The sequence below is a fragment of the Canis lupus genome, chromosome 6, assembly GCF_048164855.1.
Source record: "Canis lupus baileyi chromosome 6, mCanLup2.hap1, whole genome shotgun sequence".
In the NCBI taxonomy this organism is placed as follows: Eukaryota; Metazoa; Chordata; class Mammalia; order Carnivora; family Canidae; genus Canis; species Canis lupus.
Window position 1 is genome coordinate 69,286,320 of NC_132843.1, and position 72,089 is coordinate 69,358,408.

Genomic DNA, 72,089 nt, shown 5'->3' on the forward strand with positions numbered 1-72,089 from the left:
CTGAAGGCTTTGCTAAACCGCTGAGCCACCCAGGCTGCTTGAGATTTATTTTTTCTTAATGTAGGTATTTATCACTATAAACTTTACTCTTTAGAACTGTTTTTTGCTGCATCCAATAAGTTTTGGTACGTTGTGTTTTGTATTTTTCTCAAAACATTTTTTAATTTCCCTTTTGATTTCTTCTTTGACCCATTGGTTGTTTAGTAGCAGTAGTAGTAGTTGTTTAATCTTCATAGATTTGTGAATTTTCTAGTTTTCCTCTTCTTATTAATTTCTGGTTTCATATCATTGTGGTTGGAAAAGATGCTTTATATCATTCCAATCTTAAATTGTTAAGACTTGTTTTGTTGCCTAATAAATGATCTATCCTGGAGAATCTTTTACTTGCACTTGAGAAAAATGTGTATTCTGATGTTGGATAGAATGGTCTGTATTTGTATATTAGAGCCACCTGGTCTAACGTGTAATTTAAATTTAATGATTACTTACTGATTTTCTTTAGGATGATCTACCCATTGTTGAAAGTGGAGTATTGACTTTCCATATTATTATTATATTGCTGTCTATTTCTCCCTTCAAATCTGTTAATATTTAGTTAAAATTTAGGTGCATAAATATTTACAATTGTTGGGTGCATAAATATTTATAATTATTATAACTTCTTGATGAATTGACCTTACATAATGATTTTTATCATTAAATAATGACCTTTTTTTGGTAACTTGTTAATTTTCGGCTTAAATTTTGTTTTGTCTGATATAAGTAGAGCTACATCTGCTCTCATTTGATTCCTATTTGCATGAAATATTTTTTCCTAGCCCTTCACTTCCAATCTATTTGAGCCCTTAAAGCTGAAGTAAATTTCTTGTGGGCAACATATAGTTGAGTCTTGTTTTTTTATTCATTCAGCCATTCTGTATATTTTGACTAGAGAATTCTGATCCATTTACACTTGTAGTAATTGTTGATAGCTATGGACTTACTATTACTATTCAGCTCATTGTTTCCTCACTAATTTATAATTCCTTTGTTCCTTTTTTCTTCTCTTGCTCTCTTCCTTTGCGGTTGGATAATTTTCCTCAGTGCTATGCTTTAAGTCCTTTATCCTTTACATATCTACTATAGGCTTTTATTTTATAGTTACCATGAAGTTTACTTTAATCATTCTTATAACACTATGTTTTAAGCTAATAACAGCTTAACTTTGAATGCATACAAAATCTCTACATTTTTACACCCCCCAACATTTTATATTTTTGATGTCACAATTTACATCCTTTTATATTGTATATTCATTAACAAATTATTGTGAGTTTTTTTCTTGATACTTTTGTTTTTACCCTTTCTAGTAGAGTTATAAGTGATTTACACACTACCATTACAATTACAATATTATAGCATTCTGAATTTAACTATATATTTACCTTCACCAGTAAGTTTTATATTTTCATATGTTGTTATGTTATTAACATTTTTAAAAAGATTTTTAAAATTTATTTATTTTAGAGAGAGAGAGGGAGAGAGAGAGAGAGAGAAGGAGCAGGGGGAGGGGCAGAGGGAGAGAGAAAGAGGCAGACTCCCTGCTGAGCAGAAAGCCAAACATGGGGCTCAGTCTCAGGATCCTAAGATTATGACCTGAGCTGAAGGCAGATGCTTAACAGACTGAGCCACCCAAGCACCCCTGATTAGCATCTTTTCATTTCAGCTTGAAAAACTCTGTTTAACATCTCCTGTAAGGCCAGTTTACTAGTGTTGAACTCCTTCCACTTTTGATTGTCTAGAAGAACTCTTAACTGTTGACTAATTATAATGTGTCTCAGTTGCATCTCTTTGGATTCATCTTATTTGAAAATCTCTGATCTTTTAGATCTGGATGTCTGTTTCTTTTCCCAGGTTTGGGAATTTTTTAGCCATTATTTTTTTCAATACACTTTCTGCCCGTTTCTCTCTCTCTCTTCTGGGACACCTATAATGTGTATATAGAACCAGTCGATGGTGTTCTATCTGTACATTAAGGTATTCTCATTTTTGGAAACTGTTTTTCTTTTTGTTCCTCTGAGTGATTTCCATTGCTCTTTGTATTAGCTAATTTTTTCTTTCCCTTGATTTAGTCTGCTGTTGGACCCCTCTATTGAAATTTTTAGTTCAGTTGTTATATTTTTCAGTTTTATGATTTGTTTTGTTTTTTTTGTAGTTTTTTATATTTCCTATCTCTATGTTGAAATTTTCACCCTGTGCATGCATTGTTCTCCTAACCTTGGTGAGCATCTTTATGACTGCTATATTCAATTCTGTTGAGTAAATAATTTATTTTGGTTTCATTAAGGTTAGTTTTTGGGAACTTATTTTGCTCTTTTGTTTGGAACAAACTCCTCTTTTTTTTTCTTCTTAAAAAAATTCTTTGTGTTTCTTTCTGCCAATTAGATAAAACAGTTTCCTTCTGTCAGTCTTGACAGACTGGCCTCAGGTAAGAGATGAACCTCATCAATCAGCCTCACCTGACCCCCTGGTGGACTCTCAAACCTTTGTGATTACCCAGCCCACCACCTGTGTTCTCAGTGGCTTAGTGGCTCCCAGTAGATTAGAGTATGACAAGACCCATCAGTGTTCCAAAGATGTGGCAATAGCCATACAACAGTTCAGGTTCCCAGAGGACTATTAACTGTCTGCTCCTTGAGCTCCCTGATGCAGGCCAATTGGAAATCAGACCTTCAGGCAGCAGCTGGGGAAGTTAGGGCAGTAGATACATAGTTTGACCTCTAGCAGGGAGAAACCAGGATGTAGGTGTTTTTCCTACTTACTCTGTGTTGAGCCAGAGAGAATATTCACTGGGAGCTCTTGTGCATCCAAATAGAACTGCCTCTTTGTTTTGTATGGTCTGGGGGATTCATGAATATTGAACCCCATCAGCTCTCAGAGCTAGGTGATTTGGGAGCCAGTCCCTTGGGTGACAGCCGTAACAGTTGGGTGGCAGATGTGTGGACAAGCTTCTTTCAGGGAGAAGTTAGAGAGTTGGTTTTTACTATAGGAGTGAGCCGGGGGGAAGGGGGGTGGCAGACAATGTTCCTGCCAGCTCTTTCAGTTTCCCAGGAGGATCTCAGTCAGCTCTCAGATGCAGGCTGATTAGAAGCCAGACCCTCTGGTAGCAGCTGGGAAGATATTTAATCAAATCCCTTTCAGGGAGAAATTGAGAGATGGGACTTTTTGCCTATATCCTCACTGTACTGAGCCTGAGTGGGGGTGGGGGAGTAGCTGTAGGAAGTGCTTGTGCACCCATTTAACAACTGCTTCTTTGTTTAATATAGTCCTATGGGACTCATGAATTTCCAGCCCCATTAGCTATCAGAGCTAGGTGATTGAAGGCCTATCCCTACAGTGGCAGCCACAAAAGTTGGAGCGCTCAATGTGTGGACAATCTCCTTCCAGGGAGACGCTGGTGCCATGGTTTTATTGTTGAAGCAAGCCAGAGGGCGAAGATAGGGGAAGTACCCAACAGCTCTTTCAGGCTCCAGGATTAGAAGCTGGATCCTCAGGCAGTAACTGGGGAAGGACGTAGTCAAACTCCTTCCAGGGAGAAACTGGAAGATGAGTATATTTGTCTGCTTCCTTTGCACTGAGCCTGGGGCAACAGACATGGGAAATCCTCACCCACTGTTTTAAAACTGCTTCTTTGCTACTACAATCCTGTGAAACTCATAAATACAATTTCCAGTGGCTCTCAGAGATGGGTAATTTGGAGGCTTTGGGTATCAGCCTTAAGAGTTGGGGCTCTAGGGGCACCTGGGTGGTGCTGTCATTTAAGCATCTGCCTTTGGCTCAGGTCATGATTCCGCGGTTCTGGGATCAAGCCCCACATCAGGCTCCCTGCTCTGTAGGGAGTCTGCTTTTCCTTCTCCCTCTGTCCCCCACTTATGCTCACTCTCTCTTTAAAAAAATTATATATAAAAAAAGAAAGTTTGGGGAGAAGATGGGAGTTGGGAGTTCCCTCCTGGTTGTAAGGCACTGTGCCAGATGCTATGGGGTTTATGGCTATGGCAAGAGTGTTTCTTAGCTTTTCTTATCCATTTTGAGGTGGGCATGTTTTCAGTGACCTGATGCAAAAAAAGTCACTCAACTAATTTCTGGATTTCTCTCAGAGAGGACTGATCCATGCCCATGTATCTGTTCAGTGCATCTGAGAGGAAAGGAGTCTCCTACCTGGCTGTATTGGTAAAATCAATCAACTTAATTCCTTTTAAAAATTTCTGTCCATTCGTCCTGGCAATGTTATCAAATAGTGTATCTTTTAAGCACTGAATGTCATGGCTAACTTCATTGGAAATTACCTTCCACTATGTTTTTGTGTCTGTTTCTAGTGCTGTATTTTCCTCTAATTATGCGTCTTCTAAGTATGTGCCATTACTCAGTGTTTTTGTTGCTCTTTTATATTTGGCAGCGTTAGTCACTTTCAATTATTCTTTCTTTGCAGGATTTTCTTGGATATTTATGTATGTTTACTTTTGTTTGTTTGAAAATGTCTTTATTTTACTCTTATTAGTTTAGCTGAATATACAATTATAGCTTCACAGTTATTTTTCTTCAGCAGCGTGGAAGATAATGTTCCACTGAGTTTTGGTTTCTATTGTTGCCTTTTTTTTTTGAGAGGGAAGGGGGAGGGGCAGAAGGAGAGGGAGAGAGAGAATCTTAAGCAGGCTCCACACCCAGTGCAGATCTGGACATGGGCTCTATCTCACAACCTTGAGATCATCATGACCTGAGCAAAAATCAAGAGTCAGAGGCTCAACTAACTGAGCCACCCAGACGCCCCTTTATTATTGCTTTTAAGAGGTATGTTGTCAGTGTAATTTTCATCCCCTTATGAATGATTCATCTTTTTTTGGTTGTTTCTTTTAAGAATTTTTTTTGTCTTTGATGTTTCATCATGATGTCTCTAGTTGAGGATTTTTTTTTTTATTTGCTGGGGATTTGTTGTGATCCCCAAATCAGAGGACCCATGTCTATCATCAGTTCTGGAAATTAAGCAGTCATTTTTTTTCCCCTTTCACATGGTCTCTATTTCTTCTGGGAAGTCAGACTGACTCTATTAAGACATTTTATCTTTGATGTCTCCTAATTTCATTCTATTTCTTTCCTGCCCTACTTCTAAATATGATAGGGATACAGGATTCGATCATTGTATCTCTTCTTCTAAGGCAAATTCATCTATTCTCTGGATTTAATTCTGTTTCCATGCTGATACCTTCTAAATTTTCTTTTCTCCTCCTCTCCCTCCTCCCCCTCCTCCCCCCTCCCCCTCCTCCCCCCTTCCTCCTCCTCCTATTCCTCCTTCTTTTTCTTTTAAAGATTTTATTTATTAATTTGAGAGAGAGAGAGAGAGAGAGAGGAGAGGGACAAGCAGACTTCGGGCTGAATGCAGACTCCAACACAGGGCTGGGTCCTAGGACCCTGAGATCATGACCTGAGCCAAAATCAAGAGTTGGAGGCTTAACTAACTGAGCCACGTAGGCACCCCCTAAATTTAATTTTCTGCTTTTAATTTGGTGCCTTTTGGCATATGAATTTATATACATATGTACATAAATACATATGTATTTATTTATTTGGATATCTCAGAATTAAGCTACTGATTTTCTAAACTTTGACCATTTCAGAAAGTAGCTCCTTTTGATTCTATTTGCTAATATTTTGTTAAAAATTTTTGTGTTTCTGTTGACGAGGGATATTGGTCTATAGATTTTTGTCTTGTTATGTCTTTGTTGTATCAAGATTTCACAAAATGAGCTGGAAAAAGTTCCTTCCTCCTTCATTTTCTGTAAACATTTGCATAGAATTTATGTGATATGTTTCTTAAATGTTTGATAGGATTCACCAGAAAAACATACTAGGCCTGGAATTTTCTTTGTGTGAAGGTTTTAATTATTAATTCAATTAATTTGATTGATATAGAGTTATTTAGAATTCTCTTTCTTCTAGTGCCAGTTTTGGTAGTTCTTAACTTGCTAGGGGTTTGTGCATTTCATTAAGTTAGATAAATTATTGGCACAAAATTATTTATAATATTCTCTTATTGTCTATTTAACATATGCATTATTTGTATGTTGTATGTTCTTTTTCTTGTCAATGAATCTAGTTAGAGTTTCCTTTTTTTTTTTTTTTTTAGTATTCAATGTCTACATTCAATATTAGCCAGTTTTTGTTATCTTGGTAATACTTTTCAGCAGTGAGATAGTTTCTCTACACAACTTCTAATGTATAGAAAGAAAAAAAATATTGCTGGAACATGAAAGATTTTTTAAAGTTCCTGTTGAAACTCCTTAAGGGTAGGAAAAGGAGAGCTATTACTTGTCCACCTTCTTTGTTCCTGTCCTTGACTTTTGAGATCAAAGAGCACCAAGGTTCCTGTTAAGCTGCTCAAAGGTTCTCCCTGCCTCTCCACCCACACAATCCTAGGGAATTTCTCAGCCCTCTACTTTCCAAATTTGTAATCAGATCTCTGGGCGTGTCTATATAGCTCATTAATTCAGTTTCAGAATCCACAGCATTTTTTAAACAAAATGAGATAGTTGCATTCTTTAAATGCCAGCCATGAAATCATCACTTGAAAGAAAAGAATGAGTCAGACTATACACACACACACACACACACACATACATTAAGTCAAATACAATCCAAGTTAGAGTTTCATAAATTTTATTGGGTTTATTGATTTCCTCTATTGTTTGTCTGTTCTATTTGAGAATTCATTTTAGACTGCTTTTCATTTCCAATATATGCATGTGTTACTATATGTTTTTCTTTATGCATTGCTTTAGTCACATCCTTCAAATTTGGAAATGTTACATTACTATTTTCATTTGTTTCAAAATGTTTTCTAATTTTCCTTGTGATTTTTTTGACCCATAGACATGTGGAGGTATGCTATTTAATTTTCAAATATTTGAACATTTTCCAGATACCTCTTTGTTATTGATTTCTAATTGATTCTACTGGGGCAAGAGAACATATTATGCGATATCAGTCCTTCTAAAATTATTGAGATGTGTTTTATGACCCAGCACATGGTCTGGCTGAGTCCATGTTCAACATACACTTCAAAAGAATTTGTATTCTGTTGTTATTGGCAAGCATTCTATAAATGTCAATTAAGTCTATTTAGTTGATTTTTTTGTTTAAGTTATCTGTATGTTTATTGATTTTCTGTCACTTATTCTGTCAATCCCTGGGAGAAGAATGTTAAAATCTCTACCTTATAGATGTGGATTTGTCTCTGTCCTTTTAGTTCTGTTAGCTTTTGTTTTATGTAAGTTGAAGATCTGTTGGGTGCACATATATTTAATATATTTATGCATTCCTAGTGAATGCATAAGAATGCATAAGATTGTTATCATTATAAAATGACACTCTTTATCTCAGAAATATTTTTAATATTTTGTATATATTAATATAGCTATTTTACCTTTATTCTCATTATGCTAGGTATAGATTTTCTATCTTTTTAATTTTTACCTATTTGTATCTTTATTTCTAAGATGTATTTCTTATAAACAACATACTTGGGTCCTGATTTTTCTCTTTCTTTTACTTTTCTTTTCCTTTTTCTTTTCTTTTCTTTCTTTTTTTTTTTAAAGCAGACTGCTGCATGCAGCACCTCATGTGGATGTGTTTGGAGTCTTGGAAGCTTGACTGCCCTTCTCCTACAATTGGACCTTAAGGGCTTGTTTGAAGGTTCTAGCAGGGGAGTATAGCTACTCATATACCCTTGATGAAGAATGGTCTTCCTCTATCAGGGAAGGTCATCCTCTTTGACCAAGCTTGCAGCTTTAGGAAGGATGCCCATGGAGTGGTGAGAGAAGATGGGGACACCTGCCTAGCCAGCTGGACCAGCTGCATTCATCTTGCAATCAATGGGGTGACAGATGTCACAGCCAGCTTGCCCTCATATCTGTGATTTTTAAATTCAGACTGATGATCTCTACATTTTATCTGGAATATGCAGATCATTTGCAATTAATGTAGTCATTGATATAGTTGTGTTTTAATATATCAGCTTATCATTTGTCAATTTAACTATACTTCTTTTTTCTCTTTTCTTGCTTTTTTTTTTCAAGAAACTGTTTCTGAGTAAGTATTCAATTTTTATTTCCAGTACTTGCTCATTAGCTACAGCTCTTCATTTTATTTGTTTTTAGAGATTTAGGAGTTGCCTAATGTATTTTAACTTGTCACAGTCTACTTTCAAATAATATCTCCCCAATAATATTTTCCTATGTCATACATAATGTAAAAACCTCACGACAATATACTTTCACTTCATCCTTTCAAAATTTGCACTATTTTTGACATATGTTTTATTTCTACAGAAATAAACATCTACAGATGTTATAAATCCCACAATACATTTTTATTTTTGTTATAAGCTGCCAACTATGTTCTAAAGAAATTAAAATATGAAAAAATATATTTTATGTGAATCCACATACTTATTATTTTCAGGGATCTTTCTTCTTTTGTCCTGAAATGCTTCATGTTGAAAAGTCTGTATTTCACTTAAATTTCTGTTGGTCATTTTCACTGGATATAGAATTCTAGGTTGACAGGTTTTTTTCTTTATGCACTTTAAAGATGTCATTGCATTGTCATCTATCTTTCATTGTTTTTGTAATAGAGTATGCAGCCATTTTTATCTTTAGTCCTTCATTTATGATGTGTCTTTTTATACTGAATCTTTTTAAAGATCTTTTTCTTTTCCACTAGTTTTTAATCTATTTGATTATGTTATGCCTTAATATAATTTTCTATTTTGTTTACCTTGCTTGAGGTTGTTTGTTGAGACTCTCAGATCACTGGATTTATTACTTTCACCAAATTTGAAAATTTCTGATCATAATTTCTTCAAATATTTTTCTGCCCTTCCTTGGCACCGCAATTGCACATATGTTAACCACTTGGTATAGTGTCCCAGCAACTGAAAATCTGTTTATCCTTTTTTGTGATTCTTTTCCTGTTTCATTTTTGTATCATTTATATTGCTCTATCCTCAAATTCAGTGACTTTATGTCTTATAATCTGAATAGAGTGAATGTGCAAATTATCAAGGGCTCTCTGGCTGAAGCAAATGAAAAAAATTGATCTAATAGGCAAGCACCAAGAAAAAAGATACATATGGGAAAGAGTGGAAACATACATAATAGGCAGAGTTACCAGAGTACCTTTCAATGCTGCAACTTCAGAGCATCATACCTCAATTAACAGGCAACACCTATATATTAAGGTGACATGTTGACAAAAATAATGCGGTGACTATTTTCTTGGTAAAACAAAACATATGCATTCTGAACTGCTTCTTCCCAAAGAGCTTAGGACAACGATGCCTTTTTTGAAGGTCACTGACAGTACACAAATTGCTTTAGGACCAATTGCTGTTATTTCTCTTTAGTTCTTTTTGTTGTCTGCTTTAGACTGGGTCACTAGAAGAGTAATAACTGGGAGAAATCAAGCATCCATAATTGGAAAATTCTGACAATAGCAAAAATGTGTTCAAGTTTCCTTTTCTATTTGTGAAGGATTCATTGAGCAGGTAGAGAGGTACCCATTCTCTCAGCTAATCTCAAATGATGTTTATCTATTCATTAAAAGCCTTACTTAAATGACTTCTGCTTGAGGACTTCCCTTAGAGCAAACAACCAGGATATAACTTGTTAAAAATATTCTTACATGAAAACTTTTCACTGGGTCATATTGGCCTCCCTTCCTTGTTAGACTGAATACTGGTGCTTTGCTGTGCTTAAGGTCTAGCAGAAGTGATTTGAATCTGAATCATAACACAGTTTGTCTCTGAATGCTATTACCTCCCTGACAAAACTCCATTCTTCTGAAGAGGAGAGCTGGATTCTGAAAGCTTTCCAAGGACTTTCAGAGTTTTGTTTTATTTGCTGTTTCTAGAAATTTCAGACAAGTAGGAGTCTCAGGGTCTCCTATCTCAACAGAGGCTATTCTCTGTTCCCCATTTCTCCCTTGCCACAATCATCTTACTGAATGTCATGACCATCCAGCAGGACTCACCTGCTGTGTTGCTAATGGGCAAGTTTTTCAGAACTTTGCTGCTGCGAATTTCAAAGAGCTCTGGGAAAGAGAGATTTATCTAACTTTTCAAACTACTTAACAACTAAGATACCAAGTTTGCCAATAGATACTTGAAGATCCAAAGGTGTTCTAGTTACCAGAAACATCTGGTCAAGATATTGGAAAAGAAAAAAAAGAGTAGAAAGAGAAATCAATGAAAATATTAGCACATTGGTCTTTCTTTTAAAATCCTAAGAAATCACTGAGGATCACTTTCTAAATGTAGCTGCTTGTGTTCAAGGTCACATGACTTATATGTCTGGCAACTGTACCTGTGTTCTCAGATCACTTGAGTTTTAGTTCTGTAAGAGCTGTCAAATTGTGCTAAAATTGAATGTAGAGCTCTCTATGGGCTAATACTATTTTAAACAGTATTGCTTGTAGATGGTGAAGTATATTACCTATAAGGAGGGTGACCAGTTATCTACTACTACATAACAAAACATTCCAAAAGGTAATGTATTAAGATATATATTTATTATTTCTAATGATTCTCCAGGTTAACAGGGTGATTCTGCTCTACAAGGTGTTGTCTGGGAATCACTCAGGTGCTCACATCTTTTAGGGCCTGGATTTCCTTACGGCGTGGGTACTGACTTTCAAGGGGGCAAAAACAGCAGCTGCCAAGCTTAAGCTAGGCCTGTCAGTGACATTACTTCCACTGGATTCTACTGGTTAAATTAAGCAAAAGGCCCAGGATCTGAGGGGAGGGGAAATAGGTTCACCTCTCAATAGAAGCAGCATATGAATAGACTATAGAGGGGATACTTGGAGACTATCCATTATACATACATCTCAGGAACTATGCTGGTTTGGTTGGGATCATCCTGGTTTATGTTCATTGTTCTGCAGTAACTAATAGCCATCCTCTATTTACTCTCAAAGTCATCTTGGTTTGGATGATAGATTGTATGGTCACACTATGCACAAGATAACTTTTAGAACTAAAATGCTATAATATGAATTCCCAGTAGTAAGTCTGTTCAACTGTGGAGTGAATTTTTTTGTTTTAAAGATTTTATTTATTTATTCATGAGAGAGAGAGAGAGAGAGAGAGGCAGAGACACAGGCAGAGGGAGAAGCAGGCACCATGCAGGGAGCCTGATGTGGGACTCAATCCTGGGACTTGAGGATCAGGCCCTGGGCTGAAGGTGGCGCTAAACCGCTGAGCCACCCTGGCTGCCCTGTAGAATGAATTGTGAGGGCTAGGTTTCACTTCTGGCTTCATATCTAGCAAGGGTTTTTCTTCAGTAAGGACAATGATGGTTTAGCAAGTCCGCCTTTGTCTTTCTGGGCCAACTGGTTAATAGGATGTGTGAAGAGGATTTTGAATCTGTGAGGGCCAGAGAATATAATGGTCATGATTTCTCTATCTCTCTGAGGTATTTTAGGTTATTTATATTGAAACTCTCCTCATAGTGGAGGTGGAAACAGCAGAACTTGGAGATAATGTAGTTTGTGATTGCCTGTGTTTTAGCTATGCCTTGCTCTAATCACCTGCAACACAACTAAAGGTTAAAGCTTTTAAGGATATTCCCTGGACAGGGCACATGCAAAACTATGAGGTAGATCAAGCATGTTTTAACATTCTAGATTTCCACATTCGCTTGTGGTGTCTTCTGGGCCTTTTGTCTATCTTTATGTTCACAGTGCTCTCCTGTCAGCCTGCACAAATCATGGCCTTCAGTACAGAGAACACCCAGGCAGGGCCCTCTTCCTAAGCCTTTAATCTTGCCACATCCTCCCCCCAATAAATGGCAACATTTGCTCATCATGTCTATTGTCCTAATTTCAGAATTGCTGAACAACTCAATACTAAGATGGATATGACTGGAATTTTATTCTATCTCCTTGGAAAATTATCCACATGTTGACAATAGGCTTCTGCTGATTAGGCCTAATATTCTTTATTTTACTTTAATTCAATGCAAAATTTCTCAGTGTTGATCAACACCTTCTTAAAATTTTTTCCTCTCTAGAATTTCATAAGTACTCATGTCCTCCTTTTATCTGTGAGTGTTCTCTGTGTCTCTCTAACCTTTCTCCTGTGTTTCTCTCTGGCACATCCACCCACTTATCTGTATGTCTGTTTACCTCTCATTCATTGTAGCACCCCTGTAAATTCCAGTCTTGCCTGAAAACCTTTAGGGGGAGGATATATCCCACCTGTAGGAAGGGCTTATAATTTATCTTGTTATGCTATTTCATATAGCTGCTATTAAGCCATATATTTAATATCCCCTCAGGTTTATATTGTACAGAAGTGCAGCTTGTAGAGAAGTGCCATTCTGTAAGATGTTAGTAACTGGTGCATGAAGAGAGATATAGAAACTGGCACAAGAAATATGCCTGTGACTGGCGCTTCTTCAGGTTCTGGAGTTTGTCCTCTATCATCATCAGGATCTCTCCTACCTGTCATTACAAGTAAGGAACTTAATGACGGTTATGTATATGTACATAAAAAAACAATCAAACTAACAATCATGATCTGGAATGAAGAATTCGAAGTGTGATCATTAATTTAATGGGTGTGATAGATTATATTATTTGTTCCTAATTATTTAGGTTATCTTATAGGCAGGACATATTCTCTACCCCACTGACTTTGAGTTTAGCCAAATGATTCACTTTGGCTTATGGATATCATCGACATTGGGTACATGCTAATCTTCAAACATGCTTGTATGGTTTGGTTCTCACTTCGTTTGATCTGCCTTCCATTGTGAGGACAAATAGCTGTAGACCCATCCGGGCTCCCAGAGACAGAAGACATTTAGACCCAGTCAGATCCCAATGGCAGAACTCAGCAGGATGGTATCTAACTCATAGCCCTCAAGCAACAGGAGCAAGAAATTAATGTGTGTGTTATAAGCAATTTGTGCGCTTGTTGCAACAACAAAAGCTGATGGATACAGAAATTGGTACCAAGACTGGGTTCTGCCCTAACAACCTTCAAATGCATAGCATTGCTTCAGTAATTAAGGAAGATATAATAAGAAGCTAGAAAAATTGGTAACCTATGCTATACATTGGTGTCATAACACTGTGATAGATAGAAAATGTATCTACTAATTTGTGTGAAGGGGCCTTGAAACAAAATGTTGGTAGCATGGGTTGGTTGTTATTGGTTGCATTTGATAGGAGACTATAAGAAAGGAACTAAGAAACAAACTGGTCTGTTTGCAGTGAGAAATGAAAGGAAAAAATGAGGATTCATAAATTTTGGGATTTGCTGTATGCTACTCTTTTTCACTTCCTTCCAAGAGGAAGTCCTCATTTTAACCTGAGGACAAGGGCTAAATGGGGAGTGATATCATTGACACACAGCCTGGGAACAAGACCACATTTAGAACATGGCCTACACGCCTTTTGTTCAAGTGTCAGTTTAGATTAATAATCTATTCCCAAGTAGTTTATTTCAGTTTGACAAAATAAATGAGAACGAAAAGAACAGCATGGTTGCACCTAACGAAGCCTGATGAGCTTTAGGAGCTTTAGGTACTTGTCATGAAGAGAGAAAGATATGTAGACAGAGATACATAGGTTGAAAGGAACTGTGGGTGTGGTTATTGGCATTGGAAGTTGACTGCAACCAAATAGATGAAAAGCACACAAAACCCTTCAACATTTAAAATAACCCTCTTACCAAAAGTGCTTTAACATGGGTTAATAAAGACTGTGACTGAGATTGAAAAAATAATCTACTTTATAGGGATAGTAAGTAGGCTTAGGAAACTGCTTGACCACTGGGAGAGCATGTTTTTTTATGCCCTACCCAAATATGGTCAAGGGTGATAATAGATGAGGGCAGAACTTCTAGAAAGTTGAGGCAAGAGATGTGGAGACTAAAAAGCCAGCAGAGTACTCGTAGGGAGTGAGAATGGGGCATGATCAATGATTAATTCTGACCCTTACATTGGGGGAACTCACAATATTTGCTCAGTGGGATTTTAGAATTGTGTGGATTGGAACCTCCCATTCCTTCCCTTTCTAAACAGAAGTATTTATTGGAGTTATCCTGTTCCTGTTTGATCATAGTATGTTGAACATTGGTGAGGAGAACAATATTTTTTTAAGTCTGTATGTCTCTGGATCAACAAGAACTGTAACTGGACTGATGGATATGATGAGATCCCCCTCTTTAAGCCTGAAGACTTGGTTGAATACTTTGGGTCTAAGGAAGAAAGTAAATATTTGTGATCAAGAAGTTGGTCTTGGTAGACAGTACTATTTGTCCACAGTTATTCTTTCAGTCTCTGCCTTTGCCCTGCTTTCCTCTGGTTGAAATGTACTCTTCCATCCTATTAACTTCTGGCTTGGCACGTAATTTGCCTTAGCAGAAGATTGGGAGTAATACACGCACATGATATATGCCACATCTGAGCAGAAGCTTTAAATGTCCTTGAATGGATTGGCTCTGTCTGTACCAACTCTTGATGTTCTAGTCTCCCCTATGAATACCTCATGCTCTGCAAAGTGGATGCTATTTGTCCTGCTATTGGAATGGGAAGGCATGTAGAGCCAAACTGAGTCCAGAGGAAGTCAGAAAACCTTACAGATGCCTGGCATGGTCACAGCCCCACCACAGGCCTCTGTGAGCAAGAAAGTAGGTGTTTATTCTTGGAAAGCACTGAAGTTTGGGGGTTGTTTGTTGCTATGGCAAAAGCTGACCACTACAAAGAATTATAAAAAGACAGAAGAAATCATACATGAAGCAGAAAAAGAAAATATTATGCAAGAAACCAAAATCTTGTTGAAATCTAACACATCACATATAATTGTTGAACTAAAAAAGGAAGAAAACAAGGAAATCAAAATAAATGAGAATTTCTTTATTTTATATCTGGAACACAGATTTAATTGAAGAACTGGAGAAAACATCTTTGAATGTTAGGCACTGATTTAAAAGACTGTCAAAGGGAAGCCTATTATAATGGAACTAACATGATTGGTTAGAAAAAGACATACAAGTCAATATTTCTGAAAATCCAGATGCATTCTTTGTGTCATGTTGCATGCATAGTTTGAATTTGTTACTAGGAAACATGACATCAATTGATAACAATGACATTCTTGGGGATGCTTCAAAAATCATGTATTATATTTTCTAAATCTGTCTAAAGATGAACCATCTTAATAGAAAAAAAATATAATTTGACCTTAGATTTACTGTCAAACTCACAAAGGGAATGTTAACTAAATAGGTTAAACTAATTAGATTTAATTTAGACCAGACATGAGATTCACTAGAAGAGTTAAGCAAAACAATATAAAGTCCTCAAATAAAAAACAAATTGTAGACTTTAGTGCAAAATAAAATAAAATTTGTATTTGTGACATGCATAGTTTATTTGGTATAAATTGTAAATTGCTAATGTCAGAAAAGATTACAAAACAGTCAAATAGATCTAACTTTGGATATTTCATTTTTCAAATACCTAAAACTATCTTTTTTAATTATAGAGGAAATATCTTTTCCTTATTGAAAGAAGCTACATGTGATAGCTACAACAAAACTAACATTCTAATAAAAAAGAAAAAATTTGAAACAAAAAAGGAAAAACTTGCATGACTATGGGAAAGAAGGAAAGGAAAAAGATATAGTTGCAATTCAAAAAATATTTTAATAAATTGAGCAATATATTACAATATTTTTGTTTTTTCTTTTAGGTATCCAAACACTGAAACATTTGAAAGGACTTAAAAAATACTTGAATGCTCTGGATACTGCCATAAGAAATGATGAAAACTGCAATGTGAGTGATAACAATATATATGATGAGTTTAAAACATTTCATGTCTTTTCTGCAATAGAGATAATTTTCATATATGATATCATCATAATCTTTATACATGATACATAAAATTCATGGGACATTTCTGAATCTAAGTATTATTTTAAGCATTTTTTTTTTTTTTACCGGCAAGTCCATTTACTACCACAAAGTTTTTCCATTTGAGATTTATTTTAAAAAATTAAGGGGCACCTTGGTGGCTCAGTAGGTTAAATGACGAACTCTTGATTTTGGTTCAGGTCGTAACATCGGGGTTGTGAGATGGAGCCCACAAGTAGGGTTCCGTGCTGGGCATGGAGCCTGCTTAAGATTCTCTCCCTCTCCCACTGCCCTCCCCACCCCTAAAACATTTTTTTAAGAGTGACAATGACTCAGGAAAGGTTGTCTAATGTGGTATTACTAAAAATAGTACACAAATTATGTGACAATCTTGATTACAACAACACAATTGATGGTTTTCCTGAAACAAAGGTAAGAAAAATAAATTTCATGGTTGCATATAATATATACAATGTGCACATATTTATTACTAACCCAAATATTTTTTGTCCCATCAATTTAGACATGCTCAGTAGCAGTTTGCTATCTAATATTTAACCTAGTTGTGGGTATATATAAATTTAAGTTTTACATGTATTTTTCCATTATGTCATTACAAAGAAACAATTTGTCAAGATAAGAGGCTGGAACATATTGCATTAAAAATTTTTTTAGCTTTATCTACAACTTTAAAATGTTTAACTTATGGTATGTGGGATCCCCCCCTTGTACTCTTGCCCCAGACCCCATAGATGATAGAGGTCCGCTTGGTCAGAGGAGCCTTTTAGAGACATTACTTTGCCTCTTACTAGCTGTGTTACCATTAGCAAGTCACTGAGTTCCCTGCATCTCAATTCTGTCATATGTTAGGTATGTAATAGTATCTTCCTGGTGGGCTACAGTTCTTTTGAAAATCAGCTTAGGTGGTGCTGATGCTAATGATGCTGCTGATGACAGCAGCAGCAACAGAAAATGACCAGTGTCTGTTGCATGCTATTTATTAGCTCACTAATCATTGCAACAGCCCTATGAGGTTGTACTATTATTGTCTCCATTTTATAAATGAGGGAGCTGAGGCACAGAAAAGTTAAGTCACCTGCCCAAGACCTCTCAGCTAGTAAATGGTAGCGATGTGATTTGAACCCAGGAAATCGGACTTGTATTTTGTAAACCGTAAAGCATGTACAAGATATTGTCATTGTGATCTAGAGTCTGTGAATATATTCATTTGGGTTGCTGCAATAGCTGAAGCAGCATCTGCATTACTTGCTTGATGGTAGAGTTCATGCCTTGCGACTCCTTATATCAAAAGTTCGGGGTTTGAAAATTTATAGTGTCTGAACTTACTTTCTGGAGTTTCGTGGGGTAAATAGGAAATTGATCTTGAAAACTTTTGTTATTACTGCTTTGTAAAAACTATTAAGAAGTTTGACTGGAGGCCAATATAATCTATGTGTTGGGACAAATATCAGAGGTCATGTAGTTTGGCGCAGAAATCCCTTTTAATATGTTCCTGGTACTTCAAGTTATCACAAGGTCTACTAATTTGATGTGGTCTACTAATTTTATATAAGAAATAGAAAAATGATGGGAGATGAACCAATGACAATAGATAAATATCAATTACAAAGCAGAGAAATGACTTAAAAATTGTGAGGAATAGGGGATCCCTGGGTGGCGCAGCGGTTTGGCGCCTACCTTTGGCCCAGGGCGCGATCCTGGAGACCTGGGATCGAATCCCACATCGGGCTCCCGGTGCATGGAGCCTGCTTCTCCCTCTGCCTGTGTCTCTGCCTCTCTCTCTCTCTGTGACTATCATAAATAAATAAAAAAAAAAATTAAAAAAAAATTGTGAGGAATAGAGCCCGAATTCACAATACAGTTTTAAATAATATGCAGGAATGGATAACAGAAACATTTAAGCTCTTCTCGTCTCCTCAATGATTTTAGAAATAAGAAATTTATTTTAAAAGTGGGTTTTGACCACTCTATATCACATTGTATTATTGTACTAGTAAGCCTAAATATAAACTCAGCTTAGTCAGAAAATTCTATAATTTTCATAGAATATTTGCCCCTTGAAAGAAGAGAACCAAACTGAATAGATCTTTGGATGCTGATAGTCATTTCGGCTCACTCATTAGATGTGCGATATGCTTCCCAGTTATCAGTGGGTCTTGGCAAACTGGAAAAAAAATACTACATGGCATGGACCTTTAGGGGTCTCTTATGAATAAATGAATTTGTTAATCTTAAATTCAGGAAGGTTAGGGCCTTCTGTAGCTATATTTACATACTGACGATTGGATGAGCAAGTAAAAAGATCGGTATAGGCTTTGAGGTAAATGAACCCGAATTAGGCATTCAAATAAACCTGACCCCTCCTCCCCCAAGTAATTGTCTTAGGATATCATACCTTTATTCCTTACTTAACTTTATTTAAATGATATTTCTTTGGGGGAAAATTATTCTGGGATTCATCTGGTATTTGAAGCAAGGGTTTGTTTTGTTTTTTTATTTTTGTCTTTATTTATTTATTTTTTTTGCTAGTGTTTGAGGAGCTCAGGAAAATTGGTTACTATTTCAGCCACATTCCTCCTTTGATCACAATTGCTTTGAACAATGTCACCATCATCGGAGTAAATGTCCAGCAACCCAACATGCCTACAGGAGCTATTGGGCCAAGTCAGGACTAGGGTACTCATTAAAGCAAATTAAGAACATTCCTTCCCAATAGTGCCCACAGACTGGGCTCTGGTGGAAGGCTAATGGTTGTGAAATGAAAAAAGGGTTTGTATTCAAACAAATTTGGGAAATTTTGCTTAAGACAACCAGATGTGTATATTTTTCTATGCCTCAGGACTTCTCAGGGCATTTAGTATGTTAATGTACCCTGTGATCTTTGCCAAGGATTATTCAAAGTATCTAGCTGATGAATATTCTTTGGAACACACTTTGAGGAATGATGCTCTGTAGTAACACTTCATGTTTCATGGTCTGTACCTCCCCAACAAATCTGGTTGCTTGCCAAAATAGGGGGCATAAATATTAAGGCAGCACCTGAATGAGAAACGAGAGGAGAAGATGTCACTGAGCCCCGCTGTCTGTCCGCCACTTTCTGAAATGCATGGGAATGAATGGCTCCCCTGCCTTCATCGCTTTCTTTTTTCCTCCAAGAACAAGAAGCAGGGCACTTGGAACAAACAAAACTGCTTGTGCAGGGGAGCGGGCACCATGGTTCTGAGTTGCTCGAAGGCTCATGCCTGAATTAAAGGCGAGGCCACATACGAGGAAATAAAACGGTCCGCTCAGAGATCAAATGCAACATTTGTATAGAACCTTATTCAAAATGGATACAAATGCATCAATTCTTCAGAATTATAGGTGAATCAAAGGAAAATTACATCCAAGGAGATAAAGCAGCAGCTAGCAGTCTAACCACGTACAGTGCAGAGATGCAACTTTGAAGCTTCTGGCCTAGCGTGCCAAAGAGCCAGATGTGGCAGGTGGAATTATAGCAGCTCCAGCTCAGCATCTGGAGTGTATAAATCTGTCCCATAGAAAATTAAGAGGTGCATAAGAAGGTGGTGAGAATGACCAGTTGAAAATACCCTTTTGAAAGAAAAATCACTTTGAAGAACATAGAACATTAAAAAAAAGAAAAGAAAAGAAAATTGTATCTAGGTTCAAATCGTTCTATTTAGCAGTGGTGGTGTGAAAGGATCATATCTGAGGATTCTTCAAGCTCCAAAATAGCAAAAACCCCCCAAGATGGCTCTCTTTTCTGGCAGAGGGAGAAAAAGAGGAAGAAGGGGAGAGTGAGGGGAGGAAGGGAGAGACAGAGAAATAGAGAACAGATCACATTGTGTCATTGCGCAGATAGGAAAAGATGACACTCTGAGACTGAGCCAGTAATTCGTAATTATGACCCTGATTCAGTCACTCTACAGGTGTGGATAGAGTCCCCAAGGCTTCCTTCTACAGATCAGAGAACTGTGATTATTTTCATTACCAAAAAGATAGGCAATATATGAAACGGATGTCGCAGCTATGAATGATTTTGTAAAGACAATAAGCAGCACTGCAATGACTGCATCACTAATAAGCATTGGTGTGGATCACAGAATCTTCTGGCTTGAAGGGACTTCAGGGATTACCTGGTGGACCTGCTCACAGTGTAGAAGCTACAACTGGGGAACAGCAAAGAAAGTGACTTGTGTGAGGAGGGGTCGGTTGGCAGCAGAGGCGGGGTGGGTGTCGGGCTCTCCACCCCCAGTTCTGTGTTCTCTCTCCCTCTGACTTCCTGCCTTGCATGATGGTCTCAGAGGCTTTCAGAGCATGTCTCTCTTTACAGCATCACACAATGGGAGGTGAGGCGGATAGAGGCCCTTGGTGTCTCCAGTTTCGAGAGGTGCCCCTTCACAGTGGGTAGTGACTGCCTAGGTGTTCCCTTTCGCCGAGGAAGAAGGATGAGAAATGGGATTAAAGCGAAGCATTAGGGGAGGGTTAGGTCAATTATGAGGTCATGCTCTCTTTGGGACATTCTCCTGGGACATGACACTCATCCTCTTGGCATCTTTGATCATTAAGTAGATTCGAAGCCCATGGAATATGGGTAACCAACTAACTTGATTAACATACCTTCCATCATCATCTCCCTTGTATTTAGTGAAGATGGAAAACACCGAAAAGATAGGAACTCCAGCCAATGAATGACTGTCTTGGCCTATACGATCGCATCTGATCAGAACCCACGGCTGATACCCATAACGCTTTCTCGAAGCCACGATCTTTCAATCCTTAACACTGACTGGTGAGGTAGGACAAGTATTATCATGCCTGATAAGGAAACGGGGATTCTGAGAGCTCCAGCGCCTTGCCCAGGGGCAGGAGGCAGACCTGGGCCAGTCTCCTGAATTTGTGTGTCGGCCACCCTGCAAGCTGCTCCTGGGACCTCATTCTTCTGGAGACATGTCTCAGGTTAGAGAGATGATGGATGGGGTGAGCCGTGGTGGGGTGGCAAGTTGGTGGTGGTGGGGCTCTTGAAGACCACTGAGCTTGAGATGAGGTGTGACAGGTGATCGAGACCACTGCAGGGGTCTCGACCGTGTGGTGGACGCAGTGGCACCTGAGGAAGAGGAATGTCTTGGATAACAGCGCTAACAGCATCCACAATAGCATTGACATCCTTCCCAGCTTCATCTCTGGGGCTTCCAAATGCTGCCTGTCACCGTGAGAAAGATAAAAAGCCTTCTTGGTTGGAATCTGGCCAGCTAATCTCAGAGCTCCAGTTCAAGGAGCGGGCCAGATGTGTCCCAGCAAGGAAACACCGCATGTTCGGACAAAGGCTTGTTCAGGTATAAAATATAGCTCTGGGGTAGGTGACAATTCCTACCACATGTGTAGGAAGAGAGGCTTGCAGGCTGGTTAACGTTGGTGTTGCCTTTTCTTCCTCTGGGAACAACATGCTCTCCCTGCCCTGCACATCCCAGGGAAGCTTGGTGTGAGCTCAGTCCTCTCAGCATCTGAGGATTAGCGCATTTTTATTTGGGATCAGCATCCATCTCTGAGCTCCTAGTTAAACCATATTAACTGGAAGGTGCATTTGGGCTTCCTTGATGTTATCTTATGCAGCATGTGGTGCTAAAGGATGAAGCACTGAGTCTGGAACCAGATAGTCCAAATTCTGTCTATGTGACCTCTCGAGACTCCCCATCTGTGAGATCTTCAGGGCAAAGTGTTCATAAGACATTTATAAATGTCTTATAAATGAGCATTCAGTCAATTCATGTTTTTGGCTGAGGGTGTATGTATGAATCAACGTAGGAGCTTTTCTCGAAGTTACAAGCTCATCCTTTTCCTGTTCTTTCACAGGTGTCCTAAAGGAGGGTGTTTGGAGGGGGACTGGGCATCTTCTGTATTGTGAAGATACAAATTATCCGGGTAATTAGGGAACAGCCCAAGCTAAGAATCACCACAAAAAAAATATTGCTGCTGTTGCTTTTTGTTGTTTATAAACAACAGAGCCTAAGGACTTAGGACCTTAATCGTCTGCATATGAACAATTACTGTATAATATCATGTGGCCTTAGCAATCCATTCAAGTAGGTTCTCTACTTGAAAATGATTTAATATTTAGTTTCCTACAACCATTCATATTTTAAAAAATATTTAGTTTATATCCCATTTTGTTCCAAAAAGGATTTGAGACGGTTTTTACAAATCAATTTTTCTACCCAAAATGGACTTTCATTCAGACTGACCTTCATGCCTAATTAGTTTGAATTAAGGAAGTTTTTCCACTTTTGAGTATTAATGTTTCTCCCGAAGTTCATTTCTCTGAACGTGCTCCCCATCTTCTTTTAATTTCTCTCCAAGGACAGATAATGGCAGAAATGGTGAATCGTAATGTGTCTGGGGATCACCTTAACAGAAAAACAGAAACCTCCAGATTTCAGAGGCCGTGTCAGATTCTATCAAAAGGATTTGGCTAAGCAGTCAGAGAGTAAGGCAGTGGAAGGCGGCAAACGGGAATACAAATGAGCTCATTATCATGTCAATTTCCCTGTCCTCAATGACTGCTCCATTTTCACAGGTGCCATAGACCCACCAAATGTTCACCTTTTCCTCCTCAGCAGTAGAATGAATTGCCAGGTAAAGTCACGATCACACAATCTCATTTACCTTACTTTCCTGAAATATTACTTTAGATGGGAAGAAGAGAAGGATTTACCATTTATTGGGCACCTGATATTCTAGGAGTTATTTTGGTTTCAAGCCTTACAAGAAAGTTAAGGAGCTATTTGGGAAGAAGTAATACAATGGGATGGACCAAATGAAAGTTATAAAAAGTGACATAAGCATGTAAATGAATAAAACCCTCTGAATGCATAAAATTACAAGTAGCACTCAGGACTCCGTGGAGTGTGGTCTTGCTAATTCCCACTCCCTCTTGACTAGCACGCCCATGAATTCCCTCATCTGGCTAGGACATGGCCCTGTCTTGGATCCATCTATTGTATTTGGTTCTGTGATCAAGTCACATAGCGTTGGTTACTTTCTAAAATATAGCCTATAAAGTAATTACAAAGGGTGCACAGACATTCTGTTTACAGGAGCTGGAAGTGTGGTGTGCTCCTCACTGAATTTTGAATTCTCTAGCTCTTGCCATTGCTAATTCCCTGAGAGCCAGCATCTCCTAATCCCTGGCTCATGAAGGCAAAGGGTTGCTTGGGCTGTACCAGCGCCCTGCAGTCTGGGCCCTTCCAACTATTCCAGTTCCATATTAATTGGTTCATTTGAGGCATTCCATAAACATGGAGTCATAAGCACGAAAAGGAGCTATTATTATTATTTGAGATATTTGTACACTTATTGTTTCTCCTGTTAGTATGGGGGAAAAGTCCCCATTTAATTGTATATCAACTAAAATTCTGTATATCAACAAAAATTGTGTATCAACTAAAAATCTTTAAGAGTCCATGACTTCTTAGTTGTCACCAGATCCTTTTTTTCCATATGAACTATGAAATAGATATTTGTGAATAGCTCACAAGACTTATCTTGTCTTTCTTTTCCAGATCCTAAATGATTTATTTTTTAATTGATTTACATTTTTTTTTCAGATGGCTTGTTGAATAAAGAAGGATTATTGAAAGGAGCATTTCTTTTACAGGGTTAAACTGATTTGGTTATAGTCTCTATGTTCTTTTTAGTTTCACTTTCTATCATTGTATAATTACATGGCAAATCTAATGGGCCTTTTATGTAATATCTCTCTTGTCAACACTGTTGAGAAGCATCAGTGTCCACTCAGGTCTCCACTATCCATCCACCCTCTGTGGGGCCCCCATTCCATAGGTGGAAGAAACAGCCCAGCATTCAACTCCTTCCAACCTAAGTTATTCCTGAGAAACAGTTGCTTCTGTTAGGATTTCGAAGGGGACAAATCCATAGTCACCTATGATTACTTACTCCAATTAATTACATTCATAAGGAAGAAATTTAATATAACTTTTTGGACAATTCGTATCCATCTTTTCTCAGTCTAGATCCCTGTTTATCAACTGTGAGCTGCAGCATATTCATTAATGGGTTGAAATAGATTAAGTGGATCATGGTTGGCATTTTAAAAAAGGAGTAAAATAAAATGAAATAGCAAAATGTAAAATTGTCTTATGGAACTTTGTTTCAGGGGTATGTGTGTGTGTGTGTATGCGTGCGCGCATGTGTGGTGTACTGAGAAGGGGTATGGTCTTGTGTATCATGGTGAAAAATATTTGAAAAGCACTGATTTGAATGACTTCTTTAAAATTGTATTCCTCACACTTCAAAGTTCCAGAAAAGGTGCTTGAAATGGTTACAAGATAGAGGGGCCCCCATCACTAATTAAAAAAGCATTTTTTGTTGTATGTGTTGGGGGTACTTCATAAGATTTCATTGGGAGAAAGTATTCTGCTTCCAAATTTAAAAAAGTTTGGAAGCCACTGGTTTATAGCAACAAGATGTTGATCATCTCTCTATTTAGAATTGCACTGCTCCTCCTAAGAAACAATTATTCAATGCCCCCAGCCTTCTTCCAGGCTTAACATTCCTACTTGTTTCAATGTTGATTGTATTTTTTGCAACCTTTCTATAATTCCTATTATGCCTGTGGGGCCCCTTTCTTATTTCTCCCTACTTCCCCAAATTTCAAGATCTGGGGCTCAGTTGTCATTGTAATGTTGCCTAGTCAGGGTATCACAACCTTGCATAGGTTTCTACCTCCTACAGCATAGAGCAGCCTTTCATTCTACTGCATCTTCCAAATCTGGGTAAGGCAATTTTTACTCAAATAGCAGCCACATAAAGATGAGCCATACCCACCTGACTTTCTCTGTTATCTCTTTCCTCCCCAGCTTGTGACATAAAGGACCTGTGGTTTTCCTGGCTGTTTGGATTCTTACCAAAGATAAGGAATGTTGAATTGAATCACAAGTCAACTGAATAACATGATTTTAGGCTTAAAAGGGACATAACTATCATCTACTCAAGCTTGATTATTTGTGTGTGTGTTAGGAAACTGAGGCCCAGCTCACTAGCCCAAAGCCACACAGCCTATAAATTCACATTCCCTTCTGCTCAAAGACCTCATTCAAAAGTACTATGACTTTGTTTAACTAACCAACATTTATTGAGCATAAGAGATTTGTACCCTAAGCAGAGGCAGTAGAATTTTTAAACTGCAATCCAATATAGGTAAACACATATATAATCAAGCACATAAATAATAAAAATTGGCACAAAACAGTACATACCTTTACAACAAGGGGTGCACTTTTCTGTTTTCTATTCTATTCATGTCCTAGGCACATGTCAGGTGCTATAGCACAGATATCCAAAGACTAACTTTAAATGAGATAGAAGTTTATTACTATCCTATGAAATAATTCAGTGATAAGCAGTTGACAACTGGCTGGATGGTTTTGCCTGATAAGCCATTTGAAGACACAGTTCCTTATATTTTGTTGGTCTCCTCTCTCTAGATGGTTGTCCTTATCAAGTTGGTTGGATTTAGTTCATCACACATCTACATTCTAGCCCACAGAGAAGAGAAAGGGAAAGTCCAGACCAAATAGTTTTGTCTTTAGGGCACAGCCTGGATGTCGCTTACAGTTTGCTTCTTCCCACATCTTACTGGCCCAAATTTAACCATGTGGCAGTACCTGCAAATTTATCCTAGTTTGTCTAGCTAAAACTCAGGATATATTTCTGGAAGAAGAAAGAGTGAATGGGTACTTGTAAAGAAGTGATGTTTGCCACTACTCCATTTCATTCCCTTCCAAACTTGCTGGTGACTACTTACTAAGTCAATTGCATAATCCATTAATTGGCCACAACATGTGGTTTAAAAATAATTGTCCTCCAGTGTGGTAGGCTACATGTTATGAATAACTTTACCCAGCCAGCTTAGCAGGAGAAATTTAAAAATATATCTCTTCAAAATAGTATTCACATTTTAGCTAGTTTTAATTTTTACCAAAATTATACAGGTACAGAGTTGCAAAGGCCAAATAGTCTTGCAAGTCCCCAGAATCATCTCCATCACTTTCAATTTTTTCCAGGATGTATTGTCAACTCTGAAAACTGACTCTCTTGAGACTCACCTGCATATATTCATAGGATATGTTTCTATTTCTAATTTCTACTCCTTGGTATTTTAGTTTTAGGCATTATTTATTGATTTTCCACTATAGAAATGAGGATTTCCTCCTCTCCCCATCACTACTCACCCTGCACATACTTCTTATCCTTTCAAATTTCCAGTGTAGTCCTATAATCTTGGTTATATCAGTATTCAGTGTTTACATTATTATGACTGCAAATTAATTCACCAGTGCTTCCTGTGTTCTTCTAGGATTAATTTTCTTTCTGGCACAGTCTTTTGTATATTCTTGTTATTGCCTTTTCTAAAACCTTACTGAGTGCTCTATATCCTTATTGCTAATTCATCTGCCCAATTTTCCTCCCAGATTTGTAAGTCTCCACTCAGTCCTTGCAAATTTATTAGGCATTGTATGGACTTCATCTTCTTGAGGGAGACTTTTCCAGAGTCTTCTGCTCTGCTCCCATCTGGACCAAATGGCTAAAGAGGTATGATCTCGGATTCTCCCTTCACCATCCTCTTAGGGATACTCTCCAGCTTCCTCATGGGCTGAATACACTATTTTTTGGATTCCTTTTTTTTTTTTTTAACCCTTCACTCTAGTGGAGCATATCCTCCAGCAATAACCTGGACAAAGGTGTAAGTAAAATAAATGCATTGAGATCTTGCATGTTTGAAAGTGTCTTCATTCTATCCTGACACTTAGTTCATAGTTTGGTCATAAAATTCCAGGTTAGGGATAATTTTCTTTCAAAACGTTGAAGATATTGCTCTATTGTCTTCTAGCTTTTGGAGTAGTCATGGAGAAGTCTGATATTACTCTGATGCTTCATTCTTTGTAGAAAACCTGGTTTTTCTTTCTGAAACTTTCTAGGCATTTTGTCTATCTTCAGTGCACTGAAATTTTACAGTGGCATTCCTTTTTTTTTTACTTCAATTTTTTATTTTTATTTTTTTTACATATTTTTTTTAAATTGGAGTTCAATTTGCCAACATATAGCATAACACCCAGTGCTCATCCCATCAAGTGCCCCCCTCAGTGCCTGTCACCCAGTCACCCCCACCCTCCGCCCACCTCCCCTTCCACCACCCCTTGTTCGTTTCCGAAGTTAGGAGTCTCTCATGGTCTGTCTCACTTTCTGATATATCCCACTCATTTTTTCTCCTTTCCCCTTTATTCCCTTTCACTATTTTTTATATTCCCCAAATGAATGAGAATATATAATGTTTGTCCTTCTCTGATTGACTTATTTCACTCAGCATAATACCCTCCAGTTCCATCCATGTCAAAGCAAATGGTGGGTATTTGTCGTTTCTAATGGCTGAGTAATATTCCATTGTATACATAGACCACATCTTCTTTATCCATTCATCTTTCGATGGACACCGAGGCTCCTTCCACAGTTTGGCTATTATGGACATTGCTGCTATAAACATTGGGGTGCAGGTGTCCTGCCGCTTCACTGCATCTGTATCTTTGGCGTAAATCCCCAGTGCAATTGCTGGGTCATAGGGCAGATCTATTTTTAACTCTTTGAGGAACCTCCACACAGTTTTCCAGAGTGGCTGCACCAGTTCACATTCCTACAGTGGCATTCCTTGATGGAGATCTATTTTTATTCATCCTTGGGAGTACCCCAGGATCCTGTAAATCTGGAAAATAGCAATAATTTTATGAATCATTTTCTCCCATCACTTTTTTTCTGTTCTCCCTTTTTTCGGGGATTCTGATTATTGTGCTATGTGGCCTACTGGACTGATCTTTTAATTTTATAATTTTTATTTGCTATTTTTCTTCTTTTTTTGTCTTTGTGTTCTTCCTATTATCTTAGCTTTATCCTTCAACACCGCTGATAATTTTTTTCTGACATCAGTTTTTAAAAATTTCCAAGGTTTTTTTCCTTCTCTCTCTCTTTGTTCTTTGAATGTTCCTTTAAAATAATTTAAAAAAATCTTTTTAAAGATTTTATTTATTTATTGGAGAGAGAGAGAGAAAGAGAGAGAGAGAGAGTGAAGGCCAGGCATGTGCATGAGTAGTGGGGAGGGGAAGAGGAAGATGAGCCCAAGTCAGATGCTTAACCGACTGAGCCACCCAGGTGCCTCTCAAAGCTCCTTTTATAGAGTGTCCTGTTCAGGTTTCCTTTATCTCTGTGAAGACACTAATGCTTTTGTGGAGGGAGTTTGTTATTTCTTCTAGTATGGTCTCTGCTTCCTTCAAGTTGCTTTTATCCTGGCTTTTGTTCTCTGAATCTACTTTTGATGATTTTATCTGATGTCTGGTGACATTTGGCTGTCTGTTCAGATTCTAGAATGGGGCTATAAAACTCCAGTTGAAAACCGTGGGGACGCCCAGGTGGCTCAGGGGTTTGGCACCTGCCTTCTGTCCGGGGTGTGATCCTAGGGACCTGGGATCAAGTCCCACGTGGGGCTCATTACACAGAGCCTGCTTCTCTCTCTGCCTATATCTCTGCCTCCCTCTGTGTCTCCCATGAATAAATAAATAAAATCTTTAAAAAAAAGAAAAGAAAGAAAAGAAAAGAAGAAAAGAAAAGAAAAAAGAAAAGAAAAGAAAAGAAAAGAAAAGAAAAGAAAAGAAAAGAAAGCTCTGTACCAGGAGGCATTCCCTGTAGGGTGAGCTAGTTGGGACTTTTCTTTGGGGAAATCCAGAAGTCAGTATCTTTAGGTCCTTCCGCTGGGGCTGATCAGAAGCTCTACGGAAGAGTCTTCCAATTTCCTGCCTCTTGTAGTCTGAGGACCAAATGGGGAAGAAAGAGGGGTGAGGAGGCAGGGCTACAGGGTCTCAGCATTTACTGCATGAACCTTCTCCTAGTCCTTCTGTTTTCTTGACAGTGCCCCAACCTCAAATGTGCTTGCTGTCCTCTGTCCAGAGGCCTTCTCTAGGGGATAAGACTTCTCTCTTCTGTGAGTTAGTGTGGGAAGGGGCAATTGCTGAGCTTAGCAGAGAAAGGTGGAGATTTGTGCTTCTGACATAGATTTTCAACCAATCCTCCTTCAGTGCTACTTCCAGAGCTACCTGTTCCACCAAGTGGTAAATCTGTATTGGTTCTGAGTTTAAATGAGGTACTTCTGGGGACTTCTGAGTGGCTCAGTGGTTGAGCATCTGCCTTCAGCTCTGGTTGTGATCCCAGGGCCCTGGGATTGAGTCCCATATCGGGCTCCTGCCAGGGAGCCTGCTTCTTCCTCTGCCTATGTCTCTACCTCTCTCTGTGCATCTCTCATGAATAAATAAATAAAATCTTTAAAAAAATAAATTAAATCAGGTACTTCTGTGGCTGCCTTACTCTGGGGTAAGCAGTTTTCATGAATCTGCTGTCAGTTATTACATAAACATCTGCTTTCCAGATTCCAAAATATTATTTTGGTTTTTTCCTCCATTTTATTTCTCCTTGTGGGTTTATTTCCTTAAAAAAAAAAAAAAAAGCAAAAAACAACCTCCCCCCACCTTCTGCCCCAAAACTTATTTCTGTTACATTAGTGGAGATTCTGAAGGAAGCAGAGGATCAATGCATGTGTTCCACTGCTATGTGTAACTTCTATGTTTAGGCCTCTCAGTTTATTTTAAACAAATGGCTTTAACCCTTTCTTAACTTCTCCCCACAATCCTTCAAAAATTAAGTAGTAGTAAAGGAATAAAGAGATTAAGAGTAATCTGATGTTGGTGAACACTGAGAAATGTAGAGAATCATTGAATCTTTATATCGTGTACCTGAAACTAAAAAAAAAAAAAAAATGGAGTATGGTTGTCTAATTTATATGTCATTTCTGTGTTATCTTTCTTCTACTCATAAAAATGCATTTGAACTTTAACAGCCCACTTGTGGCTAGTAGAGGGGGAGGAAGAAAATGGATGGGAGCTAGTTCACCCTCAGACTCAATTTTCATCTCTTCTATTACTGAATGTGATTGTATCTAATATTTTAGAGGATTAACAAGTAAATACAGATCTGAACGTTGAAATTTGTGTAGCTTGCACAGATTTCTTTCTTTTGGCTAGCATTATGAAACATTTGGGGGAAGAAAAACTTGAGAACTCTGCTTTTTAAGGTATCTGACCTTGCTTGGTTATTGGCTCTGAAACTAAGTCAACAGAAGTTGCCATGTTGTTCCTGGGGCTCTGACAAGAAACATGCTTGTGACTGTTTGGCTTTTCTCTTTCATCAGAAGAGATAAGGAACGTCAGACTGTGATAATAAAAACAAAACTGTGAGATCAAGTGGCACCCAAATTTCCAGCATTCACACACTCACGGAAGTGTCCCAAGGAGAATGCCATTGCCTCTCCACATGCCCATCATCATTCTTTCCAGCCAAAAGCAGCATCAGGGGATGGGGTGGTGTTGAAAAAAATGCATGAGATTGGGCATCAAACAGATCCAGAGGTCCCTCATTCAACTTCTGGCTTCATCATGTTAACATCTGTGTGAATTTGTACCTGCTGCTTCGCGGCTCTGAGCGCAACTCCTTATCTGTAAACTAAGGGCAACAACATCTTCTTTGAAGGGTCAGGGAAAGTGCTTGTAAATCTCCCAACACAATGGCTGACCCTTCCTGAGGGCCCAGGGAGGGGTGGTCAGTCCATTATATCGGTAGTGGGTGAAAACAGGGTGATGTCTCATAGAATATGAGGAGCTGTCCCGGCAGCCGGCTAGAGAGCTTCGCAATTGGAGATCTAAAACGAAAAGGAGAGGGAGAAGGAGAAGAAGGAGGAGGAGGAGGAGAAGAAGGAGGAGGAGAAGAGGAGGAGAAGAAGAGGAGGAGGTGGAAGAAGAAGGAGGAGGAGGAGAAGAAGGGGGAGGAGAAGAGGAGGAGGAGGAGGAAGGGGAGGAGGAGGAGCGGAAGAGGAAGAAGAAAGAAGAAAGAAAGAAGGAGAAGGAGAGGAAAAAGAAGGAGGAGGAGAGGAAAAAGAAGGAGGAGGAGAAGAAGAAGAGGAGGAGGAGGAGAAGCAGAAGAAGCAGAAGAAGAAGGGGGAGGAGAAGAGGAGGAGGAGGAGGAGGAAGAAGAAGAAGAAGAAGAAGAAGAAGAAGAAGAAGAAGAAGAAGAAGAAGAAAGAAAGAAAGAAAGAAAGAAAGAAAATAAGAAAGAAAGAAAACAACCAAGGAAAGGGAAAAAAGAAAAAAGCGAGAGAGTCCTCCGTTGGGAATGAGATCTTGTTCCTTCTGGATAGATGGTTCCACGTGGACTATCCCAGATTAGCGTCGCGAGGAGGTGGTGAAGTGGGGCATATAATTCACGCTGCAGTTCATTAGGATGGATCAAGTCTCTGCTTCACAGAAGCCCATCTCTTGGACCCCATTTAAAGAGTGCGCTGAGCCCCGGTGCACACGAACAACAATGTCCCTAGTCACTGCCAGCAAATGACCTTCTTTTCCAGCAATAAACTCCAAAGCCTCCAGAAATTACCGTGGAGTTAATTTTAGCGGAGACATAATAACCAATGAGGCTGTCCGGGGAAAGGCGGAGAAGAAGAATGTCCACGGGCCCACCTTAAGCAGCCCAGAAGCCGCAGCCAGAAGCACTGGGAGGTTTCAAACTTCTCAGGGCTCCCACGACTTTGGGGCGTGCATGTGCATCTGTACGGAATGTCTGCGTGTGCATGCGTGGAGGAAACACGCGTAGATGCAAGACATCCATTCCCAAGTGCCAGAGGCTCTGGCCCGGCTGTCAGAGGGAGGTAGGATGGAGGGGAGGGACATGACCCCGACCCCCCCAACCCCGCGATGGAAATTGTAGGCCCAGGTCCCAGATGGAGACTTTCCATCTCCTCTCCTGGCCCAGACTCTAGATGCAGAAAACACCTGTCCTCCAAGCTGTGAGAAAGCCACGAGAAGGACCAAGATTGCCTTGACCTTTTGTTCGGAAAGCCTTGAAAAAGAATCCATTTGTGAAGCTGAAAAACCAGGTATAAAAGAAAAAGAAAGAAAGAAAGAAAGAAAGAAAGAAAGAAAGAAAGAAAGAAAGAAAGAAAGAAAGAGAAAGAGAGAGAGAGAAAGAGAGAGAGAGAGGAAGGGAGGGAGGGAGGGAGGGAGGGAGGAAGAGAGAGAAAGAAAGAAAAGAAAGAAAGAAAAAGAAAAGAAAAGAAAGAAAAGAAAAGAAAAGAAAACAAAGAAAAAGGAGAGAAAAACAACAAAACACAACCCTTGGTCTTTCGCTTGCCTAAACCAAACTGTTATTAACTGTTTGTCTTCTAATAGCCATAAAATAAGCTTCCTCTGGATGGGATTCCCTTGGGTCTGAAGCCACGGGTTTTAACAAGAGACAGCTGCCCTCTCAAGCAAGATGCCCTCTTAAATAGCTTCCTCTGTATTTGTTCCTCCTTTAATTAACCACCATTAGCAGGTTGCCTCCTTTCGCTGCTGCTCACGTGGAAGGGTTCCACAGGGCACAGAAGTTAACTTAGAGACGCGTAGAGGTGAGTCAGCGGAGGAGGAGCCGCGTAGACAGGGCCACCATGTGGGACTTAGGGGAGAAGTTGCAAACGCCCGGCCATTCGCTTTCGAGTCACACGTGAAGTTCTTTTTAACATTTTTTTTTAAAGACTTATTTATGATAGAGAGAGAGAGAGAGAGAGAGAGAGAGAGAGAGGCAGAGACACAGGAGGAGAGAAGCAGACTCCATGCCGGGAGCCCGATGCGGGACTTGATCCCGGGACTCCAGGACTGCACCCTGGGCCAAAGGCAGGCGCCAAACCGCTGAGCCACCCAGGGATCCCCTGACGTTCTTTTTAAAGACGAAAGCGCTTCTTAAAACAAGGGCAACCTGTGTCTGATAAATGGGAGCACAGGGGGCTGTATCACCGCCACAAACCTCGCAGCCTTCATTGCTGCACTGGTGAAAGCTGAGAAAGGAGTAGAACATTATTTATAGTGATCGTTACTAAGTAAATCATTGGGGGAAAAAAAAAGGCTCTCTAAATGTAATATTTCCCTTTTAAGAAGCCCTCCCGAATTAAAGGGGCTTTGCGATGGAACATGAACCATATTGCAGGGAGAGAGACAGAAGCCGTCTTGATTAATGCCCACGATTATCAGCGATGCAAATCACTTTCACTTATTAAGTCTTGTTTAATATCCTAATGAAGGCTTCTGAGCAGATTTGGTAATTCCAGGGAAAGTGACTGTGAACTAATGCCCTTTCAGCATGTTGAGAATGAGCAGTACTATAAAGAAAACCTCATTTACCATAATTCCTCCCCTGCCCGGGACCCTTTTCTCAGCTTCTACTTCGCAGCAGGAGACAATTAACCTTTTCAGTGCCAGAAGTGATTCCCAGCACATTCCAGCTGCGAAGGCCAGCCGGGTCAGAGGAAGACGGAAGTTCTCTTTCGTTTTCACTTCCATAGAACAGTTCTAAGAAACTGGACTGCCGAGTAGGGGTTTAAAATGTCGCTGCTGGTTGTGTTATCTGACTTGGGCAGAGGTGGTATCTTGCACCCTACCAAAGTCGTTTAAAATGCCAACCCCAGCCAGGGTGGCATTGCTTATTCAGCTCAAATCAAAGACTGCCAGAAATGAAAGCAGATTTGCCAAAGAAAAGCCTGTTCCACCCTGAAATGCTGGGCTTCCTTTGTGATCTGTCAGGAAGTAGGTTTTATTGAGGTTGAAAGTCTGGGAGGTGGTGATTTAGGGATTTGCCTTGGGCTTTCGTGTGCAGCTGTGCTCCCATTTGGGGGCTCCGCTGTACTTGGGGTCGGCCGAGACGGGGGGGGGGGGCTGGGGCCTGTGCTGGGCCCTTCTCTGTCTGGGTGGCTGCACCCATTTGTTGGACAGGTAGTGACTTCCCAACATGACCACTTCTTGTTTCCGGAGGCAGTAGGTAGAAGTGAGGGGGAGAAGGACCCCGCTGGGGCAGATGGCTGGTTGGTTGGCTGGGGGTTTCCTCTCCTCATGCCCCTCTGAGGGCCTGGGTGAGCACCTTCATTGAGCAATCCCCTCTGATTTCAGGAATCCTCTTTCATATCTCTCAGCCTGGCTATGGCAACCCATGTCCTGGTATAAAAGAAGAAGGCTTTGCATTGGGGTTAAGACAGAGAACGAACCAGGCAATTTCCTGGAATATGAAATAGCTCCAAACTGGCCACTTACTTAGGAACTGACATGAACTTCTCCTCCTCGTCCTAACTGGGTCCAAGTCCAGGCTAAACAGCCCCCCACCCCCACCGCCAGTAAAGGGACACACATGAAAGTTTCTCATTTCATAGCATGAGTGCACTAAGACTTACTCATGGCAGATAAAAGAAAACCATCACACATTTTGTTCTTCCTAAAGATTTTCAGGGTAGGAAGGAATGGGTTTAGGTGAGAGATGAAGAGAGTGAGGGTTTGGGGGATGAAAAGCTGATTCTTGGTGAAAGAGGAGGACAAAATATTGGGATGCGATCTGGGTCAACTTTGCACTTCCAGACCCCAGGTGGGAAGAGATGCTGCCCACTGAGTCCATTCTCCTGGAGGTGGAGGTGGGCCCCATCCGGCGCGAGTGCTGGCGAAGGGCGATAGCAAGGCAACACGACTGTGGGTTAGAGTACGGATTTCAGAGCTCACTGGAGCCATCAGGAGCGTTTATCATCTCACCCTGTTGCTCTGGTTCCAGATTCACGCTTCCAGCTGCTCCACCCCTCCCCTCACGCCTCTGGGCTTTTTTCTTCACTCTGTGCTTCTCATCTTTTAGCATGCTGGGGACTTCACTCATTTGACTTGTTTACTGCTTAATTCCTGTCTTCCCTGCTAGAACGGTAGCACCACCGTGGATCTGCGTGCAGCTACATGCTTGTAACCGCGCACCGGGCAAGTGCTTGGGAAAGACCAGCTGAGAGAAGGAGGAGTTTGGGGGTTACAAGGCCTGAGTTTCTCTGGGGCACGAAGGATGGGTTTTCGACTTAGAAGGTGAAAGACTAGGTTCATGCTGGCTTGACCATGTTTAAGCCACAGCGCACTGGAGACCTTTGACGGACAGTTTACACTCTGAGCCAACAGATCTTCATCCCTAGAAGGAGGATGGACGTGACCCACGGGCCTGAGTTTGTCTGTGGCACAGCAGAAAGGTGGCTGTGGTAATGCTGTGAACACCAGGAGGTATTTTATGGGTCTGGGGTGTTGTAATCAGTCGGGACGGGCCTATAGCTACTTCATTTTATTTAAGGCTCATTTTCTCATTCTCCTTTTTCTGTACTCAAAGCTCACATGTCTTCTTCTCTGTGAAATGTTCCCTGATCTTCCCAGACAGAATTCCGCCCCCCTTCCTCTCTGCTCCCTTATCCAGCCTGACTCATTATCATGTCCATGTTGTGCGTCTCTCTGAATCCACAGCAACGATAACTCAGCTAACGTTCATTGAGGATCCACGACATGCCAGACGCTGCTTTAAATGGGTTACGTGAACTCATTTCAAGCTCAAACAAGCCATTTTACGGATAGGAGAGCTGAGGCATGGAGAATTAAATTAATATGCCCTAAGGCATGCTGTTGGGAAGCGGATGGTCAAGATTTGAACCCGGGCAATGGGCTCTAGCCTTCCCATTCTGTGTCCATGGCCCTTTGGGCTGTGGGGCACTTTGCACACAAAGAAGAGTCAATGTTAGAGAAGTGGGCACATCTGTGGCATCAGGCGCTGTTTTCTGCCTGCCTACCTGCCAAGTTCTGAAACCAAGTGAAAAATGGGTGTGAGGATGCTTTCTTTGTATGTGAAGAAGCACTAAACACTTAGGTTATTGCTATAATTAAATAGTTTTAGAAAATGATTTGTTATTTTAGAGAAGAGAGAGAAAAAGTGAGTGAAGGGGCACATGAGTGGAGCAGGAGGGACAGAGGAAGAAGCATAGGCAGGCTCTACGCTAAGCACGAAGCCCAACACGGGGCTTGATCCCAGACCCTGAGATCATGACCTGAGCCAACACCAAGAGGTGGATGCTCAACTGACTAAGCCACCCAGGCGCCCCTTCAATTAAATAGTTTTGATGACAGTGAAAGTAGAAATGTCTAGAACATGGTTAAAGAAGCATCTATGAAAATATTCACCATCTGTTCTTAGGCAGTTTTGTAAAAGCTCTGTGAAATGGCTCACAGATTTCTAGACTTCTCTCTTGATCTCCTGCCAAACTTTCAGGTTAATGAGATCTGGGCAACTTTGCTTCCACCTCACTCCGAATCTTTTTTTTTTTTTTCTTTAAACCTTGTATTTCTTTTATTTTTAAAAATTGTGGTAAAATACACACGCCATAAAATTTACCACTTGAACTGTACAGTTCATTAAGTATAGTCACCCTGTTATGCAACCATCACCACCACCCATCTCCAGAAATTGCTTCTCTTCCAAAGTGGAAACTTTGTATCGATTAAACAATAACTCCCACAGCCCCTAGTAACCACCATTTCACTTCCAGTTCTATGAATTTGACTACTCTAGGTGGCTCATTTAAGTGGGATCATACAGTAAAATCATCCAGTGGAGTCATATCTTTCTGTGACTAGCTTATTTCACCTAGCATAATGTCTTCAAGATTTACCTAGGTTGTAGCAGGTGTCAGAATTTCCTTTTTTTTTAAGGCTGAATAATATCTCAGTGTCTGTGTGAATGTATTACATTGTTTTATATATACATACATTAAAATGTATATTATAATATTCACACACCACATTTTGTTCATCTATTCATCTGTCAGTGGACACTTGGGTTTCTTCTGCTTTTGACCATAATGAATAATGCTGCTATGAACATGGGTATACAAATATCTGTTTGAGTCCCTATTTAAATTCTTTTGGGTGTATACCTAGCAGTGGAATTGCTGGATCATGGGGCAATTCTATTTTTAATTTTTTGATGAACCACCAAACTGTTGTCTACAGCAGCTGCACCATTTTACATTCCTACCAGCAGTGAACAAACGTTCCAATTTCCCCACATCCTCACCAACACTTGTTATTTTCTGGTTTTTGATAGTAGCCTTCCTCAAGGGTGGGAAGTGGGTCATTCTGAATCTTTGAATGATTGTTTTACTTGCTTATCTTCTATATCTCTGAATTATTTTTCACCTTGAAGAAACAATATTGGCCACATTAGACTATCATCTTGAATGTCTTCATTCTTCTTCTTCTTTTTTTTTTTTTTTAAGTCTAGCCTTCAAATAGATAGACAAACATGTGCTAGTTACTGTCCTAGGTGCTGGAAAACCCCGGTGAGTTGGACCACTGTAGGTCTCAGCTCTCTAGGAGTTCAAGGTTGAGTTTGGTCACTTAACACATAATTATGGTGGTTTGTTACCCAAAAGTACAAATTATCCCATTTATAGCAACCTTTGAAACATTTCATTTCAGTTGTATGTGACACAAGCTTAATTACAGAACCCTGAAATTCTTACTTCTAATAAAGACCCAAGTTTCCTAGATGCATGAGGGTTTGGCTATATAGGCCCCTTGGATTTTTTGTTGGTTTGTCTGTTTTGTCTTTTTAAAAAATCAATCTTATTTCTTAAAATAGTTTTAGATTTACTACAAAGTTCTTATAGAGAGTGTCCATAAATCCCATACCCTGTTATTAATATCTTACATTAGTATGGTATATTTATCACAATTAATGAACCAATACTGATACATTGGTATGGACTAAAGTTCATAGTTTATTCAGACTCTCCTAATTTTTACCTAATGTCTTTTTTCTGTTCCAAGACTCCTGTCTAAGACACCACATTATGATTAACTGTCATGTCTCCTTAGGCTCTCCTTGATTGTGACAATTCCTCAGACGTCCCTTGTTTTTTACTACCTTTAACAATTTTGAGGAGTACTGGTATTTTGCAAATTATTTTTTTATTCGGATTTATCTGATGATTTTCTTATGATGAGACTGAGGTTGTGGGTTTTGGAAAGTAGATCAGAGAGGTAAAGTACATTTTCATCACATCATATCAAGGGTATAAATCAACATAATTTATCACTCATGATGTTGACCTTGATTGTTTAGCTGAGGTCAAGTATTTATTTACATCAGCATGACTCATGGATATTTATTTTATACTTTGTGTCATAACCCAGTACTATTTTGTTTATTTTCTTGCTGAAATTGTTCCAGCTTTGGCCATTGGGAGCAGTTTTAGCTGGCGTGTGTGTCCCTTTGACATACTTCCATACCACTGTGGGTTTTTTGGTTTGCTTGTGTTTGAGCTCTTTCTTCTTTCTGGCACTGCAAGGTACTCCAGGCTCATCTTGTCTATCCCCTGCCTGAGTCCTCAAATCAGCCTCTTCCCCAAGGATCCTGGGTTCCTTTTAATGGAGAACGGCACTAGACACAAAGGTCTGGGTGCTCTCGTGGCTCCTGGAGTGCCGTTGCATTTAGGTCCTCTCAGTTGACAAAGAAAATATATGCGTGTAAATAGGCCCTCAGTTTTGATGATGGCTTTTAGCACTTTGGACGAAAATAATTGATGAAATATATTAGATTTTTTTTTTTTGCATTCAGGACAGAATATAGCCAATATAATTTAACCTGTTCTTGGGAACTGAGGTATTTATCTTGAGTGCTATTTATTTGGCCATGATTCCAACAAGCTTTGGAAGAGTGTTTATGTACACACCATGATGCCTTGGTGTTGTGCTATTTGAATTCTGCTCCAGCTTTTTGTAATCTTTCTAACTTCTTTTCCTCTTGGTGTCTTTAATTCCCTCCTCTGCTTTCCTCTAATTTATTGTTTGTGATCTGCTATCTTCTCATAATCAGGTTCTCAGACTGGGTTTGGTCAACATGTGCATCATGTAAAGGCTAAGAGGTACTGACTATGGATCTGAGGTCCACTCTAATAAATAAAATGAATCTTGTAACACCAATTTTAGACTATGCAGAAAAATATCTTATCCTTACTCGCTGTTTCTCTGCTGTGCTGCAAAAGTACTGAATAGGTTAGGTTGAACATATGTTTTAATGTGAATACCAAACACAGGTGGGATGCTAGTTTGTTTAGGGGGTTCTGTGTCCAGACCCTCAGGTGGCTTCGGGAAGGTTCTAAGTGCAGGGAAAGGAGCAGTAGCCTTGAAATGCATTTGAACTCTGGCCTTGTTGCTCTGCCTCGGGCAAGCCACTCAACCTGTTTGGGTCTAAGTTATCTGACAGTACATGAAAGAGTTGGCCTAGAATCTCTAGGTCCCTTTCCAGCTTTAACATCCTGTGACTTCTGAGTGAGCTTATTCATCTTAGGTGAATAATGTGGTTAAATGGGCTCCAGAGCATCTAATCTCAGTTAAGCTGCCTTTAGACTGAGTGACCTTGGGAAAGTCTCTCTAAAAATACCTACATCAGAGCCACACATGTGTGCATGTAGGCACTTATTATGTAATAAAGGAGGCGCAACAAATTGAGAGTGGACAGTATCAGGAAAACTGCCTCACTGAATAAAGGAAAATAAAGCAGGATTTCCAATAAGGTCACTCCGTAAATTAACTTCCTAAATGAGAAAGATTAAATTATAAGTTTATAGTAGAAAATTTAGGAGACTATCTCTATTATTAAGTGCGGGAAAGGTCTTAAACAAATGTTAGAACACAAACCCTAAGACCAGCAAATAGATAGAATAAATCCCATCATAGTTGGATGTGTGCCAGTGACACGGGTGGATCCGAGCAGTGGGGATAAAAGGGGGTAAACAGAATATGATAAGTATCCAAGTCATTTGCAAAATTAAAAACATAATCACACAAACCAGCAAAATATCTATTTTGTAAGAACATATTCAAATGAAAGGGTAGACTTTAGGACTTTATAGGGAGGAGAAGGGAATGAAAGTGGGTATGGGAATACAAGGGACAGGGGGAGCCTGGCTGTCTCAGGAGGTAGAGTGTGTAACTCTTGATCTTGGGGTTGTGAGTTCAAGCCCCCTTGTTGGGTGTAAACTTGACTTAAAAAGATAAAATCTTAAGGAAAAAAAGAATCAATCACACACACACATCCATAAAAAAAAAAGCAATAAAAAAAGCAAAAAAAAATTGCAGGGTTCTCTGATGACCAGGTGTCATATACATGTATGTGTATATTTGAACATACATATATTTTTAATATATGTTTGCATAAACCCCATGCCCCCTGGACCATGGGCCATAAACCCCCCCTGAAGGTAGGAACTAACCCTTAGCACACAGTAGGTATTTATATTGGTGGGATGAAGGAATGGATGTACATGGACCAAGTCTGTACCAGCTACTTCACTGGGATTTTGTGGAAATAACGTGAGGGAACAAGCATATATACTCACTCAGACTTTAAAAGCTGTTGGCCTGGAATGATCCTTAGAATTTATCTGGCCCAACAGTTACCATACATCTGGATTTCATAGATGGGTTTAAGAAAAGGTGACTGGACTAAAAAAAAAAAAAAGTCATACTCTAGATCAGCCCACTCATCTTTTCTTAAAGCCATGTGTGGGCTCAAAAATCTGTCATTATTATTTTACAAAAGAAAGGGCTTTTTAAAACATCATTGGATTAGATCAATATTAAGTACCATAGGAATTAAAAGAGCCACCGAGATACATTTAGAGTATCAGAACAGGTCTCTGAGTGAAGCTAATAGTTGAACGAGGCCTTGAATGATGACAACACTTCTAATGAAATTATTTAGCTTAATGAAAACTTTACTACCAACTTCCAATTTTTGTTACTTCTTCATGGCGACTACACGGCCACCTGGACTAGGATCATGAACCGCTGAGTTGGTCCGACTTCGTAGAGTGTTTTAGCTCATCCTGGGAGATCTGAGCTATGATCCAAGCCTCTAACTCACAAGAAATCTTTCCCACCTGAACACACTAAGTTCTGAAAGAAGCTCCCAAGATCCAATATGTCCTGCTGGAAAATTCCTTCTTGTTTTGGCCAGCCCTGAGTCAGCTGGCAGATATTTAAAAAGAAAATTTCTTCTGATCCATCGAAGGGCAAGAGGTGCTTTGAACTCAGTCTGGAGAGGAACTTCGTTATGTGCACATCCCAGACCTGTTGCTATAGCGCCTGCCATAAATGAGTCACAGGGGAAACACAGTGGGACCTGGTGACAGCTATATGTGCAGATCGACACTCGGTCACCCAGCCAGCCGACAGTGATAAGCTTCCCCTCGGCCATAAACCTGACCCAGCTGTGGGGTGTGAGCAAACCTGTGTAAAGGGAGAGAGAAGGTCTATTTCCTATTGGCATGGAGTCCTTTTGAACCTTGACCTTCCTCAAACTGTCCTGATTTGATAAATGCAGGGTACCAGAAACTGAAGGGAATGAGCAACAGAAGGCAGGGCATCAAACTTCTAAAACCACAGACCTCAGAATGAGATAGGGAGCAGCTCTGCCACTGCAAGTAGAGCAAGACAGACGTGCAATCTAGAAAATGTACCAGTGCTGGGCCCTCTGGAGGCGTGTGCTGTGGGTAGACGAATAGGGGAGGTGATTCCTTCATCTCCTGTGATTCACTTTCAAATATGCCAGTTCATCTATAATTAACAAGAATAAAGACACCAGAGAGACCTTTAAGTATTGTTCATGTTTCTGACACATCCCGATGGGGCCTAAGGAAGAGGAACTTCTGGCAGACAAGTTAGGGGCATTACAGCTGTTTCTTATCATGTTAACAGCTACCTGAGTAATGGCTGTGAAAATAAGGTGGCCAACAGTTTTGAACTACTGAGAACTCCTGTAGGACCAAACCAAACTTTTAGAAAGTAGCACCAAGAACTCAGAAAGAGCTATAGGTAGGCATCAGGTGTGCATGCACACAGTCCCCCGCACACACTCAGAAGCAACTTCCTGTCCACAGAAGCTGTGTGGACAGAGGCAAGGGGATAGAGAAAGTTCAACTCAGAAGCAGAAAGAAAAACAGTAAGATTTGGGTATTGTGTTATTCAAATTGACAGATTATATTTGTAACCTCCCTCTGTCAATTTATGTATATTTTTTGGAGGGGGGGAAGAATACATGTTTTCCACATTAAAGACTTTCATAGGACTCAAAGAATAAATTTAGGAAAGATACACCAGTGGGATAAATGACAGGATTGGTGAGGAATTAACTTCAAGAGAGGCAGAGGGGATGTTATAGGAGGAAGGGATCTGGGCTGGTAGGGACACAGAGCCTTCAGAGAGCCACCTCTCCCTCCCTGCGCTTTGGTATTCTGAAGGCCAAGGATAATCTACACAGCTTAATGGCCTTCATGGCTCATGTTCTCTTCCTTTAGATTCACTCAGTAGATTACTGTCAATTTAATTCTTCTAAATATGATTCGGATATATAGTTTTTTTGCTCACATTTCTCCTATGGTTCTTCTTTAGCCATTAATAAAATACTTTTCTAGCTCTATATGTTGTTCTCCATACTTTAAACTACCTGCGTTCCATTGACTAAAGCGGTTCTCCCTGGACTATTTTTTGCTCCTGACCTTCCTTCCTGATCAATGCCCACCTCCTAGGAGCTCCAGCCCATCTTCCAAGGCCAATTTCAACTACTGCCTTGTCTTGATGCCTTATCTGATAACCCTGATCTTGCCTAATGGACCTTTTAATTCCTAGAGTAATTTATATTTACCTGAAATTATTTATGTAGAATTAAATTCTATCTATACAATTATGTAATATGGATAAATAATGGTATTAATGATCATCTATATTTATTTATAATTGTTATCAATATGTAAACTATGCCATTGAACATATTTCCCTGTGAATTATAAGCAAGGGTAACTTCATATAGTATCCTTTCTACTCGATTGAAAAGTCCCTGTCTGGGTCTTTCATATTTGTGTGTCTCTCTTTTTTTCCTTCACTTTTTTTTTTATTGTGAAATGTAGCAGGTGATGATAAAAGTGCATACAACCTCACTATACTGCTTAATACATTATTAAAATAAAACAGCAAGTAACCAGCCCCAGGTCAAGAAATAAAACATTGCCAAGACCTCAGAAGCTCTCACCTTTTGCCCTCTTCTGCTCCTTCCCTTCCTGCTTCACCTCATTCACTTCCTTCTCCTCTTTAGCTCCTGCCAGAGAAGCTTGGGCTTAGCAAGTCGGGAAGTATATGAAGAATAAAGGAACAGACGATGAGGTAGGTTCATTCCCCTACTTAATGGTGGGTCAGAAATCCCTTTGTACAGCAAACATGAATATTCTACAGTCCTAGTTGTCAGATTTTATATTTTTAATTTTTTGAAGATGTTATTGATTTATTCATGAGAGAGAGGCAGAGACACAGGCAGAGGGAGAGCTCCCCATAGGGAGTCTCCCCATGAGGGACTCGATCCCAGGACCCTGGGATCCCACACTGAGCAGAAGGCAGATGCTCAACCACTGAGCCATTCAGGTGCTCCCCAGTTGTCAGTTTTTAAAAAGCACCCACAGGGTGTGGGATTCTCAGCACCGTGGGAGCAGAGTCTTGAGCAAGGGAAGGCACTGCTTTGTTCAGCTGTATTGTGAACTGTCAGGAAGTTGGAAATCGCAGCTCCCTTTGGGGATTATCACAGGGGCCTAACTAGAGCCACACAGGCACCTGGTTCTAGGGAACAGCAGCCAGGGAAGGGGTCAGGCTGCAGCTGGGCTCCCAAGAAAGTTGCAGAATCCTGAGGTTGAACACGTCTTGCAGGATTTCTCAGAAGCCCCCACACCAGAGAGAGTACCTCAGAGCGATCCCAGGGTAATAGAACCGGGGATGACAGCAGCGTCTTGTGTCATCTTGTGGCTGTGACCAGCAACCTTTTCAATATTTATGTTTTATTTTTATCTCAGTGTTAGAGAGGCATTATTTGTGCACAGCCTGTTAAAAACAGTTCTGAGGGAAACACACTTCCAGCTGCTTCCTCCTCTTTTCCATCTGCTGCATTTATGCGTCTTTGTGTGCGTTTAACTGTTGCTTGTTGGTGTAATTGGGGTTTTAGTGAGGACAGGGGAAAAGATTCCCCAAGGGTGGGTTGTTGGTCCAACTGATCTGAAAAAGAGGACCTCGGTTAGTCACTAATAAACCTTCAACTTCCACGCAGAGCAATAAAATAAATACCAAGTAACTTTAAGTTTTAAGAGTTAACTTGCTCCAGCAATATTTTTGTATTCCTATATTTATGCACCAGCTACTCATTCCCCCATTTAATCTTAAATATGTAAATCCTCAATTTATCTGGAATTACTTAGTGAAAGGCTGATGTGTGAGTGTGGCAGATTATAATATTCCATCGCCACCCCTGATCCTCTTTACCTCTTATTCTTTTCATAGCAGATCAAAAAAGCTGCGTGCGTGCCACAAGAATATATTATTTTAAGAGACTTGGACTTAGAAATTGATTTCCTTGATGAGAAAAAGAAAAGTCTCCTTCTGACCCAGAGGGTCACTTCATAATCCTGTCACTCTACATCAAAAAAGCCTTTTTTTTTCTTTTAGGAGAAGATGAGAATATTTCTGAAAAAGAATTAATTTTTCAGCTATAGTAAAAACAGTGACTTGCAGACTTAGCCATCCCAGAAGAGGGGCCCTTTTCAAAATACATCTCTTGTGATTAAAACAAGTTCTTGATATATTTTAGGGTCGGGCAGTTTTCATGGAAATTGGGATTTGTGCCAGGGAATGAACTTGATATTGTATTTTATTGATGATTTTAAGGCTTAAGTTAGTTTTAAGGCTTTTTTTCTTTTTTGTAAAGGGATTTCACTGCTTTCAAATACATAATAATAACGCTTGAAGTGAGCAGCTATCCTCCTTGTGTGTGGATTTAAATTAATAGGCTATTAAACAGCACGTGATTTTCATCAGGTTTTGATTGAGGTTCAACTTCCTATACCAATTTGCGTTCCAGGAATGCCTGTACCTGTTTCAGAACCTGTCCAACCAGGGCAGTGGCTATCGATTCTGTTGCACTTTTGAACCACCTGGGGAGCTTTACTAACTACTGGTGCCCCAGCTATACTTTTGGAAATTTTGATTTAGTTGATATGAAGCCCACGCCTCAAAGTGCTTTAGAAGCCTCCCAAAGTGATTCTGATAAGCAGGCAGGGTTGAGAACCACTCAGACACAGTGTATTCTGAAACCACCTGGCATTCTATTATTATAAATTATCTGTTGCAACAGTCTACCATTTGCAGTTTAGAGTCTCTCGTCTCTCTTGTTGACATATAGTTTTCTGATGGAAGTTTCCTAACCTCTTTACTAAGATGAAGCATCAGAACATCTATTTGAATCCCCCAAATTAATATTTCAGTGTTCATTTTACTGATGGATATAAGGAGGTTAGAAATAATTATTCTCATTTCAGGATATGTGTGTGTGCTATGTGTGCACGCGTATAAATTCAAAGAAAAGACTAATACATGATGAAGTCTTAGCAAAATAATGGAATGCAAGGTTCTTGCCTGCCCCTCTAAGCCCCACACAAAATTATCTCTACCAGGGGGGGCAGCAATTCCATTACTAATTCATTTCTTAGCTTTAAGCTTGTTACCCCAGTTGGTAATCCTTAAAGGTAATTTGATCCCAGAGGAGATAGTGTTAGATAGCACTAGTTCCTAGTGTCCCAGTGGGAAAGAATGTGTCAGATCCTTCTGGACACAGGGTCCTGGAGAAAGGTGTGGCCAGGCTGTGTGACCTCATGGGCATGTGACCTGTGCAGTAGCACAGCATGCCGTGCCGAGGAGGGCCCCACACTTGGCTTAATGCTCTACTGCTGCCATCTTGAAATTCTTTATAAAAATTTTTAAACAAGGGTCCTGCTGGTCTTGGGTATGGCCTCCAAAGATAAACTGTCTTTATTGCTCTGTGGGCTCTGTCAGGGACCCAGTGAACTCAGAGAGAGGGGTTAAAGAGTTGTGGATCCACAGAAAGACCAGAGTCCCTGGGACCATAAGTCACCAGGATGAGGGGCTGAGCAAACACCCACTATTACCACAGGTTCTTAGGAGGGTATATTTGGGATCACCTCTAGCCTACAAGGACACTGTGGACAAATTGTTCATTTACAAATATCTAGCAAGCACCAATTATATGCCAGGCATCAGGCTAACTGCTGGGGACATCGTACGAAGCATGCATGAATCATCTACTGGAACAGAAAAATAGTCAACTACAATCACGTGTGCAAAGTGTTATGGCATGGGATGTATGAGGTGCCATGGGAACACCATTCAAGGGCACCCACTTCAACTTGCTTGGGTCGGGGAAGGCAGGATGTCTCTGCTAAGATAGATAACTAGCGATCAGCCATGGGAAGAGGAGGAATTAGACTATCCTAGACAGAAGGAACAGCATATGCAAAGGCCCAGGTAAAAGAGAAAACTGTCTTAGAAAAAATGAAGTTCAGTGTGGATGGAAATGCCAGGAAATGCCAGAGAGGGGGAGTGCTAAGAGATTACTTTGAAGAGATAGATAGAGGGTTGAGATGACTGATGGTCATCAAAGATGAACGTGTTGACTATTCCACTAGACCACAGAACTAAGGAATGGCTTGCAGGCATTGTATTACCTCATCTTCACAAGGACCTCATAAATAGGTTTAGTTGTTAACCCATTTAATAGAGGAGGAAACTGAGATTAAGTAATTTGCTCCAAGTACCTCAGCTAGTAAACTGCAGAGTTAGCATTCGGATACAGTTGTGTCTATTCGAAGAGCCAGAGTCCCACGTCACTGTATCACGTAGTTAAGAAATTTGGGCTTTTAACCTTAAAGAAATGGGAAACTATGAAAGGATTTTAAACAGGCAGATAACATGAAGAACCCTGCATTTAGGAAGCCGATTCTGGCTACAGTACTCTGAGTTTCATTCAGGGATTCTGGGGGTTCATTTTGTGAATTAACAATAAACTCTTGCTTCACCCTTCTTTGCTCCTCCAGCTTATCTTTTGGACAAAGAAGCCCAAACTGATTGCTTTGATTTCTAATGGAAAACTTTGGATAGAATTGGGCTGGGGGTGGGGGTGGGTGGGGCGGTGCCTGGATGGCTCAGTGGGTTAAGATTCTGACTCTTGATTTTGGCTCAGGTCATGACCTCAGGGCCGGGAGATCCAGCCCCCTGAGTTGGGCTCTACCAGGGCATGGAGCCTGCTTAAAATCATTTGCAAAGCCTGCTCCTTCTCCCTCTCCCTCTGCTGCTCTCCCTCTCCTGCCTCTGGTCGTGTACTCTCTGTCTATCAAAAACCAAACACCAAACAAACAATAACAACAAAAGATGGAGCAGACGATGTAACTCAAGGCTGAAAATGAAGTTGTCGGTTTATCTCTCATTATGGAGAATTGCCTGTATATTGAGCCCATATACATAAGACAAGCAATAAAAGGTTTCCAAATGATAACTTCCACTGTGCAATTTTTAAAAATTAAGTCCTTATTATAGGGCCTTACAAGATATGGTAAAAATTAACACATATCCAGAAATAAAACAAAAAATCAACTAAAAAACCCTAATATCTTGCCCCTCTTTGCCTTCTCTTTCTTACAAAGGGTATTTTCTACCTGGCACTTTCCTGTCTGAGAGATTCTCTATCCACCCTCCTCCCTCCCCGATAGCTTTTCCCCAGAGGCTCTGTCTTTTTATCTCTGAGACCTTGTATTTCTGATGCTCTCAACTTCTGTGCTTCCAGAGACACAGCATGATCAAGCGGGAAGTGCTTGCCATAACTGGGTTCAAGTCTCAGCAGTTTTTGACCTCTGGGCTCTTGGTGTCCATTTCCTTGTTATAAAACTGGTAAGTTAGTATCAACCCAGAACACTGGCTGGGGACCAGATGAGATAAAAGTATTTGAGAGGACTCTGTCTCTTATAGGTTACCTGTTGGTCCCATTTCCTTCCTTTTCACTTAGACCTCAGTTCAAGTGACTTGCCTACCTGACCTTTCTCTCAAAACCAACTGTCGTCCTCAACTTCCCTGCCCCCCAGCCCCAGGCCCCTCTTCACTCTCTACTGTGGGGCAGTCAAAGGCCCCATGGTAACACTTGGCTCTGCAAGTGGTTTACTCCTTTTGATGGATATACTAGAAGAAGCTCCCCTGGTCAGGCTTTTTGGGGGCAGAAGCCAAGTCTGATAAATGTTTTGACTATTCCTCCGGGCCCCTCCAGAGGTCTTCACATGGAAGGAAGTCGCAAATGAAGCCTTCATTGGTCATCAGCTGGAAAAAGCACATACAATGTGGAGGGGACAGGATGGCTCCCCTCCACCCTCCCCATTAACATTAGTGAAATAATAATTTTCCATAATTCCTTAAGCTTTTAATTTTATGCTTCTTCAGGGACAGTGGCTGTGCCCGTGGCTTCTTATTTATCGGTTAATGTATCACCACTATCAAATTCCTGGAAAGCTTGTTGAAATACAAGCTTACTGTTCCCAGTTCCAGAAGAGGCAGATGCGGTTACACTCGATATTTATAGAAGAGTCCTCAGCGAATCTCTCAGGATGTGGGCCTCTCTTTAACTCCAAAGAGAAGAATACATTTTTTGGTGTCCTTTCTTTTTCTCTCTTCTTGCACAGCATTCTATCGGAGAGGACAAACCAAAAGAGGGAGGGAAAGGGGAGAGTGTGACTGTGCAGCTAAGGAGTCTGGCCGGGTGTGGTCCCTCAGCATCATCGGGGATCACAGAGTGGTCCTTACTAGGAGCCAGGCGCCTTGGGAATTCTTTTACTAGTCCTAACAATCCTATATAAGTAGGTACTCTCTCTCCACTTCACAGTTAACACAACCATGGCACAGAGAGGTTAGGTAATTCACCCAATGTTACTCAGCTACAAATGGCAGAACCAGCGTGTAACCCAGACGACTGATTCTGGAACCTGAGTTGATCATCTCTGGGCTGTGCTGCCCATATAGCACAAAGGCTTAGGATAGTAAAGACTTTGCAATTACAGGTATCCACATGTAAACAGGCGAACTAAGGCTGGCCCCGATGCCACCTGAATATAGATAAGAAGGAAAGGCCAGGGCTCAGAAAGCCGTGGGCTGTCCCAGGGCTTCACCAACCACATCTAAATCATGCTCAGCTTTGTATCTGTGGGCTGTGTGAGGATCACAGGAGAGCATTCAAAAGCCCTTCATGCAGTGCTGGTACTCCCTGGGTGTACGACAAACAACCTGGGGAGGGTGTGGGTGCCTTTCTCTTTAGTACACCCCACCTTCCTGCCCTCCCGATGGATGCCAATCATCCAGGAAAGCTCTCCTTTCCCGTGCACCAGGAAATGGTCTCAGAATGCTCTAGAAAACCTTCTCCAAAGGATTGCCGCTGGCCTGGAGGATGAAACCTGTTTGTTATGCTTGCCCTGGCCCACAGGGGTGGAGATCGTGTCATATTTGTATTTAGTGCTCGGTCTATAGGCAGCCTTCGGTGAATGAATGACAATACTTACGGAACTCAAGCATGTTTGCATTTACCATGGATTCTGCTGTGACTCCGATTAAAGCCAATGGTTTTAATCAAGGCAGAATATCTTCTTTAAACACAAGGATTAGCCTCTATGAAAAGAGAAATGTAAACAGGACTCTAATTAGAGAATTTACTAATTATTCTTCCCTGCTGAGGACATTAGCTGGGGTTTAGTCTTTAGCTGTGACAGCCATACGACTTTCTCTTTATCTCCAGAAAGGGAAAAATTGCCTGGAAAGATTCATTTCAATACCCTGATTCCTTTCCTGCTCTCTTTCACCCTCAAAAAAAAAGATATTCCAGCATGAAAGATCACAGACTCAGCCCAAAACAGTGGACCCAGGTTGACGGCATTCAGGAAACTGCACACTCCTGGAGCCCCGACTGCCGAGCCAAAGATAAATCGGCAGGAAGATTTCTTTGGAATGATGTGAATTTAATGAATCATGAAAAATATCCCCAGCTGTTCTTAAATTTAAGGGAGATTGAGTGATAACAAAAGATAGTTTCCCTCCCTCTTAGATGTAGGTTGGAGCGGAAAGAGCGGTGGTTTAAAAAAAAAAAAAAAAAAAAAAAAAAAAACCCCGAGGCCAAAAGCTTGCCTTTTCTTTCCCATCTCTTCTATTGTTGAAGGGGAAAAAAGCTGTCTGCAGTCAGCAGCCACTGAAGGGCATGATGAAGAGTGTTTGCTATTACCAGACTTGAAGAATTCTCCACTCTGATTTCAAAGATCAGGCTGCCCTTGCAGGCAAACATTTAGAAAGTGATGGGCTTTGCTCTTGCCCCCTCCCAACCCCCCAACCACCACCATCCTCACATCTCCTCCAACCTCTTTATTAACACATTGACTTGCTGAAATTAAAAATAATGATTCTCCCTCTCCTCATCCCAGCTGCTGCAACCCTCAGTACCCTGGTCCTGGAAATCCTTATTAACCCATTGATTGGTGTGGTCTCCCAGGCCTGTCCTCAGCTGGGAGATCTAAGCCAGGCCTTGGTGGGTTTGGCTGTTTCAAGGATACCCAGCTTAGGTCCTTGAGATATCTGTGCTAGAGGGTGGAGAGAGCTTTGAGCAGGACTTGAAAAACATGACTTCCCTTCTGTCCCCTACTTTCCCTGGTAGCCCTCAGCCTGGGCTGCCATGGGTCCGCTTGAACAAGCAAGCCATGCACCGAATCAGGAGGCCAGGCCCCAGGGCACAGTGTCCAGGAGCACAGGTTGCTCTTCTTACCTGAAAAAGCACAAAGCAGGTGGGTAGCCATGAGGGCCTGGTTCACCTCTGCCATCTTTGGATCTATTACTTCTGGATAAATTTCCCTTTTCTTCAAGGTGGGTGAGGAAGGCTAACAGATGCTAAGCAAAGTTGTGGTTGTTGTTGTTTTTTATCCTGAAAGCAATGTTTAATATCTAAGTATAGCTGAGAGATGTGTTTGAGAATTAGATGTGCTAGCCCCTCTCTGTAACCCCACTAGAAGGGGTTCAGAGAAAAGCGTGGATGATGGTGATAATAATGTTGAATATTAATGACAAACTAAAATGGAGGACTTAAATGATGTACCAGGCACAATAGTAAATGCTTCTCAAACATGATGTATTAAATACGTACAACACACACACACACACACACACACACACACACACACACACAGCCAACCCTCCAAGAAGCAGATATTGTAATTGTCTCTATCAAACCACTGGATGGACTTGGTGAGATTTTAACAGGAAGAAAATTTACTTTTTGTACCACTCTCTCCAAGCCCTGTTAGATGACTTTCCTTCCTCCTGGATGAGAAAATTCGGTAGTTTCATAGTCTGCGATAGTCATTTTTACATATAAAAAAATCCGTCAATCAAGACTATGCAATACTTGTCCAGAAGGATAGGCAACTCGATCAATGGGACAAAAAAGTCAACTTGGAAATAGCCCCACACAAGCACAACCCATGGATTCTTGACAAGGGTGCAAAAACAATTCACTGGAAGGAGACCATTTTCAACAAATGGTGCTGGAGTAACTAGACATCCAAGCAAAACATGAACTGACCCAAACTTCACACTGCATATAAGAATGATCGCACAATGCATCATATGCTTTAATGTAAAATGTAAAATTATACAGCTTTTTAAAAAAGATTTATTTATTTATTCATGATAGACATATATAGAGAGAGAGGCAGAGACACAAGAGGAGGTAGAAGCAGGCTCCATGCCGGGAGCCTGACGCGGGACTCGATCCCGGGACTCCAGGATTGTGCCCTGGGCCAAAGGCAGGCGCCAAACCGCTGAGCCATCCAGGGATCCCCCAAATTATATAACTTTTAGAAAACAATATAGGAGGAAATCTTTGAGATCTAGGGCATGGGGAAGAGTTTTTAGACATGACATTAAAGCGTGCTCTGTAAAAGAAAAAAAATTGATAAATTAGAGGAAAGACAAACTACAGACTGGGAGAAAATATTTGCCAAAAAACAAAGCTGAAAATGGACTCATGTTTAGAATATGTAAAGAACTCTCAAAACTCAACAATTAAAAAAGGCAGATTTTATAAAATGGGGAAACCGCATGAAAGAATATTTTATCAAAGAAGATACATGAGGAAAGGACAAATGAGACCAGGAAAAGATATTCACCTTCACTAGCCATCAGGGAAGTGAAAATTAAGATCATAATGAGATCTTACTACACACTTACTGGAACAACTAAGTGAGGCCATGACATGCCGGCAAGGATGTGAAGAATCTGTATCGCTCATAAATGGTGGGAATTTATGCTGCAAGTCACTCAGGAAAATAGTTTGGCAGTTTCTTAAAAAAAAACCAAACCAAACAAAAACAAGAACAACAAACAAAAAAGTGGACATAGACTTACTGTGCAACTCAGCAATCACATTCCTGGGCATTTATCTCAGAAAAATGAAGCATGTCCACAGAGAACCTGGGTATGGTTGTTCATGGTGGCTTTCTTTCCTTAACTCTCTTTGTTCCAACAGTGGAAATGACCAAAATGTCTTGCAGCGATGGCTAAGCAAGATGTGGTATGTCCACACCACGAAATGCTACTCTACAATAAAAAAAAAAAAAAAAGGCCTTTTGATACATTTAATGTGGATGGATCTCAAGGACATTATGTGGATTTTTAAAAAGCTCATCTCAGTAGGTCAAGATGTATGATTCTATTTCTACAGCTGTCTCAGAATGACACAGTTATAGAAATGGAGAACCAGTTAGTGGTTATCAGGGGTTAGGGATGTTGGGAGAGGGTGGTGCTGAGGGTGGTGGTAGGATTACACAGGTGCAGCCCCAGGTGGTCATGGAATGGTTCTGTATCTTGATTTTCCTGATAGCTGACATTAATATGAATTTGAATATGTGATAAAATGAGGCAGAACTATACAAACACAATGCACCAATGTCAGTTTCCTGATTTTGAGATTATACTATAGTTATGTAAGATGGAACCACTGGGGGAACCAGGTGAAGACAACCTGAGACCTCTCTGTACTCTTTACAACTTCTTGTGATTCTATAATTATTACAAAAACTTTAAATATAAAATAATGCACCTTGCAGGATCAAGCATTATTTTCCAGCATAGTACAAAATCATTAGTATCTAATTTTATTTGAAGCCTCTCCCCTTACTAGCACTGCCAGATCAGGCCTGCTCCAGGCATAATTAGGGCAGGCTAAGCCATGCTGTAATAATTAAACAAAAAAATCAAAACAAAAGTCTCTGAAATTTTGGTACTTGAGCATAATAAAACGTTGGCACCTATGTCCACAGTGGGTAGGGCAGTTCACTTCTGAGTAGTGACTCAGAGATCCAGGCTCCTTCCATCTTGTGGCTCTGCCATCTTCAACCTGTGTCTTCCATGACCACCCTGGGAGGAGAGGGAGAATAGTGAGGGAACTTTATGGCAAGGCCTGGAAATGTCCCCCTATCATTCTCACCTATATCCCATTGCCCAGAAGTTGGGCATTGGAAGCCAGCTTCACCTCAAGGGCTGTTGGGAAATATGATCTTGCTGCATGCCCAGGAATAGCACTCATGGTTGGAGGGAGGATCTTGCAGTGTGGTGGGTTGCAGGTGATGAGATTCTGCATTCCCTGTAGAGGGAAGGGTGACATGATAGTTTCTTTTCTTTCTATTTTGGTCTCCCCAGAGACCAAGGAATGAATAGAAGAAAAGGACAATGCCTTCTATTGGTGATGTGTCTGGGGTTGGCTCCATGCATGGCCCACATGCTCGCTCTCTTCCTCCTTGGGCATCTCAGTGGGGTGTCTAGAGACACTGCTCTTCTTAGTATTGGCACAGTGAGTCCACCTTCCATGTGACACTCACTCATCTTCAGCATTTGAAGACACATTCAAGCTTCTTTCCATTGGAGCCATCTCACCCTGCTATTCAGAATGGGCATGGTGACACAGTGAGTCCTCCTGGGCAGGTTCCTTTGAGGTGACTCAAGGCTGATCTTGGGAAAGCCAGTATCCTGGCTCCACTGAAAGCTAGAAGCTCACACTGTTCCTTCCATGGCCAGAGAGGAAGCTCTAATCAGACTCTTACCTTAGGTTTTTCTGGCAAGAGTCAGACAACACAAGCCGTTTGCTCCCCCAAACTTTAATACGTTGCTCTTCACTAGTGCCCACAGCATCTCCTTACTTGGCATGAGAAGGGAACCCCCTTTCCCTCTCTGTGTAAGTAGGAAGGGGAAAAAAGATCTATCCTCTCTGGTTTCATTCAAATCAATTTCCTGGTCTCAGGTTACATGGAGGCAAGAGGAAGATGCCGCACTGTAGGACTCATGCCCTTGGTTAGCAACTCCTGCATGGGTGGTTGGACTCCCCTCTCTAGAATATGTTGCTGCTTAACACCTATTGTCTCCAGCTCTGGGGTCTCAGCCAAAATGCCCAGTGGCCTGGGAAAGATGCATTTAACACCCTGTTAGATAGCATATCCCCATTTTATAGTTGCATATCCTCAGGTTCAAAATGGTTAAGGAATTTGTGCAAAGTCCCACGTACTACGGTGGTATGTAGATTTCAAGAGCTGTGGACTGTGGTGGATGAGCTACAAGAGCCAGGATGAAGAAAAAGAGGCAATTACATTTAATTCTGGTAAGTTGATGTGTTCATTGACAGTAGAGGAGAATCAGTTCAATGTGTTTAGTTGGGGATGAGAAAGTCAAGAAGAAGAAAGTTCTCTTTGTAATTCTTTACTGAGTCATTTTTTTTTTTATGAGTCTTCTCCCCTCTCATCCAACCGCTCCAATTTCTGGAACTTCTTCATGCCATGAGCCCAAAAAGCCCCCATCTCCAGAGCAAAGGCTAACCCCACCACAAACCACCTAATGCCCTTGACCTATTCCTCATAGAGTGGAATGACAAAATTATAACTTATGCAGCTGTAACTTGAGCACTTTGCAGGGAATGAACTTTGTTCTGGAATATAATTTGAAAAAGTGAGGGTATGGGTTAGAAAGTGACTGCAAAACAAAAGAAAACTGCCAAGCTGTCATGCATAAGAAATGGAGCAGGAATTTGGGGGGGGGAGGGAAGAGCAGAGATGAAGGGAGGAAGGTAGAGAAGGAGGAGGATGAGCAGGGCAGCAAGGAGGGAACCTGGATCTGTAGAGTGGAGCCCTGGTGAAGGACTCTAAGGACAAAAATGTCCAGTGGCCATTTTATATTACTTGGGGTGTGTCACCCACATCCCCTTGGTTAAAGCTCCTGTACATCGACGCCTTACACACATGCTGCTGGGGAGAGAAGAGATCTAGGAGAGAGCAGACTTTCAATGCCCAACACGGCGAGGAGTACAGAGAGGAAGCTGGTGGCAGGAGATGAGGGGGGCCATGAGCCCAGAAAACACAAGGTTGGAGGCCAGCATGGCCCCAAGAAGGACCATGTGTGACAGTCTTGAAGGAGTGCATTTGACGTCCTGCGGGACATTGCAGAGTCAGCTTGAGCTAATTTAACCCAAGCCTCACGTGATAGGGCAACTGCAGCTGACATCTGGGTTGCACTCAAATCATCAAAAATCCTCCTAAGAATGTGCTTTATATTTCCTTCCTTACTAAACTTTTTAAACCCAACTTGCTAAAAAGAATAGTTTTGAAATGACTCCTACTTGATTGGCCATTCCTAGCTTTTCTGAGGAGGTGCTAGTGAGGAACAGAAGACACAAACACCAGAAAGAGGCAGGTGCAGTGCGAGAGAAGCAAAAGGTGCAGTAGGATCCAGTGCCGATCCCTCATAGGCATCATTTGACCAGTGAGGTGGTTGGTGCAAGGCTTGTCCTGGGTGCATGTGCACGTGTGCTTGCATTTTAGGGCAGCGGTTCCCAGATTTTAACGTGCATGTGGACCACCTGAGGATTGAGGTGGGATGGATGTTGGTTAAGGAGATTCTGCATCGCCAATAGTTTGCAGGTGACTCCAGGGCTGCTGGTCAGAGCAACATGGTTATAGAGCACAGGGTGGTAACTTTCTAGCCCAGAAAGCCATTAATGGGGCCAAAGGAAAAAGAGGAGACATGGAAAAGATAAGAGTGTAGATGAGGGGAGAAGAGCAAAGGGAAAATAGAAGATTGAGAAAAGCCAACCACAACAACATAGAACCAGGAATCTCCAGTAAGGGAAATAGGAAGTCACCAATAACTGTTCTGGAACTCCTTGATGTTTTGTTTCAATAACATAGGTTGCTTTGCCCTCTATTAAATAGCATGCATTCTTTGTGCCCCAGCACTCCTCATGTTTTAAGGGTGAAAAAGTAGAGATCTGATCTCTATTCATTCACTAGTATTTATTCATATGGATTATATCACATCAGTGGTAGTATTAACGTATATCCCCACCGGTATGTGCAAAACCAGGGCTGTGATAGAGCTGGTCCCTGTATGAATGGAATTTACAACCTGGTGGAGACTATCACACATGACACACATGGAAAAGTAAATTACAAGTCAAGTAAATTATGGTGCCTAATATTATACGTATATTTCCAAAAACCTTTCTCATCTTTTGTACTACTTGTTGATATGGGGAAGGCAGATTTATTCTCACGATTTTATGAAGGAGGAGGGGGGAACTCAGAGGGGTAAGGTGACTTGTCCAAGGTCATATCACTAGTAAGGAACAGAGCCTGCATATGGCGTCTTCTGGTTTTGTCCTGGTGCTTTCCATTAACCTCCCCCATTGAGGACAATGACATTGATTATAGTCCACTTCACCCACTTTTCTGACTTTCTCTAGCTTAGCAAGCCAAGGCTTCTCAACAGCTCAGCATTTAATTGGTTTACAGTTTCCTCCCTTATTCAAAATCTAAACCGGTTAAACAAATTTCCTGGAAAACCAAAATAATCTTTAAGCAAAGTCCACTGCCGGGTCACATTTGTCTAAATAGAAGGTATTTCCAGAATACAAGTCATTGAAAACAGCAGGGGAATGATGAAAACCTCTTTGCAATCTTAATTTCTCCATTGCCGGTTGTTTGGTTCCCAAACTCATACATACAGCCCGGCCTCTCTTACCGATATGCATGTCCATGTGACCTGTGTATTTATACACATGCAGACATATGTGGGACACCACATATAATTTGCTAATTGAAAACAAGTTGTTCCATTAATGCCAGCACGTGAGTTTGATTCTACTGCTATTATAACTTAATAATGTAGTTTAACCCTAAATAGGTCTGCAGTCTGACAGATGATTTAATAAGTGTAAATGTAGGGGAAGCCCTGGTGGCTCAGCGGTTTAGCGCCGCCTTCAGCCCAGGGCCTGATCCTGGAGACTCAGGATTGAGTCCCACATCAGGCTCCCTGCATGGAGCCTGCTTCTCCCTCTGCCTGTGTCTCTGCTCCGCGCCCCCCTTCTTTCTCTCTCTCTCTCTCTCTCTCTCTGTGTCTCTCATGAATAAATACATAAAATATTTTTAAAAAGTGTAAATGTAGTTGAATTTCTGCCTAAATTGCTCACACTTGTATTGCACATATTCATTGATGCCTGCTTCCAGGAACTTATTATGCATATACAAGTTAACTGGTTAGATGGGATTTTTTTTTTTTTTTTTTTTGGAAGGAAGAGTCTGATAGTTGATGGGGGTCCGGACAGAAAAGATGACAGTGAGCCAAGTTTCCCACTTAGTCAGGTTTGTTGTGTTCTCCTGCTTCTCATCAATAGAACACCCCAGGGTCATTGTCCTCCTATAGCCTCCTGACTTCACGAGTAGTGTCCTTTGGACACTCATAGTACGTGCTGGAGATTCTGGTTCCCTGACTTTCATCCTGCTCCCATCCCTGAAATACATTTCTATTTTCTCATTTTTAAGTCTTTCCCCCCATTTTACCAATCTCTAGTCTTTTCATCATTTACATCTTTACATTTTAGAATACATTGAAAATACATATTTAGAATATATCGAGAATATATTGATTTTGTTTCTTCTCTAGTTCCCATGTGATGCCATAATTGCTGGAATGATGGGTCAATTTGCTTGTTTCCTCAGGGCTCAAAAGGGGCAAGAGTGGAGGATATAAAAACCTGAATTCTTGAGAGTTGCTTGATGTTGGAGATCTCCAGGGCTTCCCCCTTCTTTAGTTCTAACCAACTGAAAATTATGCATAAGGAAGCAAATAGGGATCAAAATATGTTTCCTGGCTTCATTAATGGCAACATTGCATTGGAAGACACAGCAGGAAGTGTGAGCTCTGTTAAAAACAGGAAGACCTGAGAGAGAGAGAGAGAGAAAGAGAGAGAAGAGAGAAAGAGAGAGGGAAGGAGAGAGAGAAGAGCTAAGAGATTAAGAGACACTGGAGATGGCCTATAGAAATGTCCCTCCAACCCCCTTCCTGAGCCTGGTGTGGGCATGAGGACAGAACACCTGGTAGAGGAGTAATGTTATTCCAGAAGACCTTGCACACTGTCTATTTTCATGCTGCTCTGGGAAGATGTCAGAGTGGGTATGTCTTTTACAGGCTCCTGTGTTCTGAGTAGTAGTCAGCCCAGGAGCACTACTGGTGTAGACCCCTGACCTAAGCCCTGTACTCTAGAGGGTGCGGCTCTGGCCCTCCTCTGGCCATGGCTTTCCTCATGGGACAAGTGGAGGAGCCTATCCCTTGGGACTACACTCTCCTTGGGAATCTTGTGCCCAAATGGCCCGGAGCATGTGTGGACTTCTACCTTGGTAGGCTTATAGGTCTGTGCCTCCCTGTTTGTGCCCCTCTGCCCTGAGGTGGGACCATGCCACTTGTGTATATCGTCCTCTAGGACTGAGGGATGGCCAGGGGGTAGATACACAGGAGTGGATAGATCAGGAGTGTGATGGAACTTGAACATTCCAGCTGGAGTTGCAACTTTGGACAGTGGGGTGAAGATGGAGGGAAGAGGAGGGGGTGTGGGGTAAACCACAAGCTGATGGCCAGTTGTTCTAGAAGCCTGAGTTCTAGTATAGGACTCAAAGGACTATGGGAATTTTAAATTAGAAACATTCAGGTTGTTCTAAGTGTATATTTATCTATGTAGGAGAACAGAGCATATTCTACTTATTAGTTTATCAGTTTGATTTATGGCTTTAAAAAATTCAGACACATTGTATTTGGGCCTCTATGTGTATTCTTGGGCTGGGCACCACAAGTGTTAGCTGTTAGCAATAGGAACAAGGAGGTCCTGGGCCTGGCTCTTATCTAGGCTCTAAGGGAGAGATTAGAGCCTGTATTGCTGCATAAGGCAATAACCCCCAAACTTAGTGACCTAAGACCACAACTATTTTATTATGCTCACCATATCTGTGGGTCACAAATTCAGAGTGGGCCCATTGTGGGGATAGAGACTTAATGTGTGGGCACTGCACCAGTAAGAATTGAAGGCTGGAGGTGGCTTAGTGGCTGGGGGCTAGAGTCACTGAAGACATCCTCACTTACCCTGGCGATCACTGTGGGTGGTCAGTGGGGGAATCCTGCTGGAGGTGTCAGATGCAGCATTTACACACAGCCTCTGCTTGTGGCCTAAGCTTCCTCACTGCCTCTGATTTTTTAATCTAAATTATCAAAATTAGTGGTTATCTTATTACTAAAGTTTTGTAGTTATTAGTTTAAAAAGGACATTTGCTGTTTTTTTTTTTTTTTTAAGGATACACAAAGAAACATATCAACTAAATCTCTGGAGTCATTAGCATCAGACAAAAGCAGTGACTGAGATTTAGAGTCATTGATTCTGTTTTAATACATGGCTCGTTCTTACAATGCCCCCACACCACTACTATATAGTTCTCTGCTAGGAGTCAGAAGCCCAAGTTCAAATACGGAACTACCATTGGATCATTTGGGGGACCCCCGAAACATCACTTAACTTATCCAGGCCTCAGCTTCCTCCCTCCTATAGATGACTGAACCATGCCCATCGGTTCCTCAGAGATCATGCTGATGCTAATGTTGATGACAATGAGGGTGATGACGATGGTGACAATTGTGGTGATACTAGTTGTGGTGGCGGTGATGATGATGATGACGGTGGTCGGTGGTAGCCTCTGCTGTGTAGTGAGTCTTATCACATGCCAAATGATCTTCTAAGCCTTTGACTTGAATTAATTCACAATATCCTCATGGAACCTGGGACCAGGGATCTCTTCCCCAATCCCTGTCTATTGTGCACTCTGAAACAAAGGACACTATGGCAAACTGCATCTTCAAAAAAGTAGCCTCAACAATACCTTCCATCCTACATCCCCCTTGTACTATGTGTTTCTGGCACTTTTCCCATCAATAAGTGGGATCTGTGTGGAAACACATTGAATCTGGCTGAGTATCATGGTAACTATGGCAGAAGTGACACTATGTGACTTCCAAGGCTGGGTCATAAAATGCACGAGAGCTCCTGCCTTTTTAAAAGTCTTTTAAATCAGACTTTTGTTTTTTATCTTGAAGCAATATCTCCTAAGGCAATTAGCAAAACAGGTTTGTAGGGAATGATGTTTAATCATTTGAGGAGCCAGACTTTATCTTTGCAAGTATTCTATGTATGGATTGGAGTAATTATGAGATTTTATCACTTGTTCATTAAATCTTGTCTCCAGAACCCTCCTTGGTAATGTTTCCTTATTTTATATCGTCTAAGTAGTTGGAAATTAAGCAATTTATTTAAAGAACTCTTCTATAGTTATAACAAAAAGAACCTTAAGCTAATTTTTCCACAAAAATCAGAAATTATGGGACACCTGGGTGGCTCAGCAGTTGAGCGGCTCCCTTCGACTCAGGGTGTGGTCCTGCAGTCCCGGGATCGAGCCCCACATCAGGTTCCCTGTGGGGAGTCTGCTTCCTCCCTCTGCCTGTGTCTCTGCCTCTCATGAATAAATAAATACAATCTTTTAAAAAGTCAGAAATTATAAGCTTTATCTCGCTATATATTTTGTTTCATTTTGGGTTGTCTTTAAAGAAGTAATCTTCCCTTAAGGGAACAAGGGTAGCAAAACCAAACCAATCAATGCCCACTGGCCAAGTTAGGCTAATGGTAAGGTATGGGGGATCAGAGCTAATTGGACATCAGTTTGTGCTTCTCTCTCAGTGACTCTGGGTGTTCACTCTGGGGACCCAGAAGCAACTTACAGTGTCAAGAATGTAGGTCAGCATTATTTTATGTAACTGTCCCCCTTTTTGTTTTCAGTTGGGAGGTCAGGGCAAGGGTAAATGTTCATAGGGGTTGTCCATCCAGATTGAGCCTGGGGCCTGTCCAAGGAGACAGAGTCCAGTTGATGTTGGATGTTCACTGCCTGGTGTCAGCAAGTGAGAGGAATAACAGTGAAATCTTTCACTCAGATGTTTTAGGCAGAAATGGCAGCCCAGTTATTTAGATCAACAGCTACACCTTCCTTTGTGAGGAAGTCCCTGGAACCAGACAGCTTGGGTTCACCACTTAACAATTGTGTGATCATGGGCAAGTGTGCCTCAGTTCCTCACAACTATGAAATGAGTCAAAGTAGTACTTACCACATGGGTTTCTTAGGAGGCGAAATGGGTAAAATATGCAAAGAATAAAGCAGTGTCTTGCACACAGCTGGTCCTTCCCACATGCTATTATTTCTCTATATCCTACATCACCAGCAGCCTCTTACTGAGAATTTGCTATGTGGCAGGCACTGTGTTACTTCATTCTATCCTTACAACTCTATGCGGTAGCTATTTTCATCCCCATTTCGTAGATGGGGAAAGAGGCACATGGAAGTTTCAAGTTTGCTCCAGGTCACACATTAATGGGTGAAAGAACTGGGACTCTGACTTGGTTTTGTCGGACACAAAAACTTGTGACAAAATTAAACAAGGCAAAAATAACTTTGTCATTAGCATACTTAATGTTGCCCGAGCAGACTATTGAGTTATTCTTAGACTGTAAACCCTGTAGTACTGTGAGTTTTTCGACACTGTCTAGCATGGCACTGTGGACACTCACTAGAGGCTTTCTGTTCCCCTGTAACTATTGTTGCTGATAACACTCCAAGCTGGAACCTTGGACGTGGCCTCTAGAGCTGTTGGCAGGGACCCTGTGTACAGCCACAGCCTGTGGGTTACAGGAACCTCGATGAAGGTTTTAGGGTGGTGTTTTGGGTTGAGGGAGTGTCAAAGAGTCCCCACATGAGTCTTTGATTCTCCCCAATTCCATCTATTTTCAAGAAAAGTCAGACCAAGTCACTTTGGTCAAGCTCTGCTAAAATCGAGCCGGGTTACCTTTCTATTATGCCTCCTCTCTCCTGTGCTTCTCTTTTTTTCCCTCTCAAACCACAAACAAGGGAAGATTGATAGTGGGGATGGAAAAACCCATGGCGTGGTCTCACAAATATAGGTCTAGGCTGGGGTGGGGGAGATCCTCCTTCCTCATCTGTTTGTTTAAAGATAAAGAGGCTCTTTCAGTCCACATGGGGTCCAGCAATTGAACCATAAACCATATTAATGGATGTCAGAAAGTACCTGCTCTGCTGAGCTGAGTGGGGAGGGACCGAACCCTGGGTTCTCATCAGTCTGGGCCAAGCTTCCCAGCCCCCTCAATGTAAAAGTATTATCTCTCAAGTGCGTATTGTAGTGTCTCATAACCTCTGTTTTCACATTAAAACACATTTTAAGCCTTTTGTGTTTCTAATACGCAGAGATCCTGGAATTTCAGATCTGCCAATAACTCTCCTTGTTCCAAAGAAAAAAAAAGTCATTTTTTTTTCCTTACTGGAATTTTTTTCATTCCTTCCCACCCACCCCACCTCCATTTCTCATTTCCTCAGGAAACCATTTAGTTGGAGACACAGGGAAAGTTTTCCAACACACTTCCCACAGCCCCCACAGACTCGTGCACACCCGGAGAGCAATTTAGCACCAAGAACATATGTTGCAGTATACTCAACCTTGCCCAGAAAGATTTCTGTCTCCAGTTCTCTGGAGCGCTCCGAAGGCCCTGTGGTGAAGGCAGCCTTCGTCCCTGTGCACACCAGTCACCCTCCAGGAACCTGCGGAGGTAGTTTGTCCGCCCCCGGGTGTCTGTCCTTTGCTTGGGACTGTCAACCAATGAGGCAAATATAGAGTTGCTACGGCCCTTCCGTGGTGTCCCTGAACATGACCTTCCCGTGGGCTTTCTAGAAGAAAGGAAGGTGAGGGAGGGACTCCCTTTTGATCATAAGAAGAACTATGGGAGTATAGGTCATTTTTTAAAATTAAACAAATATTTGAAAACTTTACCATGTACTCACCAATGTTTCAGATGCTGGGGATAGAAATGGTGAGGGAGGCAGGCAGATGCTTGCTTTCAGATTTGACTTTCTAGTTTAAGGATTAGGAGTATTAAGTAGAGAAGGCGGAACAAGAGTAGATAGGCAAAATCTGGGAAAACTAATAAACAAAATGCATGTATTTAGTAATAAAAGCCATGAAGAGACTAAATGGCATTTGAGAAGTGACTAATCTCCTTTCCGCGTTCAACTTTAGGGAAGCCTTCCTCCCCAGTCTCAAATTTTGGAGTTCCCTGACATATAGCCAGGCTCTGAGAATCTTAGGGCTGGATGCCTTTGTCTGGTCCAGAGCAAAGATTCCACTTGCCCTCTGGTGATGGAGTTCAAAAAATTTTTGTGGGCAAAGGTCTGAGGTCCATTACGCTCCCACCAGCTCCTGGTCGCGCTTAGTTGAGTGGAGAGACAGAAGAGTAGAAGAATTCAGAATGCCTTGGAAACCACTTTGCACTCTGTGGCCCCCAACAAACGGAGAGCTTTTGAAAACACTCGAGCGGCAAAGAGAAAGTGAACAGAGTAAAAATAAAATTCCAGCTGCAACAAAAACATTACCTGTAACCCAAAGGGATTCCCCTGTGTTGTTCACCTTCCATGATTCAGCAAATATGTCGAGACCAAGTCTAATCTTGTTCAAATCCAAGGAATCTTGGATGCTCCAGGGGAGCCGACTTTTCATTCTGGTTGCCAACACTCATCTTCTCAGTGCCATGGGCGATTGCTGCCTCTGGTCTTAGTCGGCCTTCTTGCTTTTCCATTGGATTAAAAAAAAAAAAAGTTCTTATTTCAAGAAGAGGCCCCCAGGAATTGGAAGCTGGGGAATTTATTATAACCTGAGGTAGAAGACCTTCTGAGACCGAGCTTACACTCTGCTTAGCAACCACCAGATGTCAGCAACTCATCTGATTTCAGTTGTTTTAGCAAAGGGGAAGACAACCCAGGACGTGGGGAATGACTGCCTTTGGCTGACATCAGCTTTTTTTTTTTTTTTTTTTTAAGTTTCAGGTGTGACTTTAGGAAGGTGTTTACTCTGAGGAAAAGTGTTAATGGCTTGAGCAGGATCCAAGTCTGCAGATGAAAAAAACACCCGAACACGTTCATGTGATGGGAATTCTTGGGCTAATACTTTTCTTTTTTTTTTTTTTTTTTTTTGGGGGGGCTAATACTTTTCATTCAATTGTTCATGGTCAGCACCATTTACAGATAGCTAAGAAGTTTGTCAGGGAATTAAAGAAGATTCATTGGGAAGATATTTAAGGCCAAAGGCAACTAAAAGGCTTTTTGTTTTGTTTTGTTTTGTTCTGTTTTGTTTTAAGGAATCCTGCTAGACTCTTAAGAAAATATCTGTAAGAAAGAAAAGTCTGAAAGTGCAATATAATTTAGAAGAGGGGGCATAAGTAAGGTATTCAAAAGGCAGGAGGAGAAGCTGCCTTCTTAGAAGGAGCTCCTGTGATGGTTGTTTTGCAAAACCAGTTAAATCAGCTATCAATATAATAAAATGTGAGACAGGGGCACCTGAGTGGCTCAGTGGTTGAGCATCTGCCTTTCGCTCAGGTTGCGATCCCAGGGTTTTGGGATCGAGTCCCACATTGGGCTCCCCACGGGGAACCTGCTTCTCCCTCTGCCTATGTCTCTGTGTCTTTCATGAATAAACAAAATCTTTCAAAAATATGTGAGACAAAATGCCTTTGTCGAATTAAAAGTCTAATATAGCTAAAATAGCCTCAAGTTTTATGGAGAGTGCCTCCTCGTGAGTTCATGGGTTTCATAGCCCTATCATAATGTATTCTTCAGGAAGACAAGCCCAAGGCGCAAATGCAGTAATATGACATTTATTAGAAACTCTTGGACTCCCAAGCAGCTTAGTGACAGTGATTCCTCATACATTCTTTTCTTGATCTACCTCCAGTGTCTCTTCTCCCACTCCTCGCCTTTATTTTTATTCCTGCTGTTGATCCTATACCTTAAGGTTAAATGGGCATCATTCATGCCACTGTTGGAAAAAACCTATGTGGTTAGAAGTGTAAGGGGAAGGGGAAGATGTTCTCTGCAGCAGTATCTCAGTGTGAAGTTTCATTACCATAAAATTAAAATATGTGACCAAATTCCCAAGCCTGGCATGTAGGCTGGGGCCAGGGCTCAGTGTGGGCTTTGCAAACAGCTCCCTCTACTAGGCCTAACATGGGGCTTGGCATGGAGAGGGTGCTAAAACTGCCAATGGACCCAATAGAGCCAAACCTACCTCTCCAACCTACTTCCCATGTCCCACCTCTTATTGGCCTCATCCAGCACTTCAGTCCCCTAGGCATGCCTCGACTTTCCTTTCTTGAAGTCTGGCTTCCTGCCACCTCTCCACACTCTCTCCCCTGGAATTTCCTTCAATGTCATTTAAATTCGATTGATGTTTCTACCTCTGCCACCTTCCTAAAATCTTTACCTATCACTCCAGCCTGATGTTATTTCACACCCCTTCATGCCTAAGCACTCGTGGTAGCCTCTGGATAGTTCTCTTAATTAACAATCTCATATTCTATTAATAATGATCGAGCTATAATTATATAGCAACAATGTGATATGTCATATTGTGCTCTATATCAACATTATGTAAACTACTTCTTCCGCATTTTCTTCCAAATAGGTTGTAAATTTCTTGAAGTTTAAAAATAATGGTTAGCCACGTGTTTTACAACTTGTAGGATGCCAAGTAGATGTTCGTTCATTGAAAGTGAAAGCATTCTATTTGCTGAGCCCAGTTTGTGCACTAACTTTCAGAGTCCACATACCTTGGAAATAAATTTCTATGATAAGTGAGAAGTAGAGCCTGGAACCCTCTGTTCCTTCCTCATTCATTGTTCCCTTTAAGATCCTTACAGGAAGAAAAGGCCCAGAGGAGTGTAGGTGGTTCAGACTCCACCCCCTTTCTCTGAGGCTTTGGTTCCTCTTGACAAAGAAGAAAGTCAAACCTCAGTTCCCTGAGGGTAATTTGATCTGCTAATTATATGCGAAGACTCAGATCCCTAAAAGAGGGCTTGACTTTGTTGTCACCTGGGAAATGTCAACAAATGACATTATCTCCCTTTGAGCAAGTGCTGTGGCTTCTGGATGGGCAAGGAGGGTCAAGAGGGGAGCCAGGTGAGTCAGGGGCCTCAGGGTCACCAGGGACTGGGTGAGGAGGGACACTTAATGACTCTCGCCCTGTAACTTTGTTCTACTGGATGAAATTGTAAAAATTCATCAGGTTTCCTTTATGAAGAGAATCTTGAAAGGAAAATCAACTTTCTGCGTTCTGACCTGAAAGTAGAGGAAGAGCCATGCCAAAGCTGTGATGGGCGTGTGCGGCATCATAACATTGTCCTTGCAGGCTAGACTAAGGCCACAGCCAAAGCCAGTGGTGCGCAATGGGAGGCCATCTCTTCTCAACCGCTAGATTAGGCTGAGGTTGGATGGAGTGTGTGGTTGGTGAAGCTGATTGTGATAACCTACTACTTCAGTTAGCCAGTGTTCGCTGTGGGTTAAGTGCTTTACCTCCGACCCCTCATTCAATCCTTTGCACAACTTTTGAGAATATATCATCACTTCCATTTTATAGAAAAGGAAATCAAAGCTCAGAGAGGTAAGAAAATTCACCCTGAGTCACACAGCTAATCAAAAGCAGAGTTAGGTTTTAAACCCAGGTCCCAGGTGCTTTGGATTCCAGTCCTGATTTTCCCACTGTTGAGCTTCATGACTTAGGAAGAACAATCCATAACATTTCTTTGAGCTTCTGTGTCTTCTTTAAGCGAAGAGTCTGGGTTGGATGATCTGGAACCACTCTGTTCAATATGGTGGTCACTCGTCAGACGTGGCTATCGAGCACTTGATGTGGCTAGCCTGAATTGAGAACTGTTGTAAGAGTTTCATACATATCAGATTTCAAAGGCCAGAAAAAGAATATGTAATATTCTGAAAGTATTTTAAATACTGATTGCATTTTTAAATGATAATATTACATATATTGTATATATTACATGCATATGGTTAAATGAACTATTATTAAAATTAACTTTACCTGTTTTATTTTTAGTTTGTAAGAAGCGGGGCTAGTAGAACATTTAAAATGAAATGTGTGGCTCAATTTATTTTTTTCCCATTCAGTGTTTTCTAGACTTTTCTAATAAATTGTTGCTAGAGATCATGTGTCTCAAGAATTGACATTTCTGTGTGACTGTTTGGGTCTGGAGTTGGTGACAGGAGTAGGAACTGAAGCTGAGGGAGAAAGCAAGTGCTACCTGTGGAAATGGCGCAGGCTCTGACTTTGGGGACCCAAACTGGTCACTCAACTCAGTTACAAATGAACTTGGATTTGACAGGACGTTGACTGACCACTTGACAACATGTTGACTTGCACTTTTCTTTTCTTTCTTTTTTTGTATATTTTTTATTGGAGTTCGATTTGCCAACATATAGTAAAATACCCAGTGCTCATCCTGTCAAGTGCCCCCTCAGTGCCCGTCACCCAGGCACCCCAACCCCCTGCCCACCTCCTTTTCTACCCCCCTTGTTTGTTTCCCAGAGTTAGGAGTCTCTCATGTTCTGTCCCCTTCTCTTATTTTTCCCACTCATTTTTTCTCCTTTCCCCTTTTATCCCTTTCACTATTTTTTATATTCCCCGAATGAATGAGACCATATAATGTTTGTCCTTCTCTGATTGACTTACTTCACTCAGCATAATACCCTCCAGTTCCATCCACGTTGAAGCAAATGGTGGGTATCTGTCATTTCTAATGGCTGAGTAATATTCCATTGTATACATAGACCACATCTTCTTTATCCATTCATCTTTCGATGGACACCGAGGCTCCTTCCACAGTTTGTCTATTGTGGACATTGCTGCTATGAACATTGGGATGCAGGTGTCCTGCTGTTTCACTACATCTGTATCTTTGGGGTAAATCCCCAGCAGTGCAATTGCTGGGTCGTAGTGTAGCTCTATTTTTAACTCTTTGAGGAGCCTCCACACAGTTTTCCAGAGTGGCTGCACCAGTTCACATTCCCACCAACAGTGCAAGAGGGTTCCCCTGTCTCCGCATCCTCTCCAACATTTGTTGTTTCCTATCTTGTTAATTTTCCCCATTCTCATTAGTGTGAGGTGGTATCTCATTGTAGTTTTGATTTGTATTTCCCTGATGGCAAGTGATGCGGAGCATTTTCTCATGTGCTTGTTGGCCATGTGTATGTCTTCTTTGGTGAGGTTTCTGTTCATGTCTTTTGCCCATTTCATGATTGGATTGTTTGTTTCTGACTTGGACTTTTCAGCAAGCACAACCACCATCACATGTGCAGGTGCCAGGTGAAATCCTTTACATACACATAATTCCTTACTCTGTGTATCATTTCATTTAATCCTTGCAATAACCCTACTGAAGCAAGAAATCTGCTATTATGCAGATTTCACACAATCTGTGTGAAAACTGAGGCACAAGACAGGTTAAGTAACTAGCCCAAGGTCATAGAGCTAGTTAGTGATAAGCGTGTCTGATTCAAAAGCTTATGTGTGTCATCATTAGGCTACTACCTAAGCCAAGTAGCCTCAGTTTCTCTAGTTGTAACCACGTGACAAGCGGTAAAAAGCATTTGCTTTATGGGAAGGATATTGGTATCATAGGAACCTTCCAGGAGATCCTTGATTCTGCTCAAGGATTATCTATATATCTGAGGGCTTGTCCATCATTAGCTACTTCCCAGGCAGAAGTGCTCCACTAGGCTTTGCTCTCTCCACCTCAGCAGTTTGGAGAGACTGTGCTTTCTAGGTTCTTCAGTTGAAGACGGACAGCAGTAGGCAGACAGAAATAATTATTTATCATGCAGAAAACTCAGCCAAGGAATTAGATAAAACTGAGAGGTTTGTTTCCATTATCCAACAATTTCCCAAACATTTGGGTTTGGCAATGCAGGGGTTGGACTTTTAAATTTCCTCCTAGGTATGGGATGCTGTGTGTGTGTGTGTGTGTGTGTGTGAGTCAGGGCCTAATCAGAAGAGGGAATGTGCACAGTAATTTGAATACAACAATGTTAATATAAAGAACTATTGATTATAACAGGTGATTAGAATAATGAGGGATTAGCTAGGAAGAAGTAAAGAGAACTCTAAAAATATAGGAATCGCAGTTGAAAGAAGCAACTATGACACTCAGGGCTGAGATAGAAGCCCCAGGAAGACCTCTCTGCCTCTTGCCCACTCCCCCTTCGAACCATTTCCCAGACTGGGGTTCAGCCATTGTTGGAGAAAGCCATGGCTCCACATGGCTATGGTCCCCCTGGATAGAAAATGAGTAACCACTGTCAATGGAATTTGCTGGAAATTTGCCCCCTAGAACTCATCATTAATGAGCTAAGGTGCAGAAAAAAGTTGTTCAGGAGGTAGTGTCTCTCCGAAGGCATTTATGATAAAATTACCTGAGGTGCTGGGGGAAGCTGCCAAATGTGGGGTACTGCTGGCTGCCGTGCGCAGAAGGAACTGGATACTTGAGAAGCCACCCGTGCTTCCAGAGCTGGCGGCTGGAGAAGTTGCCTGTACTACTGAAGAAGCTGCCCACTCTGCAGAAACTGGGCAGGCCATGTGTGCTGTGGGGGTCTGGTGCTTGTGAAGGTGCTGCACTGCAGGAGGAGTGGGAGGCTGAAGAATCTCCTCATGTGCAGGGGTGGAACAATGGAGACATCGCCTGTGATGTGGGATCCTGCCGAACAAGAACACCAAATTAGGATGGGTGTCCCCTTCCTTCTGCAATGTCTCTCCATGCTTTCTACTGACAAAGCTTAGCATCATGCTAGCCGTCAAAGGAAAACTATTTAAAGGGTCCATAACCACTTTTTCAGAGCAGGCAGGGAAGGGTGAATTTGGAGCTGAGAGACAACAAATCAATTACTGGCACACTCGAGAAGAGAAGAATGGTTTGCAAACTTCAGCGTCCTTGTGAAAACTTCAGAGTCCTACGACCCCACATTCTGATCCAGGGGATCTAAGATTGGCTCTGGAATTTGCAGCTTGCACAGGTGCTCCATGTCACTTTGATGGGTGATTTGCTACCATCAATATTCACTTGGATTATTGCAATAATCTCTTAACTGATGTCCCTCAAGGCTCCTTATTCCTGTGTCATATATTTTGCACAAAGCACCCAAGTGATCCCATTACAATATAAGTTCAAATATGTCACTCAGCCATTCAGAATCCTTCAGTGGGTCCCCATCTCATGAGAGCAAAAACTCAAGTCCCCACAGGGACTTGCATGATTTGGGTCCCCACCACCTCTCCCCTACTACTTTCTCTCTCTCTCTCTCTCTGTTCACCCTTGGTGGACCACACTGACTTTCTCGTTGTACCTTGAACATTGCAGGCACACTGCAGTCTCAGGACTTAGACTATCACAATTCCTTCTTCCTCATGGGCTCCCCTTCCAGATTTCTGTAGATCGCAACCCCTCACTTCCTTTTAGTCTTTGCTCAAATGACACTTTTTCAATAAACTTCCCTGACCACCCTCTTTAAAATTAAAACTCTTTTTTCTACCTCTTCACCCGGGTTACTCCTGCTTAACCTGCCCTGATTATTTTCCTCCCTAGAACTTACCATCATTTAACTAATTATCTGTTCTACTTATTTATATTGTTTGTTTTCAGTCTTGTCCCACTGTGATGTAAATCCTAAAAGAAAAAGAATTTATATCTGTTCTGTTCACTGCTGTACTCCTTGGGGCCTTGAGTGGTGCTTTGGACAATAGGTGCTCAGTGAATATTTCTCTGAATGAATAAATGCAGCCTACTTCGAGATACTTCTCTGTGGAGTACATAGATGGTGAAGTTGTCATACTAATGGAGACCCATGCTCCGTAACAGTTCTCAAACACATCAAAACTTCATGTCCATGAACACTAGCATGAACTTTTCAAGGAGCTACTACCAGAGTCTTCTAGAGCAGTATGCATGTAAGGGGATAAAGAGAACACTCCCGAATCTATTCAGGGGGTTGCAAAAGCAGCCCAGTACAGTGAAAAAGCAGGTGCAGTTTTAGAGAAAGGACATTGAAATTACTCGAAATGACTATTTTTGCGAAAGGCAGTATTCTTAGTCACGTTGCCTCTGGAAAGTTTCTAGAGGCTTTTGGATTTAGAAGACTAGGCTCCAGATACAAATAAAGCAGTTCTGGCTATCTTTTTCCCAGAGCCAACTTTTCTTGCTTTAGGAGGAAGGAAGCAGGCCTCTGTTGCTACTTCCTTCAGGCTCTGGAACTTGTCCTCCATCACTATCTGGATCAGATCTCTCCCGCCTGCTCTTCACACTGAAGGACTGTGTGAATTCCAAGTGCGTCCTTGTGAGTGAGTCATATCCCTATTTCACGTGACTTGGACCTTATTTAGCCAAGGACATCTAAGAGTTTCTGGATGAATTATTTAAGGAGAGGACAAAGGAAGACTGGGAGGTAGATCCTGAGATTCAAGTTGGACTCTGCAGAATGAACTAGAGGCAACACAATAGGATTGGTGCATCATATATACATGCTATTATAGGGTAAACAGTTCATAAATCTTTAAAAAATGGAATTGGACAGGGGTGCCTGGGTGGCTCAGTTGTTTAAGCATCTAACTCTTGGCTTCAGCTCCAGTCATGATCTTGGAGTGGTGAGATGGAGCCTTGAGTCTGGCTCTGCACTGAGTGTGGAGCCCGCTGAAGATTCTCTTTCCCACTCCCGCTGCTCCTCCCTCCACTTAAAAAAAAAAAAAAAAAACAACAAAAAAAGAATTGGCCAGAAAAGGCCAAATCCTTTTTTTGTCAGAAGACAGAGGGGAAAAAATGGAACAATTAGAGTTGATTTTCAATTATTGGGATTGTTAGGTCTATTTATGGAGTACA

The 72,089-nt window shown here is 41.1% G+C and overlaps 2 long non-coding RNA genes across 2 annotated transcripts; one reads left to right on the plus strand and one right to left on the minus strand.

The window, feature by feature from the left end:
• Window positions 1-12,091: 12,091 nt before the first annotated feature.
• Window positions 12,092-43,171, plus strand: LOC140634764 (uncharacterized). The gene is made up of 3 exons (XR_012032146.1): window positions 12,092-12,546; window positions 15,793-15,878; window positions 43,104-43,171. It is a non-coding gene; the product is annotated as an uncharacterized lncRNA (long non-coding RNA).
• A 6,107-nt stretch (window positions 43,172-49,278) lies between these two features.
• LOC140634765 (uncharacterized) lies at window positions 49,279-54,096 on the minus strand. The gene is made up of 4 exons (XR_012032147.1): window positions 53,221-54,096; window positions 52,319-52,510; window positions 50,682-50,837; window positions 49,279-49,540 (listed from the first exon to the last, which is right to left on the minus strand). It is a non-coding gene; the product is annotated as an uncharacterized lncRNA (long non-coding RNA).
• Between the last annotated feature and the right edge of the window lie 17,993 nt (window positions 54,097-72,089).